This window comes from Phymastichus coffea, unplaced genomic scaffold, assembly GCF_024137745.1.
Source record: "Phymastichus coffea isolate CEN01 unplaced genomic scaffold, Cenicafe_Pcof_1.1 PCOF00020, whole genome shotgun sequence".
NCBI lineage: Eukaryota > Metazoa > Arthropoda > Insecta > Hymenoptera > Eulophidae > Phymastichus > Phymastichus coffea.
The window spans coordinates 1,361,041-1,433,129 of NW_026706831.1; positions in this window are offsets into that span (position 1 = coordinate 1,361,041).

Below are 72,089 nucleotides of genomic sequence, written 5' to 3' on the forward strand. Positions count from 1 at the left end.
TAATTATTTATTTATTCAATGACAGAAGTGGTTTCTCAAAAATAACAGTAGGTGAATTATACGTTGTTCGGCTGTCGCGCGTCGCGAATCAGTCCGTAAGAACTTTAACAAATTTTAATGTTATTGAGTAGTCGCGCGTCGCGAATCAACTACCGAATAGTCGAGTCTTCTGTTTTTATATTGACTCTTCGGCCCATATTAATGTGTTAAGTAATCAAAAAATCAAAATGTCGGGCGCCCCAGATTTTCGGACTACTCATCTTTTAATTTCGCTGAGTTTGTATTTTGTAAAAATGCCGTTCGTTGTTTATACATTATTTCGTTTTTCAATTGATTGCTGATGAAATCAAAATGAAGAAATAGTTACGTCTCGGGACGTAACAGTACCATAAATATGTGACCATAACCTTAAATTTCGTATACCCGTATCAATGCATGCATCCCACGAGTTGATATAAATATTCTGACATCTTACCTTAATTATATAGTTATTGCTTGAACATTAAATAATAACACGATTATTCTTGAAAAGGTATAGTTAATGAAAAGAGCGGTTAAACGGTTGATTTATATGATAGTGAAGTCGCATGTCCATTTGAGTATACATCGTCAAATGGGGTAATGCCATTTTACTAGAAGCTAGTATTTTCATAGTCGATATAGTATGGTTACTTTTAAAATATTCATACTTTATTAAAAATTAAAATTATTTTTATTTATTTTGTTCTAATAACAAATGAAGATCGTTACGTAGAGGCGTAGTTATTATATTTTTTCTTCATTTTATTGCGTTGTCAATTTTTTGAATGAGCAGAAGTGTTATAATAATAAAATATTAATAGAAGTTATATTGTGTTTGTACTTATTTAAGCCCAAACTTTAACTATTATAGTCAAGATAGTAATTTTACAATAGAAGCTAAGATTTCGCTTCTTGTAAAATTACTAGTCTCAGAGTTGGTCACAAAACAGACCTAGTCTCAGAGACGTAATTTAACTAGACAGATATAGTACATTTATTAGAATTTGTAATTTTACAAGTATCAAACTAGTAAAATCACTACACTTAGTGTCGGAAATCTATTGTAATTTTACTATTATACTCGTAGATAGTGGTTTTACTAAAGTATTTTTTATAATGAGTGTAAGTTATTAAGTAAACTAATTAAGATTCAGTAGCAGTATTTATAATTTAAAATATTTATTATCAATAACATATATATTGTTTTTATTATTTTAGGGTCTGTACGCCAACAATATCGTATATAGTATAAAACAAAATATAATTCAAGATTTTTAAAATGTACTCGTATTACTGTTGATCACATAAATATAATAATATTTATGATACAAATAAGAGTCCATTTTGATAGGATAATATATATTTTTATTTTTTTTTGTCACACATACACGTCCGCACACACACACACACACACATACACACGCACACACATACACACACATTGTGATTGTTACTTCAAGAACTGCATTCACGTAGAACACTGCAGAGGTAAACTAAGTACCTGTACGCATTAGTCTTGATTCCCTATAGTCATGAATATGCAGACTTATCTCCCTAACCATTTTTTATAATGGTATAGGAGGATAAAGTTTTACATGCATTATGACTGGACCTATAGTTCAGGGTGAAATTCGACCTACAGTTTAACCCTTTTCCTCCCAAATAACACAAATTTTTTCTTAACTTTCATCCTCATATCTTTTAATGAAAAAATCGTATGAAAAATTTATCAAGCATCATATCTTGTAGATTTTGACCTCCTCTTTCGAACGCCGTTGACAAAATTTACCTAATTTGTAAGCCGGAAACGTTATAGGCCGGTTTTTCGGAAAATTCACAAATTTTTCGCGTATTTTTTTCTAAAAAAAGTATATTTTGAAATGGAAAAACTTTGCACACACCATTGGAAATACTGTTATCGGTGTTATAGATGTCTTTTCTTTCAAATGTCGTTGGATTTTTTCCGAAATTCAAAATGGCGAACACAAAATGGCGTTCGAAAGGAAAAATTTTTTTTTTAAACTTGACGAATTTTTTCCTCCAAAACTATCAAGTTTAGTGAAAAATTTTTAAGAACAAAAATGTCTTAAAATTAGTCAAGAAATACTCTCAAATTTTTTCAGATTTTTTTACAGCGAATTTGGAAATTTCGATTTTCCGATTTTCCACGAATTCGAAAATTAACTCGGAAAATTCTAAAAAAAAATTGAGCGTACTTCTTGGTAAATTTTAAGATTCTTTTGTTATTATGAGGGATGAGAGTGGGAGCGCGAAATCCTATATACGGGGTCGTTCGAGACCTAGAATACCGAACGAAAGAGAGAAGGGACAACGGGTGATTTTTAGCCACTCACGGCTGCAGCTCGTTCGGCTAGTCAGGTGTGGTCCGGGGCACGATGGCTCTTGGCTCAGAAGCGGGTATATCGGGGAGGTGTCGCAGGGGCGCCTCGACTGACGGATCAGTAGCCGGGAGAGAAGGTTCCCTCCGGTCCTTCGTTGACTGGTGGCGTGGGTCACGCGATTACGCGGTTATCTGACGGACTGGCGATTAAATCATTCGCGTACGCGCTTGCTAACCTCGGGACCGATCGTGAAAGCTACGGGGGATGAGGTAATCAAGTGGGTACAGTTAGTAACAAAACCATAATTAATAAGACTCGAATTTATTAGGCCAACATTCCCCAGGTCAGCCCAGTAGTCAATCCCTCGCGATGATCAGCCTGATCTAAGTTAATAGGGGCACGAATGGTGCACCGCGACGCAACGTCGACTTAGGCGGGTGATAGCTGGGGCAGACAGTCTCGTGGATTGCGAATGCGATTACGTAATGTCGAGTTATCTACTTCGCGACGAAAATTCAAGTTCGCTCGAGGTAAGCACACGCGCGAGGAATCGGTCGGTCGCGCGAAGATCAGCCACTGCTCGACCGACGTTGTTAGCACCTCACAGCAACAATCACGTAACGAAAACAAGGGCTAGTGATGTATACACGGAAAACTCGTCGGTCGGACGAAGGTCGGACGCGACTCGCGCAATATATATTAAACCGACTTCACACAGGAGTCTATCGACACGCGTATGAATTCCTCGCCTGCGCGAAGGTCATGCTTTGTTTCATCAAAATAGTAACTCGCGGGGGAAAATCGCGTCAAGGAAAACTGGTGACAAGTACGCACACGAACGTTTCGCTTTCCGCGCGACAACGGGGAAAAACTCGTTTGTCGATCGATAAATCGGTAAGGCTAAGCGACGAATTGATGGTACATAGACGTGCGCACTCGAAGAATTGGCCTTTCGGACAACGGACGGTGTAACGGCGCAACAAAAAAATCGCCCGGAAGGTCAACGACGAAAACACGCATAATAGCGAAACTTTTAGACGCGCGAAGGTCATGCGACACTCCCGTTAACGCGGACGTTCAACAATCACGTGATGATTCCCTCTTTCGGACAATGGACAGTACGACGGCACAACAAGAAATCGCCCGGAAGGTCAGCGATGAAAGTATGCACGAAAACGGCACCATCGGACGCGCGAGGGTCGTGCGGCACTCCGAGACATGTGAAGATTTTCAGAAATGAAATTTCCATATGTCTGTTACCGTGATTCCGCCTTAACCCTTTTCCTCCCAAATAACACAAATTTTTTCTTAACTTTCATCCTCATATCTTTTAATGAAAAAATCGTATGAAAAATTTATCAAGCATCATATCTTGTAGATTTTGACCTCCTCTTTCGAACGCCGTTGACAAAATTTACCTAATTTGTAAGCCGGAAACGTTATAGGCCGGTTTTTCGGAAAATTCACAAATTTTTCGCGTATTTTTTTCTAAAAAAAGTATATTTTGAAATGGAAAAACTTTGCACACACCATTGGAAATACTGTTATCGGTGTTATAGATGCCTTTTCTTTCAAATGTCGTTGGATTTTTTCCGAAATTCAAAATGGCGAACACAAAATGGCGTTCGAAAGGAAAAATTTTTTTTTTAAACTTGACGAATTTTTTCCTCCAAAACTATCAAGTTTAGTGAAAAATTTTTAAGAACAAAAATGTCTTAAAATTAGTCAAGAAATACTCTCAAATTTTTTCAGATTTTTTTACAGCGAATTTGGAAATTTCGATTTTCCGATTTTCCACGATATAGAAAATTAACTCGGAAAATTCTAAAAAAAAATTAAGAGTACTTCTTGGTAAATTTTAAGATTCTTTTGTTATTATGAATTTTTTTATTGAGTCAATAGTTTTTGAGTAAAAAATTAATCAATTTTATTCCTAGTATACATTTTTTTCAAATTGGTTTCACAAAATTTTAAAAAATTTCAAGTCTAACAATTATTTTTTTTTGCTACCCTCGCTAAAAGTCGATTTTCCTGATCGCGACGCGATAGGACTTTAGGCGAGAGTTTTTAGGCGGTCAATTTTTTTTTATATAGTACCGTTTCTTGACTTTGGATTTTGAAAGCGCGTAAAATGTTACGTTTAAACGAAGTAGTTAATTTAAAATAGAAGAAACAATTTTTATCATTTAGCGTACCATTACCTGCGTTTCGTCATCATTATGAAACTTGATGTCCAGGACCTACGACGAGAACGTAGCAGGCTGGACTTTCAGGTCCCATTGGGATTCGACCGATAAAAGCAAGAATTAAAGCCCAGCCGATGAAGGCAAGACGTGAAGGCACCGGCCAATGAAAGATTGAAATCATACCCCGGCCGATGTAGGTAAGATTAGTCCGGCCGATGAAGGCAAGTCGTGAAGGCACTGATCGAAGAAGGATTGAAATCATACCTCGGGCGATGAAGGCAAGACGTGAAGACACCAGCTGATGAAGGCAAGAAGCATAGCCTGGCCGATGGAGGCAAGACGTGAAGACACCGGCCGATAACAGCAAGACCATGGGTCAAAGTAATATGATATGGATGGAAACGATGGAGTCTTATCATTCTTCTCACTGTTTCTCTTGGGATACCAGTACGTACTTCTATTTGTCGAATTGAAGTATGAGGATCTAGATGAATCATAGCAAGCACTAGCAGGACTCGAGGATCATTTCACTCTATCATTATTACTCTACGACGTTGTCGTGGTCTTCGAGGTCCTCGCTTCTCACGCTGTTCAATTCTGTGGATCGTACTTCGAGATGGATTATGATTTCTGTTTGGAAAACGCCTCCAATATAAATGTGCTGCTGCATTATAATTTCTTCAACATTCTCCCAAAATCAATAAAATATCATATTTATTTAGATTATAATATTAAAAAAATGAAAAAATGACTCATTTCACATATTTTTAATTATTAAATTAGTATCCGGAGTCAATAGATATGTAAATAAATTAAATCTTCTACATTACCAGAACTTATACTGTTTTCTGCAAAAAAATTTTACAATAAACTATTTAAACAATTATTTAATTGTAAATAGTCATTATGAATTATTTTTATAAAATAATTTGTTGATTAGGAAGGTTTTCTGAACATAAAATTTATACATAAAATTAAGAAATACACACAAATAAATTTGATTGATTTGAAAAAGAATTTTTATATATATTATTTATTTTATTTAAAATTGTCAAAACTTGTCAAAGTTTGATCATTTAAAAACGAAGTTTTATTCATATGTATTTATTTTATACATATTTATTATCTAAATCAAAAATAAATTGCATTATGTTTTTTTTTAAATGACGTTGTTTTTCCATTTAATTTATTTAAAAATTATTATTATTTTAAAAATATGTTGTGACGTATAGGGTCACTTTTTCAGAAACGTCTGAGGCGGACGTTATCTCAGGTGTTCATTTCGGTTTGCGTGCGTATGCCTAAACCAGGATGAACAATTGGAGAATCAGAGCTTTCTACTTCGCGATTCGCGTTAAAAAGAAAAATTTCTGACTACAAGTCTCCCATCGAACACCATGATCTAATGGAATCGGGACTTGTATGTGAGTATCCCAGACCTTGCTGAAATAGTCACAAAAATTTATTTAACTAACTCTTAAATGGCGCGGTTGTTTTATCTATAATTCTCTAGAAATATCCCAGATCTTGCTGAAATATTTCTCGAAGACTTAAATTTTTCGAGTTTCGATTAGCTAAGTTAGGAGTGATTGGAAGAGGAAAGATAGGATAGCAAAGAAAAATTTGGTTTCAACTTACTTTTTTTTTATTTAACGTGGCTTTCTGGTACTTGGAGAGTTGGCTTTTTTACTACTCGGACCTAACTCGAGTTGGAACTGGGGCTGGTACAAGATTGAACTAGATTGATCTTTTTTCGCTTGTGCACGCTATTTTAAAGCCTGGGTGTGGTTAAGAGGAAAATCCCTCTCTTAGCCCCTCAAAATTTAGGAAGACTGGAAATAGCAGCAGTTTTTAATTGGCTGACTGAGATCTTTCCACTTTTCCCTCTCGGCTTTCGGGCCCTAATTAGTTCGGAGGCTTTGTGGAAATCGGGGACGTGCGTTCAAGGGTATGAGCCCTATCTCGTTAGATGGCTCTCCAAGTACCATTTTCGTTACAATTTTGTTTTTGTTTTTTACAAACACAATTTTTATTTGTGTCGCATAATAGACTAATATACTACTGTTCATTTATGTAATTGTCTCTTGAATATTTATTAAATTTTCTAACTTATTTAGGAAAAATAGTTTCAAAACTTTCGGATATTTTCGTCAATTGTGCTGAAATTACGTCTCTAATCAAAAAACGTACGGGAGGTTTCAGGTAGCTGCGAATTTTTCCTATCATTCTGTTATTTTCTTAATTCATTTATTTAAAAATTATTATCGAATGTTCTTCCTATGATAAATTTTTGGCTTCACAAAGTGGAAACTCTTAGGAGAAATTGTGTAAGAGGATGTAGATAAAATTCCGCGGCTTCCTTGCTTTATATCTAAACCTACTCAAAAAAACTTTACGACTTTTCGGAATAAAATTCGGAACGTGCGCGACAAAGGAGCATCTGTTTCGACTTTGAAACTTTCACCTTTTTTTATTTCAGCTCCTTTTTTATTCAGCTTTATCTGCTCTCTTTATACTCATTTCCAAATTAAAACCTAAGTTACATGTTAAACGCACAGAAAAAAAATTTTGGCTAAATTAAACGGTCTGACGTTACAATGTATTGATATACATATTTATGTTTGTTACTTTATTAAGTATTGCAGAACTTTTTTTATACATCAAGTAGGGAATTTGAAAAACTTCAACCATTTTTCAATTTTCTTACTTTCTAATAACTACCTCGGGAAGATCGATTGATTTCGACTAATTATTTTTTGGAAACCACATAGGGATAGAGTCAAAATTGAAGAAATATTCTTCTTCAATAATATTGTATCTTTTGGTAAATTTAAATCTCTAATAAGATCATTCATTCCACCTGCGATACCAATGATGGAATTCTAGATTTTTTGTTATTCCGTGAATACTCGTGAATACCCGCTATCATCGTTGTTGTCGCTCAAAAAATCACATTCTTCATCGGATTCTACTAATTCATCTTTACGTTTAGTAACACGATTAGTAGTTTCAAATAATTTCAAATTTTCCGCTCTTTTCATTCCCGCAATAAAAAAGTAGGGTTCCTATTTAAAAACTCCAGGTTGACCTTCAAATGACCTTGAAAATAGCGTTCAAGATCAAATCCAAGGTCACCATCTGACTTCACCCTCGATATCCTACAACTTTGGTCTTTTCCATTTTTTTCATTGGGGCCGTCCCTGACGAGTTATTTGCGGTGCCTGTTTAAATTGGATCACCCTGTATATTTCATAGTAATACCGCTGATATATATTTCTGTAATATCCAGGAAATTACAAATAAGAATTGTGAAATAGTGTTTTTCCATTTTATTATGAAAACTAATTTTGTGATTTTAAATATTATTCAAATAATAACCTAATAATCAATTTAGTTTTCATTTTCATTTAATAAACAAGCAACATACCCAGCAAGAATGGAAATTATTAAAAAAAATACTATCACTTAATTATGACAATTATAATTGTTGCTTTTGTGTCTGCACTTGCATGTCTTCACCGGGCAAGCTTAAATGTTTCTCTGATAGGAAAAACATTTAAGCATAGAAAAAAGGACACAGTTTTTATGACCTTCTTCCCTTAAGTGTTTGTTTGCACTTTCATTATCATATTATCGCTACATTATCGAAAGAGCTGTATGCGTGGGATTAGGGAGAAAATGTAGCGTAGCCGCATGTAGACGTACATCGATACAGGTTTATCCTACATAGTTTTGTTCATCTCGAGCTTACGATTTTCTGATAGATTTTCAGATAAGTTTCCCTAAGTAAGGGATGAATGATGAATTTTATTTACTCCAAGAAAACTAAGAATTCGTTTCTGAACACACATACATCCAAAATTAAGGGAGGACCGTCAGTACGTAACTAGTCAATTAAGCAAAAGCATCAACTTGCGATTGACTTGTGTAGTAAGAGATTTAAGTGTGGCAACGTTGTATTCTACTTATTATTGTTATTGAAGTATATTTGAACGATACCTTTTCAAAACATTATTTTAAATGAGATGATTTTATTATATGTATTTTTAAATAAAAAATATGAATATCAAATTTATTACAGGCCTTCCCACCTTGGCTCAACTTTCATTTTTTCTGACCTTCCAATGTTCTTCCTTATTCAATTAATCAGTCGCACAGAGTTCGTATTTGTGGAGCCATCGATATGGGTTGATTTACAAAGGGCTCAGGCAGATCTTACGATAGTTTATCTGGCACTGGGACACTTATGAGCGGTTTGTCGAAGAAAGTACTTTCAACTGTTACTTTGCACAAGAAATGCCGCAAATGCGACTTGTAAATGTCGTTGTAACTTTCGTGGTACTGCAAAAGACATAGAACCTTATGCCGCGGTATAATTAGCCAAAGATAATATCATTTTATGTAGTTGTAATGTAGAATTAGGGATTGTGATTGCTGACAATGATTGCAGTGCGATTGCTACTATGCGAAAATCTGTAAATTATGAAATAGTTAAACTAGATAAGAACCATACTAGCAAGCTACTCGTCAGTGCTTTATACAAACTCCAGAAAGAACATAAAGTACTTACTTCGGATAGTATAATATATCTCCAAAAATGTTTCAATTATTCTATTTCCCAAAATATTGGGAACGCAGATCGCATGGCTAATAGTATAAAAAATATACCATATCACAGTTTTAATTTATACAGAAATTGCGGCTCGTGGTGCAAATATAACAAGGATCCTAATACTTATCGACACCAAGTAATAGGTGAAAGTTTCAAAGACCCAAAATTATTTGATGATTTAGAAGAGCTTTTTAATAATTTGGGAGATAAGTCTGTGCAATACACAGCAAGTGCGTCAAGTAATCCGAATGAGAGCAAAAATGCATCGATTGTGAGCAAGGCTCCCAAGTCTAGAGTGTATGGTATATCTTCGTCTGCTGACGCTAGAGTAGCGTACGAGGTATTGAAAAGAAATGAAGGGGAAAATTATGCACGTGTTCTCCTAATATATGTTTTGCGCTTTTATTTTCATTCATCTCTCTCAGCTTAGCCCTCTGTTTTGTTTGTGTTGTTTCTTCCTATTCTATACCTCCGATATCTTCCTCTCTATTTCTCTCTCTCCACTCTCTTGAATCTTTGATTTTCCTTCACGGAGCTTCTACCTTTTATTACAATTTTTCTATTTTTAACTTTGATTTTCATTTTTATCCCCAGCTTCTCGCATACATCACTAATTTTATTCTTTGCTCTGATCATTTCCCCTCTTACTCTTCTTTCTTCATATATCATCTATTCATTCAATATTACCTTTCCTTCCAAGTAGTACTTCCTCTCCTTTTTTCACAACGCATTTCTATCCCTTTTTCTCTCGAATTCTACCCAGTACTTCCCTTCTTTTAACTGCTTAACTCCTCTTAGCTTCGATTTTACCTTTCTCTCCACTCATTCTCTGACCTTCTCTCTTTCTTCCTATTTTGGTCCTTCCACCATCTTTCTCCAAACCCTGCAGCCATTTTCTTTTGACTCTTCTTCCATGCATAATTTCCTCTTTTTTGTACCGCCTCTTGGCTTTTCCTTCTTGCTATCTTGTCTCCTTTTTCCCTCCTCCTCATCTGTTTCCTTGTTCTCTAATATTCTTAATTTTATTTCTTGGTTTTTCCAAGTTTCTTCCATCTTTTTCTTCCTGTCCTCTATCTATTCAATCTTTCTGTCTAGTTCCTTCCCTTTCTTTTTCTTTTTCTCAATTTCCTCTTCCCAGTCATTCTCCGTCCTCTTAACTTTTCTCTCTAATCTTTCCACTTCAATTTCTCGTGTCTATTTACCTCTACACTGATCTCACTTTGATTATTAACTGCAGGTTATTTTTGCTTCTTCCATCTCACACTGTTCCCTTTACCTGTTATCTTTCCTTCGCCCTTTTGATGTGCTTTTTGTTTCTATTGTTCCTGCTCACCAAGTATGCTAGGTAATTATATTTCTTTACCATTTCTATTCTCTCTCCTTTCCACTCAAATTTCTCTTTTGTTCCTCTTCCTCCACCCTTCCTGCATTTCATCATTTTTTATTTTTCAACATTCTACTTCAGTCCTTTATCTACTAGAAATTTTCTCAATTTTATCAGCATTTGTCTCATTCCTTTATCTTCTTTTACCATCAATACTATATTGTCTGCGTACACTATTGTCCATATTTTTGTCTTTCCTTGCACCTGTTTCATTTTTTTCTTTCGGTGCCGCGAAGGCAAAGTTAAAAAGTGACGTGCTCAAAGGGCACCTTTACCTTACTCCTTTATATGTTTTAAATTCCCCCAACCGTTTTTCCATTTATTTTGATTTTTCACTCTGTTCTGCTGTATATTTCCTTCATTGCCTCCGGCCGATTCCATTTCAACTCAGGCAGGTATGTAGCACTCATGTCACCAAATGCTACGAAACTCAAAGGACTTTTTTTAGATATAGAATGAGCCGGAAAACTTTTATTTTTACCTCCATATTGTTAAAATTGCATATTTTATGCACTTGAGAAGTAAGCTATGCGTTTTTCGATTTCTAGAAAAATTGTATTTTTATTTTGTAAATCTTTTATATCTCGCTCAATTTTTGAACTTTTTTCACCGCTCCGGTTCCATTTGGTAGCTTTTTACCCCCAATTCAAACCCTTTTTCCAAAAATAAAAAATATGCATAAACAAAAAAGTTTACGCACTTTTTTAAAAAAACAAAAAATGCATTTATCTCGAAAACCCCATTTTTTTCTAGGCTGAAAAAAATCCACATGATTCTTCGTCCCTCGAGATAACTAATCCCATTATCAGGTATGTGCATACATTTTTTTAAAAGCATAAAAAAAATAAAAATGAAAAAAAAACTCGGAGTCGAAGTTGTATCATGTATTAATATTTTTTATTACTTTTTTTTGTTCTTACATAATTTTTTCGACTGTATACCACGTTTTTTGTTGCTAAGTTTACCTGCAAGCACCTTTGGTCCTTTCGAGCTTTTAGAATGTTTGAGTTTTTTAAAGGGATGATTGCCAGTACGAGCGATGTAACTTTCCCTTCCATTCTCGCTGACAATGCATCTCCACATGTGGCACTTTTGAATCCCTGCCTCTTTCTTAAATTTTTTCCATTCCGCCAATTTTTTCTGCCTAAAATCTTTTAACCGCTTACTGTTTAACAATATCAACTTATAGCTGTTGTGTAATTTTGCACAGTCGTAACAAATCCATTTGCATTTTGAATGACATTGGTTGAATCACTTTTCAAATTGTGGATAGTTGCATAGTGTTTTACTAATCCACCTATACCGTCAACCGCACCTTTCCCATGCCCTGTGGCCAAGAATATCCAATTTTTATTACGCAAAGACTTTTTCAGTTCATGAAGCTGGAAACGATTTTTGAAATGGGCAGCAGCTCCATCAGATAAAACGGTTATACTCTCAAAAGTACCAATAGAGTTTTCCAAATATTCAACGACTTTATTCATAGCTAATAAAGCGTGTGCTGAATCATGCTTACTGTCTTCGGACACGACAGCAAAACTTCTCACTCCATCACCAAAGTAGCACACAACGGTAAAAATAGAAACTTGTTTATTTATCCAATGATTACCTTGAACTGCATGATTGACTATAACTGTCCAATTTTCAGCAAAGTCAACGTGCATGAGTAAATTTCGAGAAGATGTCAAGATTTTTTGTTTCATTACTTTGACAACATTTCTTTGAATGTCGCGAACGTGTATGTGAACACTTGTAAATAAAGCACATTTAGCTAACTCTTTGATGAAAGTAGATACTGTAACCACTTTTTTTATCAGTTCTCCTTTCACCCACTGAGCAAAATAAATTTCTTCTGAAGCATCAATATCTTGCAAATTCAAGGATGCTAAAGTAATACCTTTATCCCGTGGACACGACTTACATTCTTGAAAACGACATGCTTCGTTCGGAACAGAACACAACAAAGCTGATATAACTTCATTGCGAACATTGTCCAAGTCTGTACAACTCTTTTCTCGAAACGCAATCAATGCTCTCAAATATAATTCAAAATTGGCGCAATAGATGCAAAAGCAAAAGTCCTTCATAGGATTTGTCATGACATGCTTTGGTTTCAGCGTGTAGAATTTCGATTTTCCTAACTTTAAATCTGGATTTTCTTTTTACACAATGAGTAAGTTTCCTTTATGCTTCGAGTCATAAAACGCTTGACTTTCTTTTCTTTATCACCATTAATCTTCACGGGTATTACGTCGTTTTTATTGGGACTCTGGATTGAGCAATTCAAGTCATCATTCAAAAAATATTCAGTTGCTATTTTTACGTGATTTTCATCTACAGAATGTCCTACATAAACATCTGGTTTTGTATAAATTCCTTTATCGGTTACAAGTTTTTTTGCCTTTTCAATCATATGTTTCGTAACTCCAGGAAAAAAAAGTAGTATGTCACTTTTTGAATAACAAGACGGTAGTAGTGTCAATAGGCGAATTTTTTCCAAATAGGATGAACAATTTTCCAGAGCTATTTTATAATTCATAATCTAATCTTTGTTATGTGGGGTGTTTAAAATAGACTCGTTTTTTGTTTCTACAATATCATATAATTTGCGTAACTTTGTACTGGTGGCTTCCGAATATGCAGAAACTATTTCACTTGTTTTCCTGTTTACATAAGACGTTAAACAGGATTGATTGATGTTTCTTTTTAATTTTAAAGGTGACATTATTTGTGGAAAATTGAATGAAATATCTTCGTTCATTTTATCTACGTCCTCTGGAGTAGTTGGTTCAAAATTTACATCATTCAATACTGTTCCATTAATATCGGAGCTAGAAAAGTCACTTTCGACATTTTTAACATCGCTATTTTCCTCATCTGCATCAAATTTAGCCAACATTTTTAGGATGAATGCATAGCAGTTACCACCCACATTATCAGTTTCCAAAAATATTTTTTCATGATATAACAATTTCATTGATGCTGCCAATTCTTTTAATGGTCGAAACTTAGTTCTACTACTACTGTATACGCTTTTCGTATGTCTATTCAGAATATCTGGGCATTTTATGCGATCTTTAGAAAAGATATTCATTTTTGTGGATGATAGAGTAGAAATGTCGACTGGAAAATGTTTGACTGCGCGGATCAGCACAAATGATTAATCACTATCACAATTTAAAATACTGCACGTAGAGAGAACAAAAGAAATGTGTGTGATCACTCATAATTGATTAAAACAAAAGGTTAGATTGCGGTGAAAAGCGCGCCATCTAATATACTAGTATCATTACTATAATTTATACATAAGAAATTCTATCTCCGAGAAAATTAAAGTGGTACGATTTCATTTTATACACTAATTTTAAGTATTTTTTGAAAAAAAAATTTTTTTTTCATTTTTATTTTTTTTATGTTTTTAAAAAAATGTATGCACATACCTGATAATGGAATTAGTTATCTCGAGGGACGAAGAATCATGTAGATTTTTTCAGCCTAGAAAAAAATGGGGTTTTCGAGATAAATGCATTTTTTGTTTTTTTAAAAAAGTGCATAAACTTTTTTGTTTATGCATATTTTTTATTTTTGGAAAAAGGGTTTGAATTGGGGGTAAAAAGCTACCAAATGGAACCGGAGCGGTGAAAAAAGTTCAAAAATTGAGCGAGATATAAAAGATTTACAAAATAAAAATACAATTTTTCTAGAAATCGAAAAACGCATAGCTTACTTCTCAAGTGCATAAAATATGCAATTTTAACAATATGGAGGTAAAAATAAAAGTTTTCCGGCTCATTCTATATCTAAAAAAAGTCCTTTGAGTTTCGTAGCATTTGGTGACATGAGTGCTACATACCTGCCTGAGTTGAAATGGAATTGGCCCTCCCTTAGTTTCCTGCTCATTACTCCCTTTTCCATCAAATCCTATATTTTTCTCCTTCTGATCTTGTCGAAAGCCGCTGTTATATCTGCAAAAAGTATGATTACTTTCCCTTTATTCTCTTTTATTTCTTTTTCTATTACGTTCTTTAGCACATATATCGCATCTATTGTCCCTCTTATTCTTCTCAATCTCATTGGCATATCGCTTAATATTCTATTTCTTCCATTTCTTGATCGAGTTTTCTCCTTGAAATTTCCGCATATATTTTGTATCCTAAACTCATTAATGTTATTCCTCTGTAGTTCCTACTTCTTTTTTGCTCCTCTTCTTGAAGATTGGTACAGTAATCCCTCTTCTTCATTCTTCTAGATATCCTTTTCCGTCCCATATCTTGTTCAAACAAACCATAAGATTCTTTGTAAGCTCTGTTTTTCTTTCCTTTCACGCTTCATTTGGAATTCCATCTTCCCCTGGGGCTTTTTTTCGCTTCATATCGTTGTGACGAGTGAAGCGATAGTTGAGATCGTTCGCCCTGTTCGTCTCTCTTTTTCTTCCACGCGCCGTCCTCTTCGCTGCTATCGCATCGGTGTCTTGGTCGTTCAAACCGAGTATCGAAACTTGATGTGGCTTTGTTTCGCCGCGGAAAGTGAAAGAATGCGAACAGTCCTGGTCTAATCAGTGTCGCGACGCATTAGACGAGTGAGAAAGAAGATAATCACGAGTGAGGCGTCAAGACAGCACAAAAAGAAATTTTGCTGGGGAACGTGTAGGATTGGAAGCATCGAAGAAGGCTACGACAAACAGCCACCTCCGCTACCAGGAGTTACGGACTACGATTAAGGAATCGAACAACGGTAACAACTAAGGCATCGACGAGCAACAGGGCAGCAACAGCAGCTCATCAGATCTTCAGCGACGCTCCCTCTCTCAGGTCAGGTACCACTTCATCTTTCGTGCGTCCTTCGTTTCTCTCTCTCAGCGAAAACCAACGGGACCCGGAAGTATAGATGTGAGTACGTATCGCACCGCGTCCACCGGGCCATTTTACGAATGATTGTGAAACGATGCCTTGTCTTCGGTGCGTCTACTCGCACGGAGACAAACTCCCACGGCCTTTCCTTCCGATGCGTAAAGGGACATCGGGGACATTGTAAACTGGAAGCTGAATGTGAATAAAGAAATGTTAGAAACTAACTAATTGCGGTTATTGAGATTGTCGGGTGACGAGAACCCATCGGTGCCTTCCACGGTGAAGCGAATGCACCTTTCATACCTTCTCCTTTTAAATAATTAGTGACACGATGTTATTTAGGCTGATTCTTGATGCACGCCACGAGGTCGCTCATAAAATAAAAACTAGAGTGTCACACCATTAATTATCCCTACTACTTCCCTTTCTTCTATCTTTTTTTCCTCTTCTTCAATCTTCGCTCTTCCTTGTTCTTCCTCCTCTTTCTTCTTCTCTTTCTCTTCCAATTATTTCTTAAAGTATTTTATCCACTGCTCTTTTTTATACTTTCGTCTATCCTTTCCCTCTTCTGTCTATAGTTGTTTACTTGTTTCCAGAGTACCGTTCTCATCTTCTCTGCTGTTATTTCCCGTACCATTTTTTCGCGTTCTCTTATTTTGCTTTCCTTACTACTTTTCTGTACTCTTTCTTCGCTTCTATGCAGCCTTCTCTCCTGCAGTTTCCCTAGAACATTCTTTCTTTTTACTCTGCACTCATCATTCTTTTCCTTGATCCTCTTCTTTTTTTTTATCTTTTTTATTACCAGTGCATTTGTTATTCTAAATAACATTTTCATCCATGCTTCCATTCCTTCTACTGTCGCTACCCACCTTTTATATTCTTATATCCCTTCTGCACTCCAGTCGATTGTCTTCTTTTCTCTCTCTTTTTCCTCCAGTTCTTCCCATTTGCTTTTGTCTAACGCTACCTCTACTGTCATATGATCTGATGTTTACTTTTCCCTTATCCATATTTTTTGACCTCTTTCACTCCCTCATCGTTTCCTATTATATAATCTATCGTAGGTATTCATCTTGACCCCATATATGTTAGCCCGACTTCTCGTCCTTCTCCCTTTTTCCATTCATTATTGTTATTCCATTCTCTCCTAACCATCTTATCATAGCCTTCCCTTCCCCGTTCACTTTTTCACCTTTTATCTCTGCCTAATCCTTTCCTTTCTCTTGTTCCCACCTTCTGCCTTTCTTTCCCGTTCTCGCGTTGACGTCCTCTCCTATTATCATTATCCCGTCTCTTATTACTTCCGCAACTTCCTTTAATATTTCATAATCCTCTTTCCTTCTGTGTCTCGTACACTGTTGCCACTGAAATTTCCTTTTTCTCTATTTCTATTTTTCCTATCACTACCTCTTCTGACTTCTCTTTCCTCCATTTCACCCTCATACTTCCTTTCTACATGCTGCCATTATACAGCTTCCTATTTTTCTTCTTCTTTTACCCTCCTCTTGAGTCTCTCCACTCTATATTATACCCCTTTAGCCGATTTTTCACCATTCTCGCTCTTTCTTGCTTTATCCATGTTTTCATAAGTCCTACTATTTCGTGCTGTCTGATGTATTTCCAGTCTTCTTCCAAATTTTCTATTCCCGCAATATTCCAGAAATATATTATCATTATAATTCCTTTTTTGTCCTTTCTTTCTTTACCTCTCTTGTTGCATTCTCTCACTTCTTTCTCCTTAACCCTTTCAATATCATTTTTTTCTTTTTCGACCCACCGCCATTTTTTTTCCGCTCTTAGCCCGTTATCTTCCTCTTTCCTTCGTTATTATCCGCACTTCTTCCTTTATTCTCCTTTACTTCCACATTCAATCTTGATCTGTATAAATTTTCCTCTCCCCTAACCGACGCTTTCTTTTCATTATATCCTCCTTTTATATACTATATAGTTAGTTTATTTATTTACAACTTATATGTTACATTTGGTTTACATTTCTTAAATTTCTATTTGTGTCTCGTATCCAGTTTGTGTAGTTGATTATGTATGTGTTTTGTGTGTGTGTGTGTGTGTATGTGTTGTGTAAATATGTGCCTTTGTAGGTGTGTTTGCAACTCTTGTGTCCCTGTCTTCTGCGCCTGCCTGTTCCTCTTTTCTCCTCATTTTTCTTCTGATTAATCTTCTCTTCCTCTTTCTCTCTCCAAGATCTGCCTTTTCCGCTCTTCTGTTTTCTTTTCAGCTTTTCCTTTATTACTTTCTTTTGCCTTTTCACCTTTGCCTTTCCTTTGCTTTTGCTCTCCTTCTTGCTAATCATTTCATCTATCTTTCTCCTTATTAAGGCTTTGACACCTTTTTCTTGTTTCCTATTGCTCCCTCTGCCTTTCCTTTCCTCATCTTCACTTATTTTTCCTTAGGATCTTATGATTTGCCTTCTAGTTTACCTTTTTCTTTCTCTTCTTCTATTCTTCTTTTCCATTTTGTTCCATCCTCCAATACCTGCTTCCTCTCGCTTGTGTAGTTGCTTTTACTTGTGTCTTGTGTGTGTGTGTGCATGTGTATGTTTATGTTTGCGCGTATGTTTGTTTTGTGTGTATGTGTGTGTATGTATGTGTGTGTAGATGTGTCTGCGAGTTTTGCTTCTCTGTCTTCTGTTTCCGTCTCTCCTTAGGATCTTGTAGCTTCTTCTTCTTGCTTTTCTTTTTCTTTCTTCTCTTCATTTCTTCTTCTTTTTCATTTTATCTCCATCATCCACGCTATCTTTTCTTTGCTGCCTATTATTATTTTTTCCCATTCTTCCCCTTCCTTTCTGCTTTTTTCACATTTTTCTACCATGTGCTTCCAATTTTCTTCCTCTTTCATACACATTCTGCATTTCTTATTTTCTTCTTTTTCCCAATACCTGCTTCCTCTCGTTTCATTACCTAACCTAAACCTTTCCCTTATTTGCAGGCCTTTTATTCTTCCCTCTCCTTGAATTTCCTTTAACCTATACCTTTTCATTTCTTCTTTCAGCTCTTTCCACTCGTTTATGTATCTTGATTTTTCTAGCTTTTCTTCTAGTTCTTTTTTATCTTTTTTCTTCAGCTCATCTCTTATTTCTTCCCAAAACTCTTCCCTCATTTCATCTCCCTCTTCTCTCTCTCTGTATATTTTACTTTTTTCCAGCCTTTCCTCTCTCTCCTCCTTCTTACCCTTTTTATCTTTTTCATTTCTTTCCCTTTTCTTTAATTCTCTCCATGCTTCTTTTCTTATTGAGCCATCTCTTTCTTCTCTTATTTTGTTTTCATACTTCATTGCTCTTTCTAATGCTGTTTCTTTCATTTCTTGTCTTCCTGTTTCCCATCGTATTAGGTAACTTGGCGTGTTTCTATCTAATCCTAATACCCACTTTATGTATTTTAGTAGTAGTCTCTCTATTTCTTCATATCTTTTCCATCTCCAGATTTCTGCTCCATACATAATCACGCTTTTCGCCAGTACGTCGAACAGGTTCATCCTTAGCTACCAATTTTCTCTAAATAGTTTTTTTCCTAGCCCCCATAATCTTCTGAGTCCCATATTTATTTTCCCTTCTACCTTCTTTATCTGCTTTTTATTTCCGTTATTTCTGCTTATCACATATCCTAAGTAGTTGTACTCATTCACCATCTCTATCTTCTCCTCTTCCCATTCGAATTCTTCTTCCTTCTCCCTTCCTCCTCCTCTCCTGCATTTTATCATCTAAGATTTTCCTACATTTAACTCTAATCCCCTTTCTTCCAAGTATCTTTTTAATTTTTTCAGCATTACTTTCATTCCACCTTCACTCTTTGCCATCATCACTATATCATCTGCGTATCCTAATGTCCATATTTTCTTCCTTCCTATCACTACCCCTCTTTCCTGCACCTGCTTGATCTTCCCTTCCAGGTCGGCGAAGGCAAGATTAAATAGCGTGGTGCTCAAAGGGCACCCTTGCCTTACGCCTTTGTAAGTCTCAAGCTCCCCAATTATTTCGCCTCCAACTTTTACCTTACTCCCTGTTTTCTTGTATATTTCTTGTATTCTTTTCCTAATTTTTCTATTTATCCCTTTCTCTTTCATTGTTTCCCATATTTTCTTCCTCTTTATTTTATCAAAAGCGGCCTTCATGTCTGCAAAGAATACGAACAGTTTTCCTCCTTTTTCCCTTATTTCCTTCCCTATTATTGTTTTTAATATAAATATCGCGTCCATTGTTCCTCTTTTCTTCCTAAATCTCATCTGCGTATCACTTAGCGTTTCTTTAGCTTCTAGTTCTCTATCCAGCTTTTTTTCTCAGTATTTCCGCATATATTTTATATCCCGTATCAATCAGCGTTATTCCTCTATAGTTTCCTACTTCTTCTTTCCTCCCTTTCTTATATAGTGGTACTATTATTCCCTTCCTCCATTCTTCCGGATATCCTTCTCCGTTCCATATTCCATTTAAGCATTTTGTCATATCTTTTATCAAGCCTTCCGTGCCTTCCACCCACGCTTCATTTGCTATACCATCTTCTCCTGTCGCCTTTTTCTTTTTCATTTTTCTTATTACCTCTTTTACTTCTCTTTCTTTGATTTCTTCACCTTCCTCTCCTTCGCTGTCTTCGGTTTCTTCCCCTTTACTTTTTTCCTGTTCTTTCTCCCCCATTGTTCCTTGAAGTGCTTAATCCATTCTTCTTTTCCTATATTTTCATCTAATCCAATTCTTTTCTTCCTATTGCCATTCACTTTCTCCCAGAATTTTCTTCTCGTCTTATCTGTTCTTATTTCTTTTGCCACTCTTTTCCCTTCATCTTCTTTTGCTTTTCTTATTTCCTCTCTGTATTCTCTCTTTGCTTCTAAGTATTTGCCTCTGTCTCCTTCCCCTTTTCTTACCTTATTTAACTCTGCCATCACCCTATCCCTTTTTGCCTTACATTCTTTTCTCCACCAGCTTTTCTTTGATCCTTTTTTTTCCTTATCTTCTTTTTTACAACTGCGTTCTTCACTCTATTTTTTATATCTTTCCATTTATCTGTTCCCTCTATTGCGTCTATCCATCTCTGATACTCCCTTATACCTTCTTCACTCCAGTCGTCTATCATTCTTTCTTCCTCTTCTTTTCTTTCTTCCGCTATTTTGTCTCCAATTCCACCTCTATTGGTAAGTGGTCCGACTTTACCCTCTCCTTTATTTGAACCTTTTTTATCGCCTCATCACCTTCCTCGTTACCTACTACATAGTCTATCGTTGACATTCCTCTCGCTCTTATATATGTTATTTCTCCCTCCTCATCTCCTTCTTTTCTCCCTTTCGTTATCACTAAGCCCATTTCTCCTAGCCATTTTATCATTTCTTCTCCCTCTGCGTTTAACACTTTATCCTTGGTCTTAATTTCTTCTAGGTTTTCTTCTGTCTCCCATTCCCTTCCTTCGTTTCCTGTTCTTGCGTTGAAGTCTCCTCCTATAATTATTGTTTTTCCTCTGTTCTCCTCTATCTCTTCACTTAGGTATTCATAGTTTTCCTTCTTCTCATGTTGCATATACACCGATGCTATCATGTATTCCCTCCCTTCGATCTTTATTTCTCCTACTATTACCTCACTTGTCCTTTCTTTCTTCCATTCAACCTTATTCATCCCTTTCCTCTCTCTTACCGCCATTATTCCTCCCCCTATTTCTCTCCCCCTTCTTCCTTCTCTTCTTGAGTCCCTCCACTCTATGCTGTACCCTTTCAGTTGTTTCTCCACACCAGTTTTTCCCACTTGCCTCTTCACCCAGGTTTTCGTTAGCCCTATTATGTCGAATTCCCTAACATATTCCCAGTCATCTTCCTCCATGCTCCTCACCCCCGCCACGTTCCAGAATAGTATTGTTACTGCCTTTCTCCCCTCTCTCTCCCTTCTATTCTCTCTCTCTCTTTTATCCCTATTATTTTCGAAACCCTTCCACCCCCTTTCCTACCATTTTTCCCACTCTCTCGCTCCACCACCATTCTTCTTCCTCTGATTTCACCCCGTTATGCCACATCTTTACCTCTTTACCTTTACTTCTTATTTCTTTCGCTTTCCTTCTTACTTCCTCTCTTATCCTTCTCTGCTTCCACGTCCAGTCCTGATCTATGTATATCTTTTTCTGTGCCAGATTTTTTTTCTTCTTTATAATTCCTTCTTTTTGTTCCCATGACGCGCATCTAATTTGCCACATGTTTTTTCTTCTTTCTCTTCGATCATCTCTCTCCGCTGTACCTCCTATTCTTTTCAGATTCACTATCTCTCCTTTCATTTGTAGTACCTCCCTTAACCAGACCGCTGCCTCTCCCTTCTTTTCCCATCTTAACTCACCCTCTAAGACTGTTACTACTATATTGTTTATCCTACTTTCTCTATCCATTTTTTCTCTCATATGCTCTAATTCTTCCTTATTGCCTACTTCTGTTCCTCTTTGCTTCTTGTTTCCTCCTTCTATGCTTTCTTTTAGTTTCACGCACTCCTCTTCCAACTGGTCCATCCTCTCTCCCCATTTTTCCTGCAGTTCCTTTTCTCTACGTTCTGCTTTTTCCCTTTCTTCTTTCGTCTCTTTCTTTCTTTCTTCTCTCTCTCTCTCTCTTGTTCTTTCCTAACTTTTCCTATTTCCTTCTCCCACCTTTTTTCTCTTCTTTTCCCCTCTGCCTTCATTCTTTCCATTTTTCCCATTATTTCTTTAAACATTTCTGTCCATTCTTTCCTTTCCTCCTCCCATACCTCTCTTAATTCCCTTATGTCTGTCCGTATCTTTTCCATTATGTCTTCTGCACCACTACTTTTTCCCACTTCTCTTATCGTGTTGTCCAATCCTTGTCCCCCCACCCCATCCATCTCGCTTCCCTCGCTCTCACTCTTGCATCTCCTTGCCTCTCCCATTTCTCTTCTATTATTCTCCCTCAACCCCTCCCCGCCCTCTCTCCCCCTCACCACCTTTACTCTTTTCTTCTTTTCCTCCTCTGGGCCTTTCTTATCCAACCTTCCACCTTTATCTCTTAATTTTTCTGTTGTCACAAATCTTTCCATCCTATCCCGTACGCCTTAATTCGACTCTCTATAACTACCCGTGATCCCACCTTTATTCCCTGTCTTACCTATTCTGTCTCTGCCTTTACTTCTTACCTCCCCTCCTCTCTGCCTGCCTTTCCCGCTTTCTGATTTTCTCTCTTAACCTCAACTTTTATTTTTTTTCTTTATTCCTTTCTCTCTGCTTTTTCCTGCTCTTCTCCTGGCCTCTCTCTCTCTCTTCTCCACTCCTCCTCCACCTCCACGCTCTTTTCACCTCTATTTCTCTCCTCGAACACTTTTCCTCTTTGACTTTCTCACCAAAACTCGCGCTCACATCCAAGACACGTCCACACTCCCCTCGAGTAAAATCTAACCCTTATATACTATATATTATATATATTATATACATTATATGCTTTTATATCCTCTTTTCCCATATACTATATCTTATTTGCAAAATTTTTTTCCCTCTTCTTCGCTCTTGCCTATCTTTCCCACCCACCCTCTTTCTGTAACTCTTTCTCTATTTCTAGCACTCCTACGTCAGTTATTGTTATATTATTTTTCCTACTTTTCCTTTCCATTTTTTCTACCAACATTTCTACGTCTTGTTTCCGTATTTCCTCCTCCTCCATCATTCTTTCCTCTGCCCATTTCGTCCTTCATTACTTTCATTTCTTCTTCCACCTTTTCAAATTTACTCTTCCAGCCATCTGCTCTCTTTCCCCTTCTTTATTTTAGTCTCTTTTTTACATTTTCTCTTTAATTTCTCTCATTGCTACTCTCCAATTCTCCCTCTCCTCTCTTTGTTCTCTCCTCAATTCCACTACCATTCTTTTCCAGCATTCTTCTCTTTTTCCATCATCCCTTTCCAATCTTTCAATTACTCCTTTCAAAGTTTCCTTCATTTCCTTTCTGTATTCTTCTCCCTCTCTCAGCACCTTCATTACTATGGTCAGCACTTCTCCAACTTTATCCTTTTCCTTCCTTCTTGTCTCCTCTTATCTTTACTACGTCCATTTCTTCCGATATCTCCGATTTCCCTCCTCTCTCTGCGCTCTTACTTATACACTTTTTCCTTGGCTGATTATCCCCTTTACTTATCTCCTCTTTTACCTTTCATCGCTTTACCCTCCTGTTCCTCACTTCTCCATTTTTTCCTTTCCTCTTCTGCCTCTTCCCCTTTACCGTTTTCTTGCTTTTTCACGCCTCTCATTTCCCTCTCTTTCCTATTTTCTCCGCTTCCTATCGCGAGAATCTCCAGCGTCACTGCGTCTCCCGCTCTTCTCCGTTCTTACTCTTGCTTTATTTCTTCTGTGTCGCGGCCTTTACTTTCCTACCACTCTTCCCTCTACTTTTCCCGCTCTTTTTCCTTTTCAGTGCCTAACCTTAACTAATTTTCCCTTCCTTTTTTCGCCCTTTCTCACCTTTTATTTCTTGACTCCTTTTTTGTTTATCTTCTCTTCTTAACTCTCTCTCTCTTTCCTCTCTCAACACAATTTCACTCTTCGCTTTCATGGTGTCCACTTTTTCTCATCCTTTTCTTGTCCCGCGCCAGACACACGTCCTCTCTTCTCAATTCTTAAGTCAAGAATCCTAATTATTTAATATAAACAGTAGAAATGGGAAAGAAGAATTAAAAAATACATATTTAGTTAATTTTTATAATCAAATAATACCATCTGTGCCGTTTTTACATTGTACTTTAAAACATTTAGAAATAATTAATAAATGAGATAGATACCATATGCAGACTGTATAGAGTATAATATAAATAATAACTTATTTGGTTATTAAAATAAAAATAATTGTCTTAAATAAGTACAAATAACGAAATTGATAAAGAAGGAATTTCAAAAAGTGAAATTTATTAAATTTTAATGAATGTATTGAAAAATTAAATTTTTTTTATATATTTTTGTTTACAAATTTTAATTATATATAATTAATAAAGGGTTTTCTATAGAATGTAACTTTTTATATGCCTTGACGTATCTATAATAATATGACTTAAGATTTTTACAATATTGCTATTAAAAATAAAACTACTTTGTAACGGGGTTGGGTTGATACCGTTTAATTAATTTATTCGGACGATCGTGTAGATGGGCGCGCGTAATCACCTATATCAAATACGAAAGTCGGAGAGCAAGAGGGAATGGGTGTCAGTCAACCAACTATCTACAGGAGTAAAATCAATACGGCGTGAATAAGGTTAATATCGCTGACGGAATCCTTTATTATCTCTTAAATGTTACACTAGAATTGGTCCTCGTGTTTATGTTTACAGCGGCGCTCGCACGACGACGACATACGGTGTCGGATCGCTCGCCGCTCTTTATTAGCAGAGCTATTACACGCATGTTTCGCTTCGAGTACGGAAAATTGATTATCAGGCATGCAATCGCGGTCGCGAGATTAAGCTGGCCAGCTTACCTTTTTAGCAGTCTTGCGGAGAACGGATGAGCAAGTCACACTCTCGTAGCGGTAAAGTTTGTCTGTTCTTTGTCGCGGATCACGAATTCGCGCGCCCACGGTTTTCGCCCTCGATGGCGAAACCTCACACACACACACTTGATGCCGCAGGGAACGACGCTGCTTCAGCTGGCTCAGGTCGACACTCCGTATAGCTCGGTAACAATAATCGGTTGATCTCTGAGACACGTTCGGGCAATTAGGTCGCGAACCTCAATTTCCGTGGCCTCCGTATCGGTAGCTGATTCTCCACTGGTTCGTTTTCAATCGCGCGCGTTCCGTCTCCTCGCGTGTCGAATACCCTCGTTACATTTTTCGGCTATTCTCCTCGCGGGCAGCCGCACATGGGCCGTTAGCGCTAATATGCCGTTTACCGTCACAGCTCCCTTCTAGTCTGGACCTATGGGATTCTTGACGATAATATCATTAGCACTGTTCCTTTTGAGGTGAGGGTGGGGGAAGGATAATAAAAGATCATGGTCCATGCGATATTTCGAACAACTTCCATTTATTGAAAGCGTGTGCCGGTCCTGCCCACGGGGGCAGAGATCGTTCACCTGGCTGGTCCTGTCCGTTTTTCTCGGCCATCCTCGTCTAATGCAGGGCGCCCGCGTGCCTCCCATCCCAGCCTTTCCTGGACCAAGTGGGCATGCTGCCTTACGCGGGGACACCGGTTGGTGCGGGTCACCCCGGGGTAGTGGCACACGTTGCACCCCTCCTACTGAGCGCGGGAGAGGGTGCCCCGCGGGAGGCCTCGCTCTCTGGGGGTCAGTGGCAACCCGTCCCTCCGGTTCGAGGCGGACCACAACGGCCTTTCGACCGTGGGATCCTCACCCGTGGACCCTACCACGAGATTTATGTGGATGGGCCCTGTTGCTTGACCCCCATTGCTGCCGTCCACGTTGACCACCAGGTTTACCCCGCACATCCGCGGGTCCCGGTGTGTCACAGTCTCCGTCCTGGATTCCGGAGCCGCTGGTCTGGCTCCGACGGTTGGAGGCTGGGAGAAGCCGGTAGGTGCGTCACTCACCGGGCTCTCGAGGGCCTGGCGGTGACGGCGCTGTACTTCCTTCAGCGCGAGTGCGAACTGGCGCCGGCGGGACACCACCTGGCTCGAGTATCCTAAGTCACTGGGGCGATGTCCCGCGGCCGTATACGCGTCGTATTCCGCGTATAAGGCTCGCTGGAGGGTGTTGAGGGTGGTCCAGCCTTTATCGACTTCCCTCAAACTCTACACGATTTCCTCCCAGGTCCGTTCGCCAAGCAAGGATGTCTGGCTAGTGAACCTGGGGCGCCAGGTCGCGTCGCCGAAGGTTGTCTCCTCGGTCTGCGTCCCGATGGAGATTGGTGGGGCTCTCATTGGGATCGCAGCTGCCGTTGCGCCCGGCAAGTGGGGTGTCTCGTCACGTGTGACGCTCTGCACCGTCGAGGGGGGCAGTGGTCCTTCGTCTTGGAGCTCTTCGATAATTACGGATGCCGAGCTCGTGTGAGCTCGCATCCGTGCTCGTTCCTCTTCTTCTTTCTTCTCCCCGAGGAGGTGCAGGGCGGCGTGTACCACACCCTAGACGGCGGGGCCCAAATCTAGCCCGATGAGGGCGGCCGCCGCCTATTCAAACTGCTCGAGCGTGATCTGCATCCTGCAACAATCCCACACATCAGGATCCAGAACATTTTCCTCGGGTATCGAAGGTGGGCACCTGTTCGGCTGCCCAGGGCCTTCGTCGCCGGGGTCGAAGGTGGGGTCCTTGGCGTCGGTCTCCCAGATCCTTCCTTCGCTGGGCCTCATGCACCCGCGGTTGGCGTTCTCGGCGGTCTACCCCTCTTCCTTTTCCCGACGATGGAAGGGGGAGCACGTTGAATCTGTCGATGCGGTGTAGTGTGTGTGGTTAGCGCGTACTTGCGAGGTCTCCCTCGTGGGCGCTTCACCGCGTTAGTAGAAGAGGTGTTTATTGGGACTTGGTCGGGGGGATTGGGACGGGTGTGAAGAGGTGAGCTCGGAGTTGTCGCGTTATTATTCCGGAGTGTGTTATCCGTGATGTCGGCGCGCCCGTTTCCGCGTGTCGCCGCGTCGCTCGCATTAGGCGGGACGCGTGTCGCCTCGGTTCCATCGGTGGTAGAGGTCTCGTCGTCATCTCGTCGTCGGGTCCCATCTTCCGGTAAGTCGTCATCTTGCCCATAGTAGAGCTTGAGGTCCTTGTCGTGTATCAATTCCGTGACCTCTTCCTGTTGGTTGGCAAGACGATACGAGTTTGCACCGAGTACCTTCGTGACGATAAAGGGACCTATGAACTTGGGCGCTAGCTTCGCGGAAATGCCCTGCGCCGCGCAGGACAACACGCGATTCTTCTTCCACACCCAGTCCCCTTCCTTAAACCTGTGGGCCCTGTGCTTGGCGTTATAATACCTCGCCTGTCTCAGGGACTCATCCGAAATGCTCTCGTGAGCTTGCTGAATAGTGGAACGGTTATTCTGCATATGCTCGTTCCATCGCCCGATTCGGAGCAAACTTTCCTCCCGAGTTACAAGCTCGTCCATTCGTCTCCGAAGGGTGTTTGGGGCTTCCGGTTGCCTGCCATAGTTGAGCATGGCAGGGCTGGTCCCCGTGGAATTATGAACGGCAGTGTTTAACGCGAACGTGAGTTCGGGTAACGCTCGGTCCTATTCCTTGTGATTCCCTCGCAAGTACGAGGTTATCATCGTTTTCAACTGACGGTTAACCCTTTCCTTAGGGTTAGCCTCCGGGGTATAGGTTGGGGTGAAGGTCCGTTTTATTCCATGGTCTCTCAGGTACCCGTCTACCTACCGGTTGCGGAACTCGGTGCCATTGTCGGACAGGAAGATCTTCGGCGTACTGACGCGCAGGATTACCCGCTCCCGGAGTTCCTTCGCGATCGTCTTGCCATTGGCACTACGTATGGGTATGCACTCGACCCATCGTGTGAACACATCGATGAATACCAACACGTATTCGTGCCCTCGAGGGCTCTTCGGAAAGGGTCCGGCGATGTCGTCCGCGACCACTTGCCAAGGCGTGGACAACGTTCGATTCTGCATGAGCCCGCGCGGCAGTCGCTGTTCAACCTTACATTGTTGACAGACCTAACACTTTTGGACGTACCCCTTAACGTCAGCGTACATCCCTGGCCAATAATAGGACTAGGCGACGCGGGCGAAGGTCTTCTCGCGTCCCAGATGTCCTGCAGTCTCGAGGTCGTGGCTCTCGAACAATACCGCCTTGCGTTCCTCCGGAGGCACGACGAGTTTCCATACGTCCTCGTACCCATCTTCTCCCTAGTAGTCGTAGTTTGGCTTTAGGTGATACATCACCCTGCCAACTACCTTACAATCCGGGTAATCTTCTGGGTGGCCCTCGTCGCGCCGGAATTGTTCCGTGTACTAGGCGCCGTCCCCTGACTTCGGTTGGTCCATTGCGCCAACCTCAGCCTTCGTGGGCTCAAAAGCGCGTGATAATGCGTCGGGCAACACATTGTCTGCCCTCTTTCGATATTCGATCTCGAAAGTATGGCCTTGGAGTTGCAAGGCCCATCGGGCTAGACGTCCAATCGTGTTTTTCAGGTTATATAGCCATTTCAGACTGTTATGGTCCGTTACCACCCTGAACCGGTACGCCTCTATGTATGGGCGGAATTTTTGTATGGCCCACACGACCGCCAAGCACTCGCGCTCCATGGCTGAGTAATTTTGCTCCGGCGGGTTAAGGACTCTGCTAGCGTACTCGATGATCCGGTCTCCGTCTCCTACTCTTTGTATCAGGACGGCACCAATTCCCGTAGCGCTAGCATCTGTCTCCAGCACGTACTGCCCGTCGGGTTCCGGTAACCCGAGGCATGGTGCGGATATCATGAATGCCTTAAGTTTAGCGAAGGCTTGTTCTTGGTCTGATCCCCACACATATTCGCTCTTTTTCCCCGTCAACTTCGTTAACGGTTGAGCGTGTGTGGCGAAGTCACTCAAGAATCGGCGGTACCACGAAGGTGCGCAGTTGTCGCACGTTTCCTGGTCGTGGGTACTCCACGATAGAGCGTACCTTTTCAGGGTCTGGCCTGATACCCTCGCGGTTGATCAACAAGCCCAGGTATTTGGCCTCAGGCTTGCAGAAGACGCTCTTCTCTCTATTAATCGAGAGGCCAGCTCTGCACAACCTATCCAATACGGTTTTGAGATGTTGCAAGTGATCCTCGAATTCGGACGATACTACTATGATGTCGTCCAAATAGGCGAAGGCGAAATCGCCATGCTCGGGGCCGATCACGCTATCTAACAACCGTTGGAAGGTGGTGCCGGCGTACGAGAGACCGAACGACATTCGCACGAACTGGTAATGTCCCAGTCCGGGTACGGTAAAGGCAGTGATCGGTCGAGATTCGGTCTTGAGTGGAATTTGATGATACGCGCTACTGAGGTCGAGCGTTGAGATATAGCGTACGTTTCGCAACCGCCTCAGTATATCTTGCATAAACGGTAGGGGATACGCATTCGGCTCGGTGACCTTGTTGACCTTTCTGAAGTCTATACAAAATCGATACGAGCCGTCCTTCTTGCATATCATAACCACTGGGCTCGACCAGCCACTGTCTGCTGGCTCTATCACCCCTTGGTCTAGTATCTCCCTTACCAGTCTATGCATTTCTCGCTCGACCTTATATGATATCGGATAGTAGCGCTGTTTGATTGGTTTCGTATCACCGACCCGAATCTCGTGCTCAATGCCCGCCGCACATCCCAAGCCCACAGGGGCTTGCGATAAGGCCTCGTCGATAGTCCTCTGCAATGTCGCCTGTTGAGCGGCCGTCACCTCGGCTAGTCCGATTGTAGCTAATCTCGGACCAGCCTCCAAGCTAGCAACCTCTAGCTTCATCTTGGCTTGTGATTCCTTGAATAGCAACGTATTATCGTCGGGGTCAAGTACCGCTCTGAACAATCTGACGAAATTCACTCCTAAAATGTATTCCTAGACGAGGGTTGGGAGGATAGCTACCCTCATCGGCATCGTCATCTCCCCTACGGTGAACGGTAACCAGGCGTGACCAACGATCGTCAACTTACGATCATCGGGTAGCCCTGCCGTACCCGCGTGGATGGTATCTAATCTGACGCCTAGCACAGACGCTATCTGCAGAGCATTGCTACCCATCGCCGTGGTGGAAGCTCCCGGATCATAGAGAGCCCGTAAGTGGAAATCTCCTATTTTCACCGGTAGCCACCAGCGCGTTTCCTGTTCCGGGGAATATTGGGAAACAGTTTCGGCGGCTCCACGGCTCTGCTCGTTGCATACCATAGCGCTAGCCACTGTGCTCTCGCGTGGTAAAGTGACGTCACTTGTCGTTCGAACCACCTCGGTTCGAACGATCGGAGTTTCTATGGGGTTACCCTTTGACGGTTTATCTGCCGTTACCCGCGCACCCGAGGGCGTGTGCGAACCATTCGCCACCACCTCGGCCGGTCTAGGGTCTTGGGCTTTACTAACGTCATTACCCTTTCTCTCCGCGTTCACTCTACCGCCACGTTCGTCATCGGCGTCACCAGGGGAGTTCTCGCTCTCGTCGCTCAACACGCTCGCTACTAAAGGTGCGGACTGTGCTGACGAAGGCCGCGAGATCTCGTTAACGGGGTTTGGGTTGGGGGACGAAGGAGTGGGGTCAACCCCACCTAACCACTCCTTTTCTCGTTTCCCTTATTGCATTGGGAACAGTACTTCCTGCTGTACCCCAGTAAACCGCACTCGACGCATTTGAGTGGCTTAGTGAAATCCCTCTTTCGTCTACGAGGAGTCTCCGGCTTCTTAGCTCGGTCCTCGGAGGTCAGGTTTTTGCCAGCATGGTTACTCTTTATCCCCTCCGATATCTCCTTGAGAGACAGCAGCACACTTGACTCAATATATCGGTGGGTGGGGCCTTCTTCTCGCCATCGACCGCCTCCAGGCTCGGATTAGGTGTCGCCCCCGAGGACGTCGGCGTGTAGACAACCTGGTGCGTCACCTTCTCGAGCACTTTCTCCATGCGATCCAACCTGTCGCTGACCTCCGGTTTGTCGCTGGACATGGCTGCCACTGTGCCCTTACGGCCCTTGCTTTCATCGGCGCGAGGGTGGTACGCTAACTCCGGGTACAGAGTTGACTGAGGGTCTGGTACCACCCGTTCTACCCTTCGCTGATGTAAGCTATTCTGGGCCGCCGTGGTCAGGGCGTTCAGGGTCCGTATGGAGTTGACTTCGGACCTCCGTATTTGACCCTGAATGTCCGGGAGAAGGTTGGCGTGTAGCAGGTTCAGTTGACTATCAGGCGTCATCTTAGGGTTCAGCCGATTCATCAGGCCCATCGTATTAGCGACGTAGACGTTCACTCGTTCGTCTGGGCCCTGATATCGGCTCTGAACCTCCTTCATTAGACGCTGTTGCTGCTGCACGCTGGTCCCGAACCACTCTGTTGCGTCCACCTCGAAATCTGCGTAGGAGAGCTATTCCCCCCTCATCGCCTCGTACCAAGTGAGGGCAGGACCGACGAGTAGCTCGGATACGGCTAGGAGCATCTCGTCCTCCGTGAGTCCTGCGCTACTCCTCGAGTTGTCCAGTCTAGACAGGAAGGTGTCGATGCTTGCATTGCCCTCTCCTGAAAACCTGAGTTTCCATCCTCGGACAATGCGACCAACATCCCTTGTAGTAGACCAAGGGTTTGGTGTCGGCTGGGATGACCACGTGCTCGGCGGGTGGTTATCCACTTCAGCATTAACTCCACTGAGTTGATGCTGTCCACCCTCTCCGAAAGGGAGCGTCCGGCGGGGGGCCCTGCCGGTGGCCCCCGTGGGCCTCTGTCTGGGTCTAGCTGGAGTGCTCTGGGGTAGCCTGGTGTCGTAATGGTATGTGAAGGTGTCCTGGAATGCTACGCTCCTACGCGTGTTCTCCTGTTGCCGCGCTTCGCTGGAACTATTCGTATTGTCTTGCCGTATATTTCTGTTTTCGGCGTTTTCCAATGCGCTCATCCTGGCAGATAGATCGTCCAGTTGGTCCTTCACATTGCTGCAGTTGCTGTAAATTTGGTCTAATACTTTTGTTAGACTCGACACATTCACTCTCAGTAAGTCTAGCAGCTCCAGTTTCTTCTCATTTTCTCTGGACCGGAAAATGAGGTCTTGTATCATTACCGTGAATGCCGGCGGGAGTTGGAACTGGCTGCCATCATTAGCCGTAATCGTAATACATTTATTACTGTTCGTGTTCTCGCCGCCGTCCAGGACATTCGCGATGTTTATCGTAGTTTTTTGTATTACTTCCGATATTACTTCCGCACTCTGCATCAGCTAGGCTAGCGGGTGTTCTCCATCTTGCTCGGATGCTGTGTGTTCCGTGCATAGGGATACTATCAGTTCCGAGAGTAGGGCAGCCCTTTTTGCTAGATTGCTGTGCTGGTTGTCGATTTCCGCAAAATCTGCTGCGGAGTAGTCGCCTAGCAACCAGTTCTGTAGTCGTCCAGCTCTCGAGAGCTTGTTCCCGCTTGTTTTAAGCTCCAGGTGTTCGAGGTACTCGTCGATTTCCTCCTCCTGGAGCGTCAACACCCAGTTTTCTACCTCGTTTTGAGTGCGGTCCATTTTCTTCTGCTAGTTATCTTGCGGCAATCTTACGCAGAAATTACACGTTTATTACGCGTGGTGCGAGTGCAAGTGCTGTACTAAAAATCCGTACGCAAGTAAAAAAAATTTTATTAGCCGATACTAGGCACGATCAAGGGCGTTTAATAATAATGTATCTGCCGAAAGACTCTTCGCTCGTTATTGCGCAATATAATGATCCTACCTATCAGGCGCGCTAACTGTTTGTTAGCGCGGCTGTGTTGGTTAGTATCGACAATATTATAACGAACGTTGCGCGTAATCACCAATAACCGCAACTAGTACTATTTAAAAATTTCGTTTATATTAAGACAAGACAATATCAATTAAAATTACCAATATTAATTTCTTTTATTTGAATGTTGCCGGTGTTAGTTTTCCCCGGGCCAACGGGTACAATTTTATTGACTTGTGGTAACTTTCAAAATTTATTGGTGTTTACGCTTACTAAGAGTCGTTCGGTCGCACTCGCACGCGCTTACAGCTAGTGTTTACAATTTTACGCCGCGGCGGGCCTTCGCAAGCTAACTAACAGGCTATATTTACTCTTGTGGCCTTCAATACCAAGTGTGCACAACAACACTTGATTGCCACCTAAGTCGCTGGTTTAAGCGCAAGGTCAATGTTAAGAACTGGTGTTTTGAACAATCAGAAACACCATAGGTTCTTTTGCGTTGGGCGCCATGTAACGGGGTTGGGTTGATACCGTTTAATTAATTTATTCGGACGATCGTGTAGATGGGCGCGCGTAATCACCTATATCAAATACGAAAGTCGGAGAGCAAGAGGGAATGGGTGTCAGTCAACCAACTATCTACAGGAGAGAAATCAATACGGCGTGAATAAGGTTAATATCGCTGACGGAATCCTTTATTATCACTTAAATGTTACACTAGAATTGGCCCGCGTGTTTATGTTTACAGCAGCGCTCGCACGACGACGACATACGGTGTCGGATCGCTCGCCGCTCTTTATTAGCAGAGCTATTACACGCATGTTTCGCTTCGAGTACGGAAAATTGATTATCAGGCATGCAATCGCGGTCGCGAGATTAAGCTGGCCAGCTTACCTTTTTAGCAGTCTTGCGGAGAACGGATGAGCAAGTCACACTCTCGTAGCGGTAAAGTTTGTCTGTTCTTTGTCGCGGATCACGAATTCGCGCGCCCACGGTTTTCGCCCTCGATGGCGAAACCTCACACACACACACTTGATGCCGCAGGGAACGACGCTGCTTCAGCTGGCTCAGGTCGACACTCCGTATAGCTCGGTAACAATAATCGGTTGATCTCTGAGACACGTTCGGGCAATTAGGTCGCGAACCTCAATTTCTGTGGCCTCCGTATCGGTAGCTGATTCTCCACTGGTTCGTTTTCAATCGCGCGCGTTCCGTCTCCTCGCGTGTCGAATACCCTCGTTACATTTTTCGGCTACCGGTAGGTGCTGCCCTCGCGGGCAGCCGCATGCATGGGCCGTTAGCGCTAATATGACGTTTACCGTCACAACTTATATATATATATATATAAACCAATAATAATTGTTCGTAACGTAATTTTCATTTTTATATTTTCAACGGAAATACTAATATCATCAATGCATTGTTTGGTGATCCAAAAATTATAAACTAAATCCTTATTTATATATCAACAAAATAGTGTTTGTTATTCCATACATTTGAATAACGTTGAAGCTTTTTACCAGATTTGCGAGAATATTCTTCATAATAAGTAAATAAAAATTTTACTATGAAGGGTAAATACATAATAGGGTAAATAATAATTTTATTATAGAACAAACTTATATTAGAATGAAATTTACACTTACTTCGTCGATTGCTAGCTGGCAATTGCGTTTCTTATTTTTTAATTTCTAATTAATAAACTTACAGCAAGTGTTATTTAATTTTCGATATCTATATCAATCATAGGATTTCTGAGATGGTTGCTATGTCTATAACGATTTTAACGTCCAAGTTATATGATGAATATTTGATCATCATTACGATATTGCTATGTGGTAGTTGTAATACATTTTACCTGCACCGTATACTAAAATTATTATTAATTAACTATAAATATAGATTGAACTTATAAGAAAAACTATAAATTTTTATCATATTTGATATAAAGTTCGAGTTACGTACAATATACACCCTTACAAATAAATGTGATTTAATATTGTGACTATCAGGCGTCAGATCCGGCAAGAATGAGAATTATGGAATATTTTTATAAGTTATCCATGAAATTCACTTTAATTTATACATAATTCATTACGTCGGTGTTATTTTACCACATTTCATTACTTGTGATACTTCATATAATAACATGAAATAAAGAGTAATAAATATGACATAAATTGAACGATTTATTATTAGGAGACCGAAAATATTATTTTCATTTTTTGAATGCATGTGAAAGTAATTTATAACATTCGTGTAAGTTTATGTAGATTTCACTACTTTCAAACGTTTGTAAATAATTTTGTAAAAATTTTGAAATAGTGTATTATAATTGAATATTTTCAAATTGTAAGATTTGAAAGGTTAAACATACATTAAAAATTTATTTAAAGCATCTAAAATTGATTAATAGCATCCGTGCCATGTTTGAATAGATTTTATTACTTTCATGAATTTCAAAATATAAGAATAAGACACACAAAATCTAACTACAGTAATAATTATATAATATAAATTTAATGATTTTGTTATTATTATTATAATTATGAAATCATCTTTTCTGTCCTCGAAGGCATTATTTATAATGACCATATCTTTTTTACATAGATTTAACTGAGAAAAGTGATATTTGAAAAGAATAATAGAAATAGTAAGGAAGTTGCAAAACAATTTATGCAACTTTTTACTTCGTCAAAGTTTTTTTTATTATTACTATAACTAGTTACTGAAATTTATACTCTTATGCTTTTAGAACAATTATTAAATCAATTACAATTTTTTATTGTTAATAATATAACAAACGGAAACCGCGGAGGAAAGGAGAAAAAGGAGAGTCGATTATATTAGCATATGCACATCACTATATTCTACTACATATATATATATATATATATATATACACATATATACCACTTACTACAAGTGTCTGCCAAGAGATACACTACAAATTCCATTTCGCTATGACAGTGTTATGTTAGCAGAAGTAAATCTGAGAAAGAGAGAGTAGTAGATAGATAGATGAGTAAGAGGATAGATAAGCCATCTTGACTGCTAAGTGACACATTGTAGTTACAATTTCACACGCATACGCAACAGTACGCGTTGAACAAAATGTGAACCATTTGGCGAATAATGCTGCGCAACTCTTCAAAGTTATTCACAAGTTAATTTTGATCTTATAGCTATTTGTACATGTACTTTTCAATACAATGGTAAGCGAACAATATCAATCCATAGCTTACTTTGTATTTTTAGACAATAAAACTTAGAAATGAAAACAAAATTGAATTTTATTTATGAGGACTCTACTATCTATCATAATCGTGAAATATTGTTTCAATAAATTAATGTGGCCGTACATCGATTTTTAATGAAGAGCGCTCAGGTCGCCCGACAAACGTGATCGTAAAAAAGGTCCATAACTTGATATTTACTAATCGCCAAACGAAAGTCCGCGAAGTAGCAGATATCATAAGCATAACGAATAGAATGACAATCAACATATTGCATGATAAGTAAAAAATACGAAAAGTATCAGCCCAATAGATTCTGCAATTACTTTTAGCGAAAAATAAATACAACTATCAACTTTAAAACAGTGTTGAGATCTTTTTAAACGAAATCATCAGTTTTTGCGTCGCGTATTAATCGTTGAGGAAACATGAATCTACTAATATAGATCAAAGTCCAAATAAAAATTAAAGACAGTAGATTTTTCCAGGCGAATTTGATCTGAAAAAGCTAAGACAGTCCTATCAGTCGAACGATTTTTTTAAATTCAAAAGGGAAAATCCTAATGTACTTTTGAAGACGAATGGAACGATCATGAAAAATACTTCACTACTTTATTGAATCAATAGATGAGGAATTAAAGTAGATGTGGCTTCTTTTGACAAAAAAAGTGCTGTTTCATCACGACAATGCACCAGCTTATTCACCAAAAATCGTCGTAGCCCAGTTACAATTTGAGAATGTTGCAGAATGAATTGCATTGCGAATTACTACTGCATCCACCCTACGCATTTAACCTGGTACTTTCTTCCTTAACATAAAAACATGGCTCGCGGAAAAATATTCAGGTCAAATGATGTCTTCGTCGAGATAGAAGCTTATTTTTAAAAGTTTGACAAATCATACTTTTTGCAGGGTTTAAAAATGGCTAGAACGTTGTGAAAAATGTACGCTCCTGAAAGAAGAGTATGTTAAAAAATAACAACGCTTTTTCAACCCCAGAGGTTAGAGGTCGCTAGGCTGCTAAGTTGTATTGAGTTCATGCAACTGACAATGAGGGATCCTCGACCATATTTCGGCCTGACCCGTATAAGTGCAGATATAGTAGTAAAGCAACGACATTTGTACGACAATATATTTACTGATTGATTGTCAGCTGCACACAAAACCGAATCCGGCCATGTCAAGGCTGAGAAAATTTTCAAGCACCATTCCTAAGACGAAAGTGACGAATACTGCGGATGATTTTTGGTGGTATCGGTGATTGCTTTGTTCGCTGCCTTAACTTTATACTGTCCCGCGCGACAAACATCTTTCTCGACCATACTATTGCTTGTCTTGGCTAGGGTACATAAGTAACTAATGCAACTCTTATCCTGTCGTACAGAATTGCAACTTGAACTATTTAGTATTTTAATAATTAAGTTAGGCTAAATTAATATTTTGAGAGATTATTTTTTCGTTCAATTTCAACGGAACTTCAACACCATAAATGGACTTAAAAGTTATAACTAAGAGAATACGACAGCAGGAATTGAAATGAACTTTCATATAAAGTGTTTTACGCATGAAAAGTTATGTGTCGCAACAATAATTTAAGAAGCAGTCTCTTGTCGCAGGCATAAACGGCAGTTGTTTAAGGCTTATTTTAAACATGCGTTAGCCATTTCTAACACAGCCAAACATTATGTAGTTTAACTAGCGAAAGAGAGAGAGAGGGAGAGAGAGAGAGAGAGAGAGAGCACTGAAGACGAAGAAGCAAAAGATGATGAAAGAGGAGAAAAGGGCGGCAAGCACGGAGGTAAAGAAAGCGAACGAAAAAATGAAGATACGTTGCACTTGCCTCGAAGAAGATGTGTAGCTATATTTATTTCGAAGCAATATAACTATGAAATGGACATGAGCAAGCCTAAGCTCGGACATGCTCGTAAAAGCACGTACATATGAACACGAATATATCGTGGTGCATTTATGGATTACTTAATAGCAGCCGCCTACAAATTAGACAAACTGTAAATCAATGCATCAAGTAGATCTCCACAATGTACTATCCTCCTTTTTGAACCTTAAAGTAAATGTTACAAAATTATTCTTCTTTTATACCTTCATCTATATTAATATTAATTTCATATTAATTTAGCCGAGTTGTATGATAAATTCACGATTATAATAGGAATTTCATTCCACCCTTTGCCTTGTTATTGTTCTACGATTTTATATACACTTTGTGCAATTTATTAAGAAATGAGTAGTTTAACAAACTCAAATTCGTTAGTAAACGGTTAGTCGAATATGTTGAAGGGTAATGTGATTGGAATAAGGTTAAAGGTTGATTAGTAGTCATATCAATATTAAATCGATAAGACAAACGAGATGAATAATTTAAGAAGTACTAGAAGTTCCTTAGACTTGTTCGAGTGCGATATTACATTCAATTATTATTATTTGTAAAAATAAATATAAAAAAGTTAATAAATTTATCATTAAAAATATTTCAATAATAACGAACAAATTTATACATATAATTCTTTCTATATAATTTTTAACAGTAATCTTATTAGGGCAGCTAGTATATATTTTTAATGAATTTCAAGAGCGTATACGTGATAAAGCAACGTATATCTGTCCATGATTTAAAACATCGTTATTTTAAATATAGTACAATTTTTTTTCATATTTGACCCTATGCATTGTTAATTGACATAGCAAATGCTATTTAAATAGGAAAGTGTCGGTGTTTAAAAACAAATGGATAATCATTTTCAAGCGAATAGAATGTAATACAGTTAATAAATACTATTTCATCTTTTTATCGCCAGTTAATATTTCAATAATTTATTTAAATGTGAACATTTTAAAAAATTATTGAAAAGATCTAAAATCAATAATCTAGTACCGTGACATAAATCTTCACTAATACTAAGATTTCGAATAAACATAATGATACAATTTAGTCTCTAATTCTAATTCATGCTGTTCACATCATGGCAGAGGTGTAAGAGATAAAATATTCAAATCTTTTGGTGATAAAATACCTTCAAAACTTTCATTATCACAGTTTTTTATATTATCAATTTTGTGTAAATTTTCTCCGTAGTTTCATCTAACAAATTTACAACTTTTTAATTTATTTCATTTACATCAACATTTCTTGCAGATAAATTGCACGATTAATTCATTTTCTGAATTCCTTAAATTGTAATATATCTCCATAAGTATCATTTACTATGTCTTCTACATTATCGTTGTGTGCGATACAGTTCTCAGAAAAATGTTCTAAATACAATTTATCGTGGTTATCATTTAATTTTCCGTCACCATCATTTAATAAATTTTTGAAAAATCAACATCTTCAAGCAAAGAACCGATATTTTGCGTTAAAGTAAATTTTACAAATTCTGGCCATTGAGAACAACGATAGGTCAATAATTTCCCTGCGTGCACTATTTACTTTTGCCGGAAGCAACAGTCTGAAATCTCCTTCTAAAATAATTGTTTTATCACCAAATAATTCATCATTATTCATTATACCACGCAAAGTTTTACCCATTATTTTGATAGCATACCTTGGAACCATATAAAAACATCTATTTCTTTCAAATAAGCACTTTTTTTTCATTCTAATTTTACATTTGATGACGAATCTGAAAATAGTAGTACAAGTAATTTATATACTTTATGGACTGTTTTGCCTTGTGGTAGTAGCGTAACTGTTATTCCAGTAAATGCCTTAATGCATATATTTTTGTTGATTCCTTTAAAAAGGTACCACAGAGTTTCATATCAAAAGGTCTTACCCGATCCACCAAGGCCATTTATAAAAAAAACACTTATTTAAATTTTGAATTTCATCATGATTTTCAACAAAAATTAAATTATTAATTTCATCAACTATTTTCTTTTGTTTTTTATTTAATTTTTTATATCGTTCTTTTCCAATAGCTAAATGAAAAAATTTCATTATCGAGTGAGATTTACTCGACTACTTGCAATAAATCCTGAAATTAAAAAAATTCGTCAAGACATTTTCCTTCGATTTGAATCAAAGTTTGTATATCTGTAAGTGCTTTAGAGTAACTTTCATTTTTATTGAATTTACGCATGAAGTCTTCAGACATCGCATCTTTGAAATCCTCTTAAAGTTTAATTGAATCAACAGGATCAATAAATCAAAATTCGTACAAATAAACGTCGAAATAGTTTTGGCATCATAAATACTGCAGCTTTGCTCATTGCATTTGTACATTCTTGATCACTTTTAATAAAACCATAAACTAAACAAGCCGAAGAAAAAGTTTCATGAAAATCTTTACTGATTGTTCTTAAATTCAAAACGTGTAACTCATTTTATTTGAAGAAGTAAGATTCTCAAATGAAATAATTCAAATTGACTTGGATTAACTATGCACATGCATCCTATACATTTTATGTTTTTCTTTCTTTTAATCCACTTATTTACCTTCTTTTCTTCAACTTGAATTTTTTTAAAAACGTAATATTCAGAAATTTCATAACAATAATATTGATGTGTATTTGGATCCCTCTTATCCAAGTAAAAATAATCTATTAACATTTATATAAGTAAGCCTATTATATTATTTATTTCTGTTTCATCAATATCGGTCGGGTCTGTTCGAATCATTATATATTCTAGAAATTTGGAAAATGCATAGGTAAACAGATCACAATATGACTTTTATCGTGCATACTTCTTCTGCTTGTCCCACGTATCGTATATTTAAATATTAGATTATTTCATCATGATTTATAACAATTTCATGAATAGAATTAGTCACAATAACTGACGCTGCATCATGTCCTTCAATATTTCAAATATTTCAAATAATTTAGAATATAAATCTGGACCAGGAATTTTAGCAGAAAAATATTTATAGTAATGATTTCTACTGAAATAAATTTATTTTTATCAAATAAGTTACACAAAAATGTCAGCGCGGTAAGCCATACTTCTGAAATTCGATAGCATAAATATACTCGTAAGTGTCAACTTTACCAAAAAATTTATCTATGACAATTAATAATAATAGATTTTAATCTAACAATGCATTTTTTAATTAAACACGCGATTAACTAAATCAGGTTTAATAGATACTTATTGACATGGTAATAAATTCTCTTGAATATTTCTCCATTGCGGGATACATGTTATTGTTATAAATAATTCGAATTTTTTCTTTTTTCTAATTGTTGCCATGGAATCTTGATAGCATTCTAATATATATCGTGGAGACCCTATAAATGTAAGGGTAGAATAAATAGCAAAACATTTATACTTAATGTTTGTCAAACAGTGACGTCACACTCTTTGTCTTCAACAAACTGGTTTGGTAAGAAAACGGCGAAATTAGAAATTCATGGCAAAAAAAAGAAAAAAAAGAGAAAAAAGCTCCCTCAATCAGAGCGAGTGACCCGAATATCCCGCCCTCCTTGCTACTATATGGCAACGAAAAGAAAAGGAAATAGATGTTTGTTAAGTTCCGGCATCAACTAGGGAAGGGAAAGAAGCGCTGCCCGCGGTATCAAAGTCATCTTCGGGGGTAACCGGCAACCGGACCAGCTTGGCAAAGGGTCGAGTTAGGATAGTTGTGGCAGTTTTCAATTTGGCCATCCTCGCTAAACCGTTCGATCTTTGAAGCAGTTCCAGGACTCAGAGGACAGGCCATCAAATGTGGGGAGGTGGCGAGTTCTGATCCATGATGAGGACGAGATCCCCAATCCTCAGAGATGCACTTGGGGTCAGCCACTTCGAGCGCAGCTGATGTTCATGGAGGACTCCCTTTTGCCAGCGATGCCAGAAGTGGCTGCTCATCACGGTCCCCAAGCGATAACACTTAACCCTTGGGATTTTTGAGAGATCTGCGTGCTCGGGGTGCTGCGTGCTTGGGATTTTTGAGAGACCTGCGTGCTAGCGAGGAGAGCGGACCCAATTAAGAAGTGGCTCGGAGTGAGTAGGGCCAAGTCTTCAACGTCGATGCTGAGGGGTCGAGAGTTCAAGTACACCTCTACTGTTAGCGTGGAGAATTCCTCAAAGGTGAGCTTGGAGTCTCCTATCATGCATTTGAGGTGATGCTTAAACGCTTTGACTCTAGCCTCCCATAAACCTTTAGAGTGTGGTAAAAAAAAAAACTTCTAACTTATAGCTTCTAACCTATAACTCTAAACTTCTAGCTTATCCCATCGTTCGCCAAGGAGGCGGAAACTTCCGTGCTGAAAGGTGATGCATCGGAGAAGAGCTCCGTCAACTCCTGGGCTGCTCCTTGGAACGTGGTACCGTTGTCAGAGTAGACGGTGTGGAACAGTCCTCTTCGTTCCGTAAAACGATGTAAAGCGTACAGGAAGGTTTTCGTGCTAAGATCAGAGACTACCTTTAGATGCACCGCACGAGTAATGAGTCATACGCAAAGGCACACATAACTATTTTTAGTCCTTATGCCTCATCCCTTGCTGGGCCGAATGGGTAACGACCGAGCGAAGTCTATACTACAATGGCTTGGTAGAGGTAAGTCGTAATTCAGACAGCGGGGGCATTTGTTGCTCCAAAACTTGCCCCTAGAACCGGGTGGCCCGGATGCAACCTCACACTGAGCTGCGCACGTTGCTGCATGCCGGGGGGATCCAGAAGCGACGTCGCAGGTAGCTGAGGGTAAGCTGGGACCCCGGTGAAGAGTGCACACGTGGACATCTCTTATGAGGAGGATTAAGAAGTAACTCTCTCGAGGAACTATGGCAGGAAGCCTCTTCTCATAAGGGAATCCCGTGTTTTAAAGACGTCCGCCCACTCTTATGACTCCGAAATCGTCGGGGAACGGGAAGCACCGGTGGATGGTCAAGTTTTTGGGAAGTGGGATCCTATTTAAGATAAATCTAATCTTCTGAACGAATTGTTTCCGCTGGAAAACTCTCAGGAGGGACCGAGTAGCTGACAGAATTTCAGAGACTGACAAGAGCGGGTCGAAGGACTGTATCAGGGATCTTCACAGGTGTGTTGGCCAGCAAAGCACGTATGCAAATGCTCGAGCATCCTCGTCAGCGAGGCAAACCAGCTGAAAGGAAGGCTCTTCGCCTGTGATGCACTGTGAAGCAGCACTCGTTGAGTGATATTTGACGCCCTCTGCAACTACCTCATTTATAAAATAATCCAATTATACTCGTACATTGCTTTTAGTGCAAGGATTGATCGAGAATAAATTGTTTTTAAATTCTGAAACATAATACGTCATCTAGTTGACCGACAATCCATCTTCCATTCAATAGCATTTCAATTTTTATTGAGCCTATACCTGCAACATCTTTCACGATGTTGTCACCAAGAATGATCTGCTCGCGAGTTACAGGAATCAAACTGCAAAACCAGTTCCTGGTAAAATATATATGCTTCAATGCTCCACTGTCAGAAAGCCAAAGATCTCGAATATCAGCAGTCGGGAATATCTTCTTCTGTGAATAAAGAACTGTCTCCTCAGTATCAGACTTCTGCGTATTTATCGTTGACACCAATGCACCACTGAATTTCGAATTCAAGTTATTTTAATTCTTCGAGTTCTGCTAGGATTGGTCTTCCCGTTTACCTATTAACGATTCTTCCTGATGGCTAGGCTGATTTTCTCCCTTCTTCTACAGTTTCGCGCTTAATGATCGGAACGCTTACACATATAACACCTATTGTCTCTCTGCTGCTCTTTTCAATGAAAATTCAAATTTGATTTGGACTTGTTCATACTCATGGACGCGAATCCCGTTGTAATCTTTTTTTCTTCGGAAGAAATCCTTTTTTTTCGTAATGAGTCGCTCCTACATATACGCGAGTGTTTGACGTTTCGATTCTACACTATCCCATGCTGATAAAAACGCTCTAGAGTTAAGCGAGAGACAACTTAAAATTTTTGATATTACCATGTCATCGCCCATGCTGTTGCCGATGTCTTAATTTAACATGCAAGATTCTATAGCCTGGAAATGAACTGAATCAGGGTATCCGTTGGTTCCATTGTACACTGATGGAACCGCTGTAGCAATAGTTTTAGTTTGATCCTGAACGCTCTTCGTGTAGCATAATCCAACTTTTCCGACATCTCTTTCGCAGTCTCACAGATCAGTAAGTTATTCAATTGTTTATCTGTCTGCTGATGAAAGGACAGCGAGAACACAAAAATCATTCTTGTCCTACTTTTTTCATTGCGTTTCTTGATCGCTTCTTTGGGGTCGTTCTTTTTTACCTGTAACATACTTTTTTGGATCTGATGATTTCAATACTCCTCGCATACGAAATTTCTAAAGTAGAAAATTTATTCCATCATCAAATTTGGCAATATTCGGTCAGTCATTTAAAAATTTTTTTATTGTACAAGAATTTATAACGATCGAAAGAAAAATATCTGTATAGACCTCTCTTCATACCTCTAACTCCAATTTACTTTTAGCGCGCCTGTGCCCATAACTTTTTAGTCAAGATGTATAGCATTACGGAGGCAGTAAATCAGAAGTCAGAATAAAATAGAATGTAATTGTATAGAACCAGTGTTCAAGCACGAGCGAAGGCTTACAGCAACTGAACTCCCAAAAGAGCGAAGCGTATTATAAGATGGTTGAAATTTGAAAGCCCAAGTCAGCATCCAGTATACACAAACAAAATAACGCACATACACACTCACACATATAGCGAATCGACATCATTGATATAGAACTTTAGTAGTGTATATATGATTTTTCCGCACACATCCGTAAAATGGAATAGTATTAACTATCTAATAGTAAAATGCTTCCTGTAAGCTCGATGGACTATCTGTACCGTTAGAGGCACAGCCAAGTTCCTTGGTTATTTTTTGAGTATATTGGTTATTTTATAATTACACAAACCATTTTACAAGATTTTAATTTTAATGTAAGTGCTTTGACGGTAGTTTTATATTTGAGAATATATAAATTAAGAAAAGATTACTAAAAGTACTAGTCATCTCATCTTTTGCTGGATCTCGCTCGGATGCCTTTATGTATTGGTTGTAATCAATCACCTTTCTATCAACATAGATATTGCATTTTAGAATTACAGAGTCGCATTTCTTTTAATTCATCATTTTGGAAAGAATGATTTCAACAGATGAATATGTTGATTCACAATAATTTTACAAATAATCAAATGACCCAGGCTGAGTAGTTACTTCTGCAAATTTTACTTCATTTTTTTTACCTGAGATTAGATTCTTTTTTCTAGTTAAGCGAACATTCAAACGATTGAAGTTCTTGTTTACTACAAGAACAATAATAATTTCAGTTTATTTCTATATATATAATGAATTTTGAATTTCTCATTAGGATAGTATGCTAGCTCAGCTACATAAACTTTTGTAAATCTTTGTTTTTAACTAAATAATTATTTTTTATTTATTGATTTCATGCAATTAGCAGATCTATAGACTAAGCACTCTATTGTCTAAGAAAAACTGCCCACCCATAGAAAAAGATAAACGTTTTATTCGTGGGATATAAATATCTTAAAAACTAATATTAAAAACTATCATGTGATGATTTAGAGTGTTCTCCTTTATATAATCATAAATTATATAGAGAAATGATATATTTTTAATGAACACTTTATTTTACGCTTTATACATTTAGCATATATATATTCAGTTATTTTAATGCTATTAGAAGCATATTAAATATTTTTATTACAGTTGTATATTTCCTATATATTAGGAGTTCAAGTTTTATTGACTTATTCCTTTTATAATGATAACGCAGTAATTCAAGTATTAAAACTTGGCACAAACTTGAATAATTTTTTGCTATAAATGTCATTTTGCTTATAATTTTTAATAGCTTGTTTAGAAGATATTGTAAGTTTAAACAATACTTATTCAAGTACTACTCCATATATGCACACTAAAATTGATAATGATAAGAAAGTAAGCATGGTAAATTACCAGCACAATTTTTGTATAAATAAATTTAGAAAGTTCATAAAATAGGAATATTAGACATTTCGTTTTTTTTAATGTAGGTAATATGATCAAACCATTTGAGATTTCAATCGATTATCACATTAAGGTGAATTCACCATTATTAATTAGTTATTTTGGTATACATACCTCTACATTGATTGAAACACTGTTACTATAGTTTTCAAAAAGTATAAAATGTGTCTTACGAGTTAGCTTATCTGCTATTAATCCACCGGCTAAGAGTGCCATCTTAACTTTTGTTTCATACTATTTTATATCATTTGAAATAATTATATACTCATAATACCTTATAGGACTCCTTATATCTTCATAACTACTATTTACATTATTTATTCTAACCCTGTATTTTCGATTTTTAAGATAATTGTACAAAATAATATTAGCTTTGCCTTTAATATTATATCTATAAATCCTGTTTAATAAAATATTATTATCCACCAAATCAAAAGCCTTGGCTAAATCAAGAAAAGTTTCAATAGTGGATAAACTTTCATATACGAGGGAGGTTTCATTTGAAAGGCCTTACACCAAAAGAAATCACAGTTGAGTTGAACGCCGTTCATAGCAAGTCTGCCCCATTTGTTTAAGACTGTTTATAACTGGGTAAATGAATTTAAACGCGGCCGTACAACAACAAAACATGAACCTCGTTCAGGACGCCCTGTAGAAGTGAGTACGCTCGAAATGGTCAACAAAATCTACGATATGGTGTTGAGTGATAGAAGATTAAAATTGCGAGAATTAGTTGAGGCCACAGGGGTATCAAAGGGTACAATCATTTCAACTTTGCATGAAAAATTGGAGATGAAAAAAATATCAGCAAGATGGGTGCCGCATTTGCTCAAAACAAACGAACCCGCGTGGTCACCTCTGAGGCTCTTTTGGCACGCATACGTCGTAATTCGGAAGACTTTTGGCCTCGACTTGTAACTGTAGATGAAACATGGGTACACCATTACACTCCTGAAACCAAAGAACAGTTCAAACAATGGGTTACCGCAGGAGAACCAGCCCCAAAGAAGGCAAAGACAGTAAAGTCAGCTGGCAAGATTATTGCCACGGTTTTCTGGGATGCATATGGAATCATCTACATCGACTACTTGGACAAGAGCCAGACTATCACTCGACAATATTATGCGTCATTATTAGGTCAGCTCAAAGAAAAATCTGAGAAAAATGTCCTCACTTAAACAAAAAAAATGCCTCTTTCTTTAAGACAATGCTCGAGTTCAAACGCGTGCAGTTTCTATGGTAAAAATTAACGATTTAAAGTTCGAATTAATTGACCATCCACCATATTCGCTTGATTTGGCTCCCAGTGACTTTTTTCTTATTTTCTAAACTCAAAAAATGGCTTGCCGAACAACGATTCACGTCGAATGAAGAAGTCATCGCCGAAACAAATGCCTATTTTCAGGGTTTTTAGAAATCATATTTTTCTGATGGCTTAAAAAAACTGGAAAGCCGTTTCATAAAATTTATCGACCTTCAAGGAGATTATGTTGAAAAAAAAAAAAAAATTACATACGCAAAACTTTTTTTCCTTCTTTTTGTAAAGACTTATTAACCCCCTCTCGTACAATACATCATTTACAATAAATCATTCAGTCAGTTTAGTTGCATGTAGGTATTTTAGCGTATTCGTAATATCAGTACTATATATGAAAGAAAATCTTACCTCCCTTACCTCAGCCTACAAAGTGTAATGGACAGTGAAAAAAAAACACCATTCGAAATATCTCTAATTAAACCATCCAAAAATGCTCATTATTTTAATTGAACCCCTTCAGTTTTCTCAAAAAAAATTAAAAACTATGATAATTTTTTCGTTTTTTGCAACTGCGATATCTTTAGTAATACTTAATATTTTTGCAAAGAAATAAGGCAAAAAAATTGAACCCTTGCTCGTTTTAGATGCTATATGAATTAGCTTCGCTTTACATTTATAGAGGTTAATATTGATATTTCAGTCTAAATGAATTGACTTTTCATTTTTAGGTTAAGAATCTCACAATTCTAAAGTAATACGATAATTTGACAGTCTGATTCTGATGGACATTCAAAATAAAATAGAAACATATTACATCTGCTTTACAAAGAACTTTTTTCATATTAAGTTCTATAATACTGCTATGAATACGCTAAAGTACCTAACTTTATTTAATGATATTTCCGTGATTAAATAATATTTTTCAAATTGCAGAAAATCATTTTGAAGAGAAAGAGTGGTAGTTTTAGAGGGCAATATTCGTTTTCTTAAAAATTAAAAAATTTTTTGCGCGATGCTATAGAACCCCGAATATAGCTAAAAATTCCAAGGCTCGATTTGGATTCAACGCACCAAAATCCTTCAAGCGTATAAGTTTAGTCTCTGAAATGAAAATTTGTCGGCATTTTATTATTGTGTTATTTTTTCAAAAATCGTTACTGAATTAGAAGAAAATAAGATTTTTCTAGCGTTAGTCACATCACATTTTTAGTCAAGATAAATTTATTGCGCTTATTAGATTTTGTCACGATCAAGCATATTAATTTATAAAACGTCTTGAAAACGTTTGGTGGTAGCGACATTTTTGACTATTCATTAATTGTGATAATATATTATGATCCTAGATTATTATACGAAATAGTGATTGTTTCCTCGTATGACAAAGATTTTTTTCTTAACATATGTTTTATTAACTATCTATTCATTGAACCTAGTTGTTAGTTTCTTGAAGCAGACACACTTTTTGCATAGTGCTATGACAAATTATGACTTCATAATCTATTTGTCTAAAATATCATTGAGCCTATAATATTTTATTATTATAGAAAGAAATAAAATGTACTGTGTTAGCTCTTTCGAAAACAATTACGGACAAATGAAGACATATATATAAGATTTTCAGTGCATCGATCGCGCAGGTGAATAAACACATATATCATCAAAGAGAAATTGTTAAGCTTATATCCAGGTTTATTTAGCATTAAAAAAAAGACGGGTCGATAGAATCAATGAGTGTTGTTTCGAGGACAACGGAATCACGAAACATATTTATCAGATAGTCAAACTGATGACGGTAATATTTTCTCCGAAATACATTTGTATATGATAACATTATTAAAAAAATGTTTATAACAAATAATAAAAATTATTACGTATTCTAATAAAAAGTATCCGTTAAAATATGTAATAATTTGTGATAGAATACTTAATACAAATTATTATAACTTGAACAATTTTTACAGTGAACATATTTAAAATTACAGAGATCGGATTGAACACCAGAATGCGTGCGTAGTAGTAACTGTGCAAAAGTCGCGATAGCTCAGAGGATAGAACATCGGTCTTCCATCTAGGAGACAGGTTCGATTCTCGGTGAGTATACCAATGGCTTTAAGAAAACTATGTAAGTGCTAGAATCATCATCGTGACTAGTGATTCGAATTTTACTTTTAGCAGTAAATCCAGTATCCAGATTAGTACCATGAGAATACTTCTCGTAAAGGGCCCCGCTCCTCCAGAACGTATCTTCAACAGAAGCTACACATGAGTATTGACAAATCGGCTTTCAGTTGTAGAGTAAAGTAAACTACATATTGTGCAGAAGCAACTGTCAGACAGGAGTTTAATTCTTTTAATTAGCAGAATAAGTATTTGATTATTATGCAAGGAAATGTTAGTCTGAATTAAGTATGTAAAAATGGGCTGAGTTCGTTTTGTACAGATATTAATTCCACATTTGATTCTACACGACTTTACATTTTGTCTATTTAACATAATGTTTTTTAATAGAATATAAAATAGTATTCATTACAAAAGAAGATATTATCGAACATGTAAACTTTCTACAAAAAAAAATTCGATTGAAAAATAAATATTTCTCCAGGAATAAATAAATATTTTAAAGAGTTATATATTCAAGATTCTGGTCATTATTAAAATATTCCTACGTGCTATTTTTTATTGTGCGTTCAGCAGAAACATATTATATTAAATTAGTAAAATTTAAGAATTGGTGTAGAATCAAATTACATAGCAACAGTATTCGTATGAAACGAATATGACCTAAAAATGCACGTGGTTAAGCGTCTATAAGACTAATGAATGTAATATAATAATTTAGTTTAGTTATTCGAATCAATGAAAATTGCAATGTAAATAGTAAAATTTACTCATAGTAAGATTTCCTGTATTCTATTTGTAGTCGTAATTACTGTCGGGATTTTAGTAAATTTTATTATGTTACATAGTAAAACTTCAAAAATTCAAATTTCACTACGTTAGATATCAATTTTTATTGGTTGGAGTACATCTTGCGATTACCATGTGTTATAGTTAACTTTTTAGTACGGGTTATTGCAAATTTTATAATATTCATGCTCTCCATGTAATAAAGAATAAGATTATCTTCAGCTATGTACATGTTTTATAAACAAAGCAATTTCCACGTTTTAGCAAGCTTTCTCTTTTATTTTTCTACGTGTGTACTCCCTAAAGACAATGCAGTAAAATTTTGTAGCTTAACGGTTATAGTTTTGCATTTATATTGTGAACTCCGTCATCTCAACAGATAGTAGTATTTTTCATTTGGTAAAATTAGAATTGAAGCTGAGTATGAATATATTTGTGGTTGTAAATTTATGCTAACCGGAATGATTATTAACAAGGTTACTGCATTCTAGGTAAACCTCAGATTACATTACAGCATTATACATATTGAGCGGCTTTTTTACGTATCGCATATATTATCAATAGAATTTTTCACAATTTAATTACAGTATTAGTTGATTTAATGAGCTAACTTTCCAACTCGAGTGAGTGACAATGTAAAGCATGCTAATAAATCCATCGAAATTCGGAAAAATTATTCATAATGTCTCACGTAAGAGCATTGAAAAATTGTTTTGTAAAGTAGATTTTATCAGTAGATAACAAGCCTTCAATGCGTAAGCTTATTATGTGTAGTGCGTGCGTGCGCGCGTGTATGTGTGTGCGTGTGCGTGTATATGTAATATCACCAAAAAGCAAGATGAAAGCTATGCACTCCTTGAAACATTATATTGAAAAATGGTAATAGGAATGTTAAATGACACGTTCCAATAGCGCACATGTGACAGATAACCGAACAAAAATATTTATGATGTCGAGACACTTTCCATACTCATAAAACATATAAAAAATATATTATAACGATAAAACCATAATTATTACTTTTGAAATATATTTTTGAAAACATTAATGAAACATATTTTTATTTAGTCTACCGGTATGAAACGTTTGTGCTTTTTTATTCTACGATATGTGCATTTATTATGTAAGTTACTTTTCATCAGGTTAAAATTTGTATCCTTTATAGATAAGATCCAAGCACTGGCAATGACACTGTGAAGTCATTGGGTTGTAATTTGTCTGTAATTATGGGGAATATTTTCGCACACATAAATATATAACGTTCCGCGCCCATTCATTCTAATATTTCTGTTAAAATATATAGAATAAATTCACGCTGAATATAAACGTACAATGGTACAACAAACTTTGTAAAGAGTATAATAAATGGTAAAAATACCATGACTAATTAACTTGATTATTACATTAAAATGTTTATAATTAAACAATCTTATTAATAAATCGTAAATATTTATCTTACAATGTATTCAACATCAAAGCTAATATGTCACAATATTCACACCTTCCAGATTACCGTAAAAATAGAGCAACAATTCATGTGTCACTTAACTTTTTTGACAGACTGTACCACTAAATAGATGTACATAAAATACAGGAAACAAAATTCATATTCGTCTTACTTCGAAACCGGGCTGTAACTTACATTGTTTTATTCTTTTATTGCAATCGTACATTGGTTCTGAACATTATACTAGATTTTGAGCAAGTCCTAAAAAAATAGAAAAGTTATATTTAATAATGAATATTTTGTAATGACTTCACCATAAGACGCAATGTATAAAAAATCAACGTTACTATTTTCATTTTCAAAAACGGTACGGTGGAATTCGTTAAATTTTGAATATCTTATTGGGTAAATTAAAAGCTACTTGTATAAATTGTTCCAATAAATCGGTAAAAAAATAAAATATTGTATTACCCTTGAGCATTGTATAAAAATCACCTTTTTACCCATAGCAATACAGCACTTTGCATAGTAACAATGTCATGTATGTGAGACAAATAAATATTTCACTAATCGTTTATTATTTAATATTTATTTTAATAATTTACATAATTATAGACTTATTTTCATCGAATTTGTTAAAATGTATGACTTTCTCGGAATAAAAATAGCTTACAATCCAAATAATGTCGAGGTATTATAATGTTATCAAGCAATAGTCAAATCTGACTGATAGCAAAAATTGTAGTTGAAAAAATAGTAACATTAATAAATATCAATGTTTTTAACATTATTAAAATTCGATATTATTTACATAAAAAATTATTTCCATTTCAAGAGAGACATAAATTTCCATGCAGACTTGATAAAAACAGCTTACACGGTAAAAAATTAGTCTCTTGTACGAAAAAGAATGTAATTTTCAGTCAAATCCTTTCCATACAAAATTATTATCTTGTAAAAAATATATCATGTCATTATAAAAGGATTCTCTTGTCATGAATAGAAACGTTTGCAGTAATTGTAAAAATATTTAGGAATTTTTTTGTGTCATACAGATAAATGTCAACCCTAAAGATGCAATACTTTTCTAATAAAAACAAGCATCTGTATGAAATTCAAATTAAAAAATATTTATTTTTTAACTCTGGAAAAATTTTGAATAAGTACGTTCGGATCACCACAAGCTACGTAGTATATGCTTTCATTTTATCAAGATGTGATATTTCGACATAAATGAGTAATATTTTTGAAAGCAGTATTAAGCAGATATCGCACTTTGAAATGTTTTTCAAATACTGGTCAATAAATTAACATCAATAATGCAATAGAGGCACCATCATTCAAATTAGTTAATTCTTATATCTAAAGTAGAGAAAAAGGAGATTGAGTCAAACTGGACGATATAGATTTACATATAGCAAGGATGTTGAAATTGTAGTGTGTTGTATCAAAAAGATGACTTTGAATACGGGCGATGAGAAATGGAGTGACGTGCTGGAAGGTACATAGGTGTGATTGTGAGTTGATAACGGTACATTACGAGAGCGTTATTGCTGGAAATGAAGAAAAGATGGTGAATGATAAGGTAAGGCGAACAGATGTATGCTGCAGAAAAAAGGCAAATGCTTTAGCGCAGTGTTTTCTGATGAAAAGACAGGCCGCCGCCCGGGCATGTCAGTCCTCACAAGGCTGCCTTTCCGAGAGAGACTGCGGAACGAAAGCAACTATTAATAATTAAGGGTCATGCACGCCGCACATGATGCGAGAGAGAGAGAGAGAACGAGAGAGAGAGAGAGAGGCTCTACTTTAATAGATATATCTGGCGACTGGAGTTGTGCCGCGGGAGTGGCGAATACGTGGCAGCGGGGTCAGAGGTCGTGAGCACGTTCACCCACACGCTCCGTGAGTGCTCTCGTGGTCTCTCGCGAGCGAGTGGGCAATCCCATCCGCTCATGCCAGTGCAGCCACGCTCTCATTCCCTTATAGTCATATTCACTCGGTTTTTCGTTTAATAAATATTGTCCGACATGCTCTATCTGTCTGTCTGTCTGTCTGTCTGTCGGTCTATCTTCCCCCTCTCTCTTCCATTCAGTAGGAAAGAGTCTCAGAATCTTCTCCACTGGGTAGGTGTAAGTACGCGCGTCTGTGTTTCTGCGTGCGTGTATTCGAGCGCGACTATGGTGAGGAGAGGAGTGGAACGGAGCAAAGCAAAGAGATGAAGAGAGAAGAAGAGAGGAGAAGAGAAGAGAAGGGCAGTATAGGTGCACAGAACAGCGAGACAGCGAGCGGGCGGTACATGTGCCGAGCGAAATGAGCACGTGAGCATCTTCTAGGCGTGGGAGAGTTCATTGAGCAGAGATAGTATCAGCGATTTTATTTGAAGCCAGCTATAGGTCTATTACGGGAAGCTCTCTTCCTTCTCGCCTTATTAGACAACTTTCAACTGCTTCCCCCCACGTATCCACCACAAACATTGTTTCGGCGCAGTTATCTTCAAAGCTTTGATATGTGCTTGCAGTGGTGCGCGACAAATTTGATTAGCTAATTCTCGTACGATTTGCACTTGAATTAATTTCTTTGGCTTGATTAAGTCTATCGGCGTTGGCACATTTGGTCATCGTTTCCTTGGCTGTTGGCGCGACTTTAATATCGCTATCGGCCTCTTTTTCATCTCGCGTCTAAATAGTTCGCTCTCTCTCCGGTGCAAAATGAGCCAAGTTGCGAGCCAAACCGATGTTATCGGCTCTCACGCCACACGGCTGCAGATAGCGCAGCTCGCTTTCTTAACTCGGCTGAGCAGAGCTGCGAGAGAACGTATACATGCGCACGAGCACAGGAAGAGGGCAGCGCTCAAAAACGATCAAATCAACAGATGGACAGCGAGAGAGCATTATTACGGCGTTGATTTACTTTTTCATCTCGCGTATAATTCAGGTGCTCAAACAAATCATGCGCAAGAAATGGATCGCGGCTACCGCGATTAATTGAATTGGGCGCTAGGTTGCAAGGCAGAGACGGCAGGTAGGCAGGTAGCTCGGAAGCCGCGCGGGGTAAGCAGCCTGCTCGGACTTTTTAATGGGCGATCGGCCAAATGACCAGCTAGGCGCGTAATCGAGTTATAAGTTTTGCCGCGAATAATCAAGCCGCGCGCCGAGGAATCGAGCAAATAAAAATACCCCGTTCGCGCGCATACAACGGCTCTTCGCGGAATATAGTTGCGCGCAGCAGCGGCTAATGAAAATCAAAGCCCCAGCGCAGCCCCTCTCTCTCTTGCCCCTTCCCCTTGGCGCTCCGCGGCCACTCTCCCCCCTCGTTCTCCACGTGCATTACACATTGGCTATAGCTTACACATTGGTTCCTACGCGCCGCGGAGCTCACCCTGCGTGCTGATTCCTCCTCGCGCTCGGCAAAGTGTACGCGGACCACGAGCTACTGTGGGAAGATATTCCGCCGTAATAACTATGCGCCGCCACCGCCGCCGCTGCTTCGCTACTCTGTCCCGTCCCGTCCCGTCCCGTCCCGTCCCGTCCCGTCCCGTCCCGTCCCGTTCCATCGCGCTTGACCTTTAGCTCGCTGCCTTTCGACGACACGTTAGTTTCTCTACGCATACATCCATACTCGCTGCTGCTGCGGCGGCGACGGCTGCTGCTGCATCTGCTGCTTCGCGAGATATCGCGCTTTACTCATCGCCCCCTTCACCCGCGTCTTCTCTTCCCATACCTATACCTACTTGCTGCTCAAATTTATACAGAAATTATTCCGAGCTCGTGCTAGCTCTGTTAACTGACTTGCACCGATTTTTACGATGTACACTCTGATTCGGTATCTACTCGTGCTCCGTTCATTGCGTGTCACATATTTGTAGGGAAGCACTGAATACTCCAGATATATCACGGTACTTACTCTGTTCAAGTACACTCGATTCTAATGATGCAGTCTATTCGAAAATTCCAATAATAAACGCTTCATTCAACATTTTTAAAGTAATTAAAACTTTTTTAAACAAAATAATAAAGCCAAGAACAGTCGTACTCTATTAGGAAGAATACACATTATTCGAGCTAGATAGCTAATGTACTGAATTGTGCAAAAGAGTATTCCGTTAGAGCTAGTATAATTCATGAGTGCTCTTTCTATGAGTACTCAACTTTTTTACTTTCTTTGCTAAGAATGAAAGACAATAAACAGTTGTTTAAAGCTCATTAGACGGTCAAAATTTAAAAATGCTCAAGTTTGAACTTCACTAAAGGATGTACTTACTAAAAAAAGGCAATTGCGTCTGCAGCGTGGAAAAAAGTTTCACAAGCATACGCACACAAGCGCACCAGCTTGTACATCGCTCCGTCCGATCCTCCCATACGTACATAACTATAAATTACCAAATTCCGATACGAGCAAAATTATTTTGTGAATATGAATTCAATGGAGCTGGAGTTATTTCAGTTTTCCAAGGCTCCGACGGTCGGGAAAATAAAGCGTATTATAAGAATTCGGAATTCGAAATGTTGAATTTCGATGCACGTTGTGAGAAGATGCATAAATTTTTATGTGCGATCCTGCCTGTATTGCTTGCATTTGCTTTCATTCGCCGGCCGTTTGGCGACTTTGTTATAGATTGACTCTCTGCGATTAACTCATCATTTTATTGCTCCACATTCACACAAATCAAACAAACAGTTCGTGTGCTCAGCAGGTTCGCAAGCGATATTGCAGAGTTATGGACTTGAGAATTGACGGCTCAATTGTCGATCGATATCAGACTGGGGACCCGTCAAATACTAAATTAGTTTAAACTTTATGAATCTGAAGATTTACCAAGTATACAGCATGCGGTAAAGAAGATTCCCAATATATATACATATATATATATATATATATATATATATATTAGGAATGTGTACGTGTGTGTGTGTGTGTGTATACTCATACGCTACATTAGTTCGCGAGCAGCATCGCGCTTGTCGAGTCTGTTAAATACGAGTAATGTAAGAAGACGAGAGAAAAACAAGAAAACTACTTAACCGTGAGCGGATTCTTGTGCTCGCACGGCACTGCGGCCAAGTGAGCCAGTCCGAGAGGCAGAGGCTTCAAGGTCAGCGATGAGTGTATTTTGCAAATGTGGAATATCATAACGACCCGGCGAGCGTGCACAAGCCTTTCAAAAAAAGGAGAAAGAAAAAAGGATGAGCGCCCGTACTTATCGCTCGCCTTTTCGAGCGCTGTGCATTTCATAATACAGGATAATTCGCGTGCTACGAACGCCTGGACGTTAATATCAAGTGCGCGTACAATCACGTACATATAGGAGAAGCCTCTCTTGATCCGGTGCGCAACCCCGCGAGCCGAGCGTGCCATCAGGAATAAAATACTTCAATTTTTCAGTCGCAGCTACATAAGCCTAGCAAATCTGGCTTTTGATCTTCTTTCTGTACAACTGCATGTGTAGCAGCAACTTATATATCTGTTGTTGCAACCGGATTTACTTATTTTTTGCAAGCGGTCGAGAAATCGTAGGATGACTGTCGCGTTTGCAGCGATGACAATTGCGAGCAGAGGCGAAAGATGTGCATTGCAAAAGGGGCGATGACGACGTATCGTTGAGTTTCCGCGTGGGAGCACAGGTGGAAGAAAAATCAAGCGAGATCACGCGGTTGCCAAGATGCATCGACGGAGAGAGAGAGAGAGAGAGAGAGAGAGAGAGAGAGAGAGAGAGAGAGAGAGAGAGAGCGAGAGAGAGAGAGAGAGAGAGAGAGAGAGAGAGAAAGCGAGAGAGAGAGAGAGAGAGAGAGAGAGAGAGAGAGAGAGAGAGAGAGAGAGAGAGAGAGAGAGAGAGAGAGAGAGAGAGTAGATCGTGAGTGGGTTGGGTTGGGGAGGGAAGGAGTAGGAGCGCGGCGGCGGCAGAAGCGCAGAGAATGATGGCTCTTTAAAAGGCAAATTGCATGGCTGCGGTGGACGGCGCGCCGTGGAGCGGAGCGGCGAGGATCGGTCTGCTATTGAGTATACATAAGTGCGCTTCGTGTGGAAACAAGTCTAATGAAATCGATAAGCCTCCGTAGTGCGCTCAGCTTATAGTATATATATGCCCGTCTTTCGCATGTGCTTATCTGATCGTCGGATCTGCGTGATGCCAACGCGATCTACCGATACAGCTAACGCGAGATCGCAATCTCTCCTTTTTTCGCGCGCGTCCCACCGCATGGACAATCAATCGCGCGCCCGCGCGGAACTTTAATTATCGACAGTCTCGGCCCATCCCGGTGCGGGAATCTAAGAATATACAGAAAAAAAGAACGCCGAGCACGCATAACTGAAAGTGGCGTCGCGCGACCAGTTGCGTAAGCGCATCCTGCACACCTAGAGATTCTTCTCCGGCTAATAAGCTACACAGACGACAATCGATCGCATAATTAACTTATCTCACAAACGAGCAGACCCTGTAAGCATATAAAAGTCGAGAGGCAGCCGCGAAATAGACGCACTATTCTTGCTCGTGCAATTACTGTGATAAGCTGGCACAGTCTCCTACGAGTGCATTTCTGCAATTATTCCAAGATATTTTTTTCAATCTAACTAGGATAACTAGATACTGCGCTAATGCCGTCGATCGCTCTCTCGTACATGCCTACTCCGAAAGCTGCTAATTTAAGACCCTCAGTCGATACCACCGCCATGCTTAGTTCTCTTCACTGTATGTTATACTCATCGCACCAATATCCTTGTTCACGCTTTCGTCATCCGAATGCGATGCGCAGCTCGCTGCCGTGCGATATAACGCTACTCTTGGCTATTTACGGCCCATTGCGCTAGACTAGCGTCGACCGATTCCCTCTCCTCCTCGCCCACCTCCTTATCACCGTGTTGCCTCACTTCACGCGAACTCTTTACGTAACCAGCAATGCTTTGTCGATCTTCACATATAAAACAGCGCCGACAACATATCATCTGCAATCATCGACCTAAACCTGCTTGTATAAGCAGCTCCTAAATTAATTTATGCGTTGTACACTAATTTTTCATTGCTCACAAACTGCCCATAGACTATTGGCGTTCAACCGACTTGTTTTTTTAAAGATAGCGTCTATTTGAAGGTGAAGATGAACACATGAGATCAGAGAGTGACAAGGACGGCTCGCGTTGCTGGCGGCCGTTTCGACTCTTTATTAATTGACCAATGAGTCACACTAACTCACAGAAAACGGGGAACTTGGATTACGATATCACAGTTTTTGACATATTTGTTGGGATAGAAAGGTTGTATTTTTCTGGAAGGAAAAAAAGTGTGAGAAACGTAGCATTGTGAGAGCGGAGAGAGAGAGAGAGAGAGAGAGAGAGAGGAGGAGGGAGAGTGAATGGGCAAGTAAAGTGTTGGCAAATGGTCTGCAGGCACGAGATGAATGCCTGGAATGGGTTTTGGGCCGTGAGCCGCACCCGGAGCTACAGCAGTAAAGTTCGAGCGTTTAATCCAGTTTTTTGGTTGAATGAACGGTAGCAAAAGTCGCGTAGACGGTGAGGCTAAATCGGTGGACCCAACAATGAACCGCTTAGTTGATTTACAAGCGGAGGCGGTATTAACGACTGTGAGCGAGCGAGACTTGAGACAGTTTGAAACTAAGTTGAGGCGAGCACCAGCGAGGGAAAAGGAATGCGCCATAAATTAAAGTGCGAGTGCAAATGAGTAAGACCACCCGTAATAGGAATAAGAGGCGAGGGCGAGACAGATAGAGAGATGAGAGAAGTGCTGGAAAAGTCCGCACGGTCACGTACGCGCGTGTGCGTGCGTCTAGTCAAGGAGTTAAGAATGTTCAACTCAAACTGCGCCACTGTCCCAAAAGGGATCGCCCTGCCCAACTTACCGCGACTTTTCAGTGGTAGCCGCGAGGGCGTGGCACTACTTTTGCTCAACTTTCTTTTCGCATCCTTAACGCATTATCCTCTGCGCCTGTTCGTTGCCCTGTCAACCCTTCACTCTTTTAACCCGCTCCCGCCCAACTCTTTCACTCGCTTTCTTTCGTGCATCTGTCTATGTACTCTAAGGATTAACTGATATCATCATGATTAGTACATAGAGCAGACTCATTAGTTATTTTTTTTATTTTCATCTCGCCTACTATCTTTTCGTGTGTAATCATCACTGTGCTCGATCGGTATAGGTAGTTATGAAATGACAGCCTTCTTAACATTTTGTTAACAGATTTGTTAGCCTCATCACATAAAATCAAATAGCAATGAGTGCTATCGGTCAGAACAAAAATATTTCTTCGACTGGTTTATTGGTTATGTTGTTTTGACGATGCAGCCTCGGCTCGAGAGTGAGACAGACCGAAATGTACATGTACGTCATCAAGAGTGACATGAACTGCCAACGTGAGAAGAAGAAGATCGAACAAGCAAATGGGGCTCGAAGTGAAAATAAAAAGGCATATATTTTCCGTTGATCTGTGCTTAATAAAGTGTGAAGGAACATCATTCGAGTGTTGGGCGTCCATGGAAAAATTGACGTGAGCCAGCAAAATAGTTGAGACGTGCGAGAGCGCACAGCTTAATGGTAAGAAAGAGCTGTTGCTATTGTCGAAAACCTCAGAGATGATTGCTGCTGTGTATACAAAAGGCGCATAGTGGCCAAGAAAGATTATGTGTATGAGAAAGAGAGAGTACCAAATGGTTTATGAAAAATGTTATAAATTACGAAACTACCGTTTGGGGCGTTGCTGTGGACTAGCTAAAAGGGATGTGGATAAAGAGAGCGCGGCTACCACCGACCGAGTTCCCCGAAGTGACTCCACCTTGACTGCGGACCAGGAGCAGCAATGCGTCGATTCCTCCTTCGTCAATCCTTAAGTACACAAAAGACACTTTTTCCTCTGTTGGCTCTGCGCTTCGTCCATTCGCTCCTGCGGCGAGCAAACGCGCTATATACGTATACTAAGATAACACCCATTCTCATTATAATTCGAGAATTTTATCTTCTTATAAATCAGCTCTAAATTTCGAAAGCTGTCTCGCATACCAGCAGAGTGTCCCGTAGTTTCATTCCTTCGGAATCTCCGTGTTTTGCCTCTTCTCGTCTCTCTCTCTCTCTCTCTCTCTCCCCTCTGCCCCCCCTCTCCCTCTCTCTACCAGCCGCTCTTTCTTGGATGAGATAATATTGTGAGCAGGTCTAAATCTACTTGATGTGGATCGGCTACCGGAGCTCTAAATCCACTTAAATGCAGCTTTGAGTGTTTTGCCATGCAAGATCTTTTTTCTACTTCATTTAAGAATGCCGATTCAGCTTAAAATCTTAAGCCTCGGCCAGTTGACTTTACTCGTTGCTAATCCTCAATATTTATTGATCAAGTAATCTGAGAGAGAGAGAGAGAGAGAGAGAGAGAGAAAGAGAAACTAATGTTCGAGTTGAAGAACAGCTCCTCGATTGCTCTGAGCAGCAGCGACGGCGGCGCAGTTGGGGGAAAAAAGTGAAAATAAAAAAGTGAAGCGACCGGCGGGCGGCGTGGAGTGGAATGGAAGGTTATTATGAACGCGAAATACTTGCAATAGGAATGAAAGATTTACGCGGGACTGGTTGCAAAGCATGGGCACGCGGGATATAGGCAAGTGTGTGCGTCACGTGCGTGCATGTGCGTGCGGCACTGCTAGCTGCGAGAACAGGGAGTGGAAAACAGAGTACGCAGAACGGAGAGCGGAGAACAAATCTCCTATAACAATGAGTGCAGGCAGCGGCAACGGCAACGACGCCTGTAGTATCTCACTGATTATCAGTACTTCGGAGAAAATTGTAGATAATTCGAAAATGAAGTCTGTCTCACGTCCCGATATATAGCAGCCGAACAGCAGAGGGCTCGACACTGAAAAGAGTCGAGAGAGCGAGCGAGTCCCATCACTATATTTCTTCCGCTGCCTTTCAAGCTGAGCTTTAGCCTAAAGGGGGAAGTGTCATTTCCATCATTGTATGTTATGTGACATGCGTGATGAGCCCTGCAGCAGAGTCGCGGCTTTTTCTTTGGATATATAAGCGCGAGTTGGCCGCCGCGTGCACAACCGTCGCGTCGTTGCACACTTCTATATACCTGCACATATACTTTAGAAAGATACCTGTGGATACGCACATATCGCTCTCGCTCACTCGCGTACTTATCTATAACGGGAGGATTGTGTAAGTACTCTGCTCTCTGGCATTGTACGCCAGTGTGTTGTATATACAGCAAGTCGACCAATCAAAGGCCACCGAACATTATGCGCGGATGAGCAAGCGCAAAATAATCATGATACAATTTGCGTCCATCATGCTCCTCGATCCACCAGGTTCCCTATATAAAGACTGATTCTACCGAGACTCTTCTCAATCGGTCAATTAGAATGATTGCACAAAGTGCCGCAACTCACCTCGTCACGCTCCTCTTTATTCTTTTTCTCTATCTTGCTTGATTTTTCTCCTCCTGTGTCATTCCTTCTCTGAATATTACAACTATGAAACATATTACGCATTATGTACCCGAACCGGTGCTCTCTACTGCATGGCAACGGAATTTCTTTTTTCAACATGTATGTCTACTGCTTATTACGTACATCTTATGTGGGAAAGGAAGAGAAAGAGAGGGAGAGACATATCAGCAACAGGAAAAAATAACAGTCAAATCAGAAAATACTATTATTATTTAAAACAAATATACATAAATAACCGAGGCATAAAGACGCATAGAAAAAGTTGAGCAAAAGCGTAGATTTTCGTAAGCGATAAATAGATTGCAAAAGCGACTTAAAAAAAAGGCAGATGTGAAGATATCGGCAATAGGAGTATAAGAGTAAAAAAGTAAACGGTGAGAAATTCGCAAAATCTTATTTATAGTCACGATCACACGTGCATATTCTGAACCACATCATCGTTGCTGACATAATTACACATCGGATATCTATCCGAAACATCGAGATAATCAAAATTTGGTGCAAAAGCAAACGCATGAAGAGGCCTTTCAAAATAGGAAGCTAGGATAGCACTCCATCTTAAATTGGTATAAAAAAAGTAAATCCAGCATTTCAACTTTTGCAATCGTTCAACAGAGAACTCGGTATATCCAGATTATTCTAAAAATCCATACCACGCATCGCAAAAGAAAGCTTCCAAACTCAACTACGAGGGCTTAAGATCGAATGAAAGTCATTGAAGGATTTCGCTTAAATCTACTAGCAATGACAATAGGACCTATCAAAGAAAGATTAGTAAAAACATAGAAGATTTCATTGCAAACAATCTTGCAGAGAAGGACTCTCAGAGAAGGCCATGGCGACGCTTCACATGGAGCTCAGGAGTGAACTATTTCGGTATTGATCACAAAAAAATGACATGTGTAGTAACATCGATATTAGGAATGGAAAAAATTAATCCTACAACTGTATGAATGCAGGCACTGTAGACAAGCTGCAGTTCCGCAGCACGAGTTTTATTAACGTCCATGAAAACTACGCATCCATCGTTAATATGCAACAGACGGGGGTTTCAACTAGGAGAGCAAGAGAGAGAAACAGAAACAGAGAGAGAGAGGGTGGGGGGGAAGCAAAGAGAGAGAGAGAGAGAGAGAGAGAGAGAGACATAGTGAGAGAGAGAGAGAGAGAGAGAGAGAGAGAGAGAGAGAGAGAGAGACATAGTAAGAGAGTGAGAGCATCGAAATGCATCAGATGCAGCGATCGTCCCTTTTATAAAAAAAGAACACTTTTGTTCAATGCTTCTTCGAAAACATATCCTGCACAATTATCGATCTCGCTTTCCAACCACGAATCACTTGAATTCATTCTGCCGACCAAAAAGGAGAAAGAAAATGACAAAACTCGAGTCAATTCCATGCGCGCGCCTATATACTTCAGGAATGAATAATTAGTGTTTTCAAATAGCTGCTGCACGGCCATTCAGAAGCACCGACTCGGACATCAGTGACAATAGCTCATGTTCTTAACAAAAGTCATGAACTACTGTGCGGAAATTATTTTGAAATATCCCTATGCAAATCCAAGTTCATAGGTTTCAAATGCATAAATTCTGAGGCCATTGGATATGGAAATGAACCTGAAAAAGTAAGCACAGCTAATAAAGGTCTCGGGATTTATTATACACAGCGCACATATACACATAAAGGCTGAAATATACATGACTATAAAATACTATCTACGTAATGTGTACGCAGTCGAATTTGCGATGGAAGTTTGATTTCGAACGAGTTGTATCTATATTCACATTGGAAGACTCCAAAATGCTAAAAACGTTGTGTGGGTCTATTGAGCGTTGAGAGGAAATGAAGTAGTTGTTCAGAAAGTGAGACAGACGACGGTCGGCGGGACGCGCAGACACGAATATATATGTATTATGTATAGAAGTATATGTAGGTATACATTTTGGCCGGAAGCACGTCGTGCAGGCTGACTAAGAAATCGTCGAACGCGCACGTGTGTGCTGGACGAGCTATAGCGTGTATAAGAGGCGTCTCAAGAGGATGCGGCCGTGAGCGACCAGGACAAGAGCTGAGAGCGTGAGATGTCAAAGCAGTTAGCGTGTGTGAGGGATGAGTGGCAGAGTATGCACAATGAGTAGGGGCATTATAAAGTAGAAAGACGAAGTGGAGATGAAGAAAAAACAAATACAAAAAAATGTATCGCTCAGTCAGGAGTTGGTAAAGCAAGGCAATGCAAAGCAAGGCACGGCAAAGTAAAGCATTATAGAACCAGCAGTACGGGAGAATAATGAAGCGAGTAGGTGCCAGGTGCCGCTTACTGTCGCTTGCTGCCGTTGCTGTTACACAAAAAGAAAAGCATCTAAGAGCTGTTTCATTAGATAGCGCACGCGGAGACTGTAGAGTCGAGAGAAGGTGACAAATGATAGGCTGTCCGATGCTGAATGCTGGTAAGCGCCCCCTGTTGCTGCCGCTCGTTTATTTGTGGTCACACATTGTCGGGCGAAGAGTTGGATATGTATACGTGTGCGTGTGGCCTGCCTGCTTGTCTGCCTGCTCGCGACATAATCTCTTCTAAGGGTGGCCGTGCGCTTTGACTCGAAATTTGGTTTATAGTCCAACTACTAGCTACATACATAGGTTCTTATGCGAGCCATCGATTTCCCCCACGGTCTTGCACAACGATATTCTTAGGGATGTTTTGACGACCGGTTGACGAATGAGAGAGCGAGAGAGAGAGAGCTCCCCTTGGGTCGAGTTGTTCTGCTGAACTTCACTCGCAATACGCTCGTCACGCTTATTTTAACGATTTATACAACTTTGTGTTACCAATTTACTCAATCTCTGACCACCAGCGTTGTTTTACCTTTAACATATAAACGGATTATATAGTAGCTAAACGAATAAATGACGGAGTCGTGCTAAAAATATGAATTTGAGGTGTAAAAACTATGCAGTAAATCAAGCTTGGCCTGTCATAGCACCTCCGCCCCTCCTCAGTGGACAATAATTAATTTGGCGCAAAGCGGTGCTAGGTTCTCATTAAACATGTCAAGCGATATACATGAAAATTGCTGGCAATAGAAATTCATTAAAGGCGACCAACAAAGGGGGAAGTGGGTGCACGCGCGAGAATGAAAAAAGAGAAGGCGAGAAAAAAGTGTGGCACACATTGATTTTGCTGGCGATCTGGCATCTACCTCTCTCGCTCGCGGATAATGTTTCTTAAGCCTTGGCCTCGAGCGTGTGAGTATGTGCAAGCGCACGTCTGCGTGTGCGAGGCCCGTGCGTTATTGCGTTGGGGGGAGCCCGCAGTTTCGTTGGACAGACGAACGCGCATATGAACTCGGGCCCTCCTCTGCGCGCACGCGCTCGGCACACATACGCACACACATAGATATTTTACGGTCTTTTCTTCGCCTGACAATTCTTTAGCTGCAAATTATGCTCGTCTCCCGTCCCGCGCGAACGCACTATCAACGAGTACGCATCGTTTTATCGCTTGTTTTTCCGTGTATATCTCCAACGACGCAATTGTTCTACGGTGACCTCTTTCTCAAAGGGGATTAATGTCTGACTGATCATCTTTCGTTACTTTTAACTTAGTTCGCCGCTTAAATATTGGTCGTCTTTCCTTCGACACTTCTATTCATCTCTTTTTCCAGTCTCTTCTCTCTTATTAAACATAGAGACACTTTCTCTAATCGTTCTTTTGCCGCCAGTTGTACTCATAGTCACCGCGCTCTCGACACTTGTTGCGCACTTATAGCCATCGTGAAATTTCTCTCCATCTCTTCTTTTTTCTTCAGGTATCGGGTGCATTAGCGGTTCTAATTTACCCGACATTTCATACATAAATGCTAATTTGCTCGCTAAAATTGTTTAGTAGTAGTGCTAATTACGATTCGCACTTGAAGTATAAAGAGATCGTTACAGCTTTAGACTTTCCACGGAAGGTAATATTCAATAAGCCAACAGAACATATTAGTTCTAAATAAATACAGGGATATTTTAAGAGCCAATGGACTTTTAAGCAACTTGCGAAAACTTTTTAACTATAATAATATAGAGTTTTTTTGTATCCGTCAATCTACAAATGATTTATCGTCGATATAAGAGCGTGAGTGAATGTATATCCGATTAGGTTTTGTGCACCAGAGGAAAAATGTATACACGCAGATACTTGAATTGTTCCGGTGGCGACATTTCTCAAAAGCGGCACGAATTAAGCAACGCAGGGATGTAGATAGATCGAAGGGCGACAGTCCCTTGGCCAATTGAATAGGGGCCGAAAAGGAGTCCAGCTGTTTGGGTCTGCTACGGGTAGGTATTTTTCTTTAACTGTAGCGAAAAAGAGAAAAATACAGAAGAGCAGTTACATATTCTATGAGAGAGAGAGAGAGAGAGAGAGAGAGAGAGAGAGAGAGAGAGGAAGAGAGAGGTGGTAATGGCACTCCCCCAATATTGTGACTAGCATGTCGACAGAAGAACTTTAGGTATTCAACATGCTCGTCGGGCCGGAACGCCATTTATTATTCTCCGGCGTGAACAGCGCACAGATTTATTGAGCGACGTGTTGCCGGGCTCAATGTCGCGCGCTCTGAAGTGAGAGTGAGAGCGAGCGAGCAACCGTGCAACAAACACGCACGTGATATTTGTGGCTTTTGAGGTTTTGTTCGTTGTCTCTTTCATTTAAGAAAAATCAATGGGGTCGAACTATCTAAAGGAGCTGGGCGGTCCTTTCCATTTATACATTAAATTCAATTTGATTTTGGAAGAGCATCACAACAATGTCATTTGCCACGCTACTTGAAAAACGAGAATAAACTACCGCTCGATTATCGCGACTCTCTCTCTCTCTCTCTCTCTTGCTCTCTACAGTGCATTGTTCGCATCCCAAGATTTTTCCCCTTCGTCGCATTCTACATCTCTTCCTCTGCGTCGTCGTCCTCCTCCCCCTTCGGTTGCTGCCGTATGTGTCTCTCTCGCTCACTCTTTCTCTCTCCCTCGCTTCCTCCCCCTCCTCTCTTTTTCCCCCCGCAGAGCCAAGTGCTCTGTGGATTGCGAATGATTGATATCGACTTACACGTCTATGGCGATCAGTGGCTGTGATATCATGCGACGACTCCCGCTCGTTGCGGGCAAAGCCTCCGGATTGCTGCTGCTGTTGTACCTTCTTCGACAAAACAAACTTCCCCGCAAGATCTTACGTGCATACCCTATACCTTCCTCACACTTTTCTCTTTCTCTCTCTCCCTCTCCGCATCAATGAACCAAATTTATCTGATTATCAACTTTTCTAGCTTTATTTCTTTCAACCGATACCTGAAATATGAATATGCTTTTCTCTTACTTTTTCTTTCAAATCCTATCACATAATATCTCAATACTATTCCGATTCTTTTTCAAAAACCATCGCCAACAACACAACGTACCATCTGCTCACGTACTACGTCTGACGATAGTTTACCTGTCAATACATATTTCATTCTTTATTCAGCACTGCGATATCCAATCTGAATCACCAATCAGTCCAATCTTTCGTTGCCTGCGATGTTTTTAAGTAAATTATGCCAAGGTCTTGTTAAATCAAAATAAAATTTACGAGATATGTATAATGCAATGTACTGCATAAAAGACTAAAGTCATATTCAACGAAATTAGAGTAACGAAAGTAATCCAGGGGATTGATAAAATTTGATACATTACATACCTACAAATATAATTTTTTATAACAGTCCAATATATTCATTACAATTGAAAATTGACAAAACTTAATTCATTTTATTTCTAAAAATAAATTTACCGGTTACATAGTATATAAAAAATTTAATTATATTATATTGTCGCGAATGGTATAACAAACCGATTCTAATAGAATTTCGAATAGGCTTGTGTGTTTATATGTGTAGAGAATTAATAGATTTACTCTACACAGACGTTCTATTGGAACCAACCAATAAACCTTGATTAAAAACTCTATTTCAAATTGATTTTCGTATTCAATCCATTCACAAAAGAACCATATAATATTGCAATATTGTAATATATTACAATATTACAACAGATGCAAATAGAAATTTCCCTAAAGTATACAATGGTCAGTTATCTTACTTAAGCAAAAAGTTATTAAGAACGTAGAATCAATAAATTATCCCGAACGCTGTTATTCATCATTCTATGAAGAATTATATATATAAATAATTACGCCCATCGCTACGTAAGCTTATCACACCCTCTTTGCTCAAAGTGATTATAAATTTTTTGAAATTTTAAGAAGTGATAAACGATAGCGTTAATCTAACTTTAAATTTAAATTTTACGAGTCAGGGCATATCGAAAATCATGTTTTAGTTTTATTTATGCTCAATTTTGATACTAAGAGTAGTGAGTACTAAGAAAAATCTATTCTACGATGATCAATTTTTGTTTATCTATTTTATGTTTATCAATTTTTGTTTATCAATTTTTTTTTCTTTAGTTGATTTTAACGCTTACATGCTCAATAATAGCTCTATTTACTCAATGTTGAAGTTTGTTACGGCACTTCTTTCATACGGCAATTTTTCATATACTAATTTTTGCAACTAACCGATTAAGTTGCACGGCATTTTTCATTTTTAAGGTTCAAAATCATAAAGCTAAAATATAAAAGATCCAAAAAACTAAAGTGTATCAAGTTTCATTCAAATCGATTGGAAAACAAGAAAATTATTTAATTTGATCTTATATGCTACAGTATGATATATATATATATGATATATAATCTATGTATAATCATGTATCATATACAGATCAAATATGATACAGCTACATGATACAAATACATAATGGACCATACTTGTTTTGATCATATATTATACAGTACCACTTAACTGGTTAATCATTGTAGTATTTCAATAATATATACGAAAATCAATAGCGAATACACTCCAAGATGCAAAAAGCTATTAATATTGTAATATATGTACATAAGTTATTTTCGCAAAATTGATGATAAATTTTGTTTTGTGTTTTGTTTCATAAATTTTAATAATATATAACTAATCTCTTTGCCTAATCTTTTCACTAATCATTATATTTTTTTTATTCAAAGTTAGCTATTTTAGTTAGCTAAAATGAGAAAAGGACGGGCAACGACAACGCGAATGTTTATATATTTATGCATTTAGATGCTTCTCTAATCAAGTTTTCTACGCCAAATTTAATAGTGAACGTAGATCATAAATCCAGGATTTATTTACGCACTAAGATAAAATTACTAATAGTACATTACTATACAAGTGGAGAGGTACACGAGACGAGAATCTGCTTTCCCGCACTTGTATCATAATGTTTAATCACTCTAACGTACAAAGAAAAGGGCAAAGCATAGAAAATTACATCATTTATAGAAAATAAGATGTTATAAAATTATGACTTTATAAAGCTTGTAATTGAGATTTTTCAAATGACAACAAAGCAAATTGTAGATTATATAGAATCTTTGAGACGGAAAAAGTTTCATGACAGTATTTGTATTGCTATTAAGTAAACTTTAAAATATTACTATTAATAAAATCTTAGCTTGTTCTTTTAAGTTTGAAATTAGTGAGTACCCGAGAGATAATGTTCAACTTGAAATTTATGCTAATGAAATAGTTTTATATTCTGCACAGGCGCGAATTATTTATATACAATAAACGATTACGTATAAATGTACTATAGTAATAAGTCTAAGTAAATCCTAGTAAGTCTGGTTTAGAATAATTTAAGCGAAATTTTTTACTTTATATTGTGAAGCCGTATTTTCTTTCACTTTCAAACAGAAATAGTTTCCAGTCAAATTAGCCTTTATGATTACAATAAATAAAGTGCAATGTCAAACTTTTGATAAAATTGATATCTTAGATCCTCGAAGAAATGTTTTTGATCACAGCCTTATGTAGCCATGCTTCAGATTTGATCTTAAGTTTTCCTTATAATTTATTTTAGTAATCATCAAAAAGAAAATACAACTGCCAAAAATTATGTTTATAAAAAGCCATATTCATGATTGTTAAATTTAATTTATTCTATTATTTTTTTTCAAACGGAAAATTTCTTTCACTGATAAAATATTTCGTAACATCGATTAACCGATTAATAAGTAATTAATAATCGTGTTTAATTTTATTAACTGAATATGGACAACAAAAATGTAGGTTGGTGCGCGAGCAGTGCGCTATTCAAGTTCTAGTAAAATAAAAAAACTCAAAGTTATTGAAGGACATTACACGTGACCGATGAATGTTCTTAACAATATTAGAAATGAACATTCATATTCTTTTAATGTTTAAATATTTCCTAGGGAAAATGAATAGAATAAATAAACATATTTGAAGATCAACAAATTGAACCAATGAATGTTTTATATAAATATTGTAATACGAAACATTCCGCAACAGAAAAAACTATAAATCATTCGATGACTATTGTAATCATGGTAAAATTAAATTAGATTGTATAATAATTTCTAAAATATTACAATAAATATTCGACATTAAACATAAAAAAAGCAAAAGGATTTATGAACGAACTTGAAACCATAATACGTAGTAATTATGGATTTGCATCGTTTAATGCGCATTTAGTACAGTTTTAAAATAGAAGAGGTCCATATTGTTTCAAAATGCGTGATCAAATAATACAGCATACACCAAATTAATACAGCATTATATTTAGGAATTGAAGAACAGAGAAGTTACGGACAATTCTATTGATCATAATGAACCTCTAGAACGTCGGTTAAATTATAACAATAATTCTGATTATGATTTGTTACAGCTGTTAGAAAATATGATGCATTCAAATCTTATTTTCACATAATCGAATTGAATGATGGACGATGAAATAAAAAATACAAAAAAAATTAATAATGATGATTCACCGCCTGGATGACAGTTCTACAATTAAAAACCAAGAATTAACAAAAATCAATACCATTTTCAAAGAGCAATTTAAGTTCTAGTTATTTTTTCAATTATGACTAATGATAAAATTTTGTAATTATATATTAACATGCTTAATGAGCAATGAAAAAAATTACAAAAAATTAGTATAAAAACCAAAAAGAGTAACTCGATACGGTTTCGTTAAATAATACATATCTTTGAGTCAAAAGACTCTTTCATCAATGATTTGTGGATAGCTATATGAAAAAATTGAATTAATCACCAGAAAAATCAATTACTCAAAATTACATATAGAATCTTACCAAGGATTATCAGATTATTTACAAAAATCTGCTGATCGCGTTGATGCGCGCTTGGTCAAAAGAGTAATTTTATTTTCCACATTTATAAGCTGCCCCAGATATAATGATATAAGCTTATCAAAATTCTATGATTATCTTTTGCTTTACTGGTAATCCTGATTTATTTATAACTATAACGTGCAATCCCAATTGGTCGATGATTATCGAAAATTTCTTAAAGGAACAACAACCACCAGATCAACCAAATAAAAAAAACCATTGTTATTTATGTATCCCTGTTAAAACAAGGACATTCAACCAAATTGAAAATCCAATCCGGATTGAGTCTATTTATGAATCCTACAAATGATAATTGAAATTCATTATTGAAAAATGAATCTTAATCCACTTTAATGTTTTTTCATCCTGAAATAAATTATATATATTAATTATATATATTATATATATTAATTATATATATTATATATATTAATTATATATATTATATATATTAATTATATATATTATATATAATTAATTTCAAGATATAATTCTTCAATAATGAATTCCAATTATCATTTGTAGGATTCCTAAATAGACTTAATCTGGATTGGATTTTCAATCCGGTTGAACGTACTTGTTTTAGTAGGGATTTAACATAAAAAATATGATTTACTTGATTTTGTTACAACAAAATTTTTTGTTTGTTAAATTGAATTCTAGATATAAGTAATTACATTCAAAATGCGTGGAGTACTTGCACACATGAACTCATAAAAAACTAATTGACATAGTTATGACAAATATAATTTATAGATGTAACGAAAATTTCTCAGAAGTTATCAAGAAGTTATATTTAAGGAAAAACGTTAATCTGAGGGTAGGTCAACAAGTCCTTAGAAAATCCAAGAAATGG